General features: G+C 45.7%; 2 protein-coding genes and 1 long non-coding RNA gene across 3 annotated transcripts; 2 read left to right on the top strand and 1 right to left on the bottom strand.

Annotated features, from left to right (window-relative positions):
• Positions 1-7,947: 7,947 nt before the first annotated feature.
• On the top strand, positions 7,948-9,669 carry plpp6 (phospholipid phosphatase 6). Its single transcript, XM_039735269.1, has 2 exons — positions 7,948-8,478; positions 8,561-9,669. Exons 1-2 carry the CDS (start codon positions 8,037-8,039, stop codon positions 8,917-8,919), a joined length of 801 nt encoding a protein of 266 aa, XP_039591203.1. The 5' UTR covers positions 7,948-8,036; the 3' UTR covers positions 8,920-9,669.
• A 12,780-nt stretch (positions 9,670-22,449) lies between these two features.
• LOC120515028 (flavin-containing monooxygenase 5-like) lies at positions 22,450-38,843 on the top strand. The gene is made up of 9 exons (XM_039735717.1): positions 22,450-22,536; positions 35,930-36,092; positions 36,168-36,356; positions 36,443-36,608; positions 36,680-36,822; positions 37,153-37,352; positions 37,439-37,794; positions 37,907-37,979; positions 38,081-38,843. The coding sequence occupies exons 2-9, from the start codon at positions 35,961-35,963 to the stop codon at positions 38,478-38,480; spliced, it is 1,659 nt and encodes a 552-aa protein (XP_039591651.1). The 5' UTR covers positions 22,450-22,536; positions 35,930-35,960; the 3' UTR covers positions 38,481-38,843.
• A 7,978-nt stretch (positions 38,844-46,821) lies between these two features.
• On the bottom strand, positions 46,822-49,167 carry LOC120514979. Its single transcript, XR_005630561.1, has 2 exons — positions 49,009-49,167; positions 46,822-47,430 (listed from the first exon to the last, which is right to left on the bottom strand). It is a non-coding gene; the product is annotated as an uncharacterized LOC120514979 (long non-coding RNA).
• Between the last annotated feature and the right edge of the window lie 17,263 nt (positions 49,168-66,430).

Raw genomic sequence — 66,430 nt, 5'->3', positions numbered from 1 at the left:
TTCCGTATTTGCTCATGCCGAGGTATCATTGGGATTTAAGTAACATGTAATTAATGATATTGAAAATGAAATATTATCTAGTAACACGATTCAATAAAACCCTCACATAAAGTAAATCTGGTGTCTTGCAGTTCAAGCGTTCACAAGAGTTCAAGTTCTTTTTTTTTTAATATCTTTGTTCGACTGTTCAGTTCACTCCGTTTGAACCTCAGCCCTTTGATCCCAAATCAGCATTTCAGCAGGACTGTCCCTTATGTACTCTCTTATTTCTGTCACCTCATGATGGCTGCTGCCCATTTGAACTGCTCTTCTTTAAAACATTTGATCCTAATAGTTTTCACTTCAGTTATTTTAGAAGAGCTGTGTGAATAATTCATAACGGCACACCAGTAAAACATCTTCAGGGTTCTAAAATATCTGTAATGGTGTGCTGTGGTCTCATGTGGGAAGCCAAAGTCACTCCCTTCATAAATGACTTGTTCATTTAAAAGATGATATGATCTGATGTTCTCTATTCCTCTACCTGTTCTATTATTAATATTTCTACTCCTGTAATCTGAAATGAATATCATTGTCATAAAAAGTGATGAAAGGCTCCAGCTACATTTTGGTTACGTCATTCTCTCTTCTGTGTGATAAAAGTATTAATTGGCACATTTTCAGAATTCAATATTATTAATCCAGTTCTACAATGATATTCCATCTGCAAAGCTCATATCAACTGTGTTTTTAATAAACATTAATAAAATATAAATCAAGTTTGACAAAACACATTTTATCTGTAGGAAAACTGCCTGTAAAATAATGGCAGGTAGCTGGAAGGAACCACAGAAGAAGGGAATGTGAATATAAATGTGTGTTGCTAGTATAAGACAGAAAACACGCACACAGATATCTGCTGTACTAACAAATCAGCTCTTAAATTAGCAGAATGTACCGACTCAGACTGGCAGCCGTGCCACTGCTCGTGGTAAGCTGAGGACACTCTGCCAGTAGTAAGATGTGAATGTTGATTTCAAATCAGAACGTACTTCTTTATTTAGTAAACTCTCTACATCGCCACTGCAAGAGCATTTGATTTCAGTCAGGTCAGTGGTTCAAGTGGAAGATTTCTTTGAATATTGTGATATTTTTTATTCATAGAATTTATTGTAATTTCCCAATTTACATGTTTTAGGAAGACATGCCACAAATTAGAAGATGGTGGTGTCATCTCTTACTTCACAAAGCCAGCATTAAAGGTGTGTAACTTTTCAAGCTTTTTTTAAGGGAAGATCAGTTATAAGAATTTTCAAGCCACAAACTATTACTGGCACCCAGCTGCCTTCTGTCCAGGATATCTAGAAGACAATCTGCTAAGATTATCACACACTCGGCCATCCTGCACACGTGTTTGTCTTCATCCTCCCTTCTGGAAAATAGTAAAGAATCAATGGCGCCAAGTATGGCTTCAAAGGAAGAGTTTAGTTAAAAAGAGTTACTGGACAGCCAATCATAATAAGAAACATTGTAAGAAAAAGAGTAGGTAGAAATATCTGAAATATACCTGAATATGTAGCTCTACTGTAAATTGTATTCTATATCTTTGTTGAGTTTTATTATATTATTACTGTTCTGGAGAGGCATGTACAGGAAATAACAATATCATTGCACTGTATGCACAAGACAATAAATACTAAATGTTTAATGAGGAGATCACCTCGGGATAAGTCCCTGCTGAACGCACACTGTAACTGATCCACTATTTATTAATATTAGTAGTAGTTGTAACAGATTTGGATATTTATCAAATTTTACAAAGCCAGTTTGAGTCTATGTTGGTATAAGTTGGGTCTTTGCAATCAACTTAAATGTTACACGAAAAAGGTTCAAGAACAATCACGATTGTCTCAAACTGAAAAGTTGTTAAAAAATGTAAAATTATATAAAATCTACTGGCCTTCACATGCCTTTCAATTGATATGGACGTGACATCCAGTATTTGACACATGCAGCTTTTAGTAATGAAAACGTTGATGGATCAAATCAATAAATAAATGACTGTTTCCTAAAATGTTTCCTTGTCAGTTTTAAAACTAATTTTATATGTAGCGCTGTTTTTGAAAACCTTCTAAAAATAATGAAGCTTATTATTGTTTCACAGGTGTATAATTTGCTAGTGGGAATATAAAATACATTTATAGATTGAAAATCTCTAGGTATGAGTTTCATGAGGCACATTCCGTTTGAAACACTGGATAGTAATAAGATTTGTTACTTTTACTATAATGTAACACTTCAGGGGAAAACGTAATGAACAACCATTTAAAATAGTAAAAAAAAAAAAAACAAACAACTGTACTTTATATCGGCGAAGTGTTAGAATCGTGAAGGAGCTTAGAATGATTTGATAGCATAAGTATGAGACTGGAAGTCATTTATGTTTGACCAGACAGAAAACTGCTGTAATTTGTACAACTACACCATCTACAGCGTACTGTGCAGCGAGCGCGTCAACACTGTCTCGCAGGGGGCGTGACACGAGTGACGCTAGGAAAGGGCGGTATGATAAATTGCGTCATTAAATGGGTGTGTACTAATGTTGTGCTCTGAAGGGCGTTCCGTGATATGGAGGGCATTGTGTGAGGTATTGCAGTCTGTAGCGTGACTCTGTTGGGCTAATGAAAGCCTAACATGCCGTAAAGTGTTCGCGCATGCGTTAAACAGATTGGGCAGCACCGTAAAGTGTGTGATGACGTAGCCTTTCAATACGCACGCGCACGCAGATTGGGCCGGCAACGGGAACCAGGTAATGACACACCGCATGCGCTTAATGAAACAAACATTAAAAACAAAAAAATCCACTTTACGGCACGGCCCGATCAGAACTGTGCATGCAGTACAACTTGACATTACGGTATATTCATTTTAGTTCCACATTAGTTGACCATAATAAAAATATTCATCCTGCAAAATAAACGAAGCAGCCTTTGAGGCGTAACGTTGATGTCCAATGTTCGATCGCCGTAAGGGGAAGCTTAGGTGTGCACACCTGATGAGTCCCAATTAGGGCGAAACACATGCTGTGTACTCTTTGTATTATTTAGCAGGTACTATATATATATATATATATATATATATATATATATATATATATATATAAAGTATGTAGTGTTTTTATTTTCCCACTCACGTAATAAATCATATAAAGTTTCTTTTCCGTTTTGATCTATTGTTGCCATTTCCCTCTTATGAGCAAATTGTGTTTGTTTAAAGATATCTTTAGACGTCAATTATTATTAATAAAATTGCCATTTGTCTTAAGGCATCAGGTTTACAAAACCTAATATATTTCTATAAAGCTGGTTGGATACTTGATCCTTTTTAAAAAAAAAGAAAAGAATTCACACTGTGTTGCATGGCATTGTGCCGACTGTCCCTGTCCTTAGTGTTAACTGTGACTGTCAACTGTTAAAATTCTTTAATTCGTTCTCAGTTGTGCAGTCAGGTCAGATGCTGAAGAAATGAAGAGCAGAAAGCCACCCACCGGTTCAAATCCTCATTTATTCCAATGGCTACTAATCTTACAGAGAAGTTTAACTTTATATCCACAGACTTACATTATGTGAGTGCTCCGTTATCACTTGAATCAATCTTTTTGATCTTTTATTTTTTACAGTAAGTGCTTGTTGCTGTAGTTCATATTTGTAATTCATTTGTTCTTAGTGATGTTTTTAATGTTATTTCAAGGCGTCTCTGTAAAACCCACTGAGAAACCAACTTACCTATTAATATAATAAAACTGAAGTGAATTTAACAGCTGTCCAATAAAATATTCTCCACTAACAGCAGAATTTAAACAGCATGACGTAGTTCAGTTTATGGTGATCAGCATGTGGACGGAGGGCAGTGATACTCATTCTTACAAGTTTAATTAACACAACGCAGCGCTGTTGGTGTGCAGACTCCTCGTCTCATGTCAGTCATTTTATTCACCCATATTGACAGAGAGAGCCAGTTCATTATTATAACTTTAAAAAAAGGAAATACAATACACTTATTGAACATTTTTATTCAAGGAATAAATGGTATGTTTAAAAATAAAAGTGAAAGATCTGTGAACAATGTTTCTCAAAAAAAAAAAAAAATATATACACCCCCATATTTATATGTATGTATATTATGAGTAGAAAATTCAGTAATGACAGAGATGTCTAAATGGGAAATGCATTTAACTAGAATACAACTACAATGAAAATGGCCAACAAGGAGAGGTGTTCAAAACTATTAGGGAAGGAGAACACAAATATATTTACAGATTTTTACCTTCATATTTAAATAAATGTTAGCCAAGGTTTAGAACACAATAAAAGTGAATCACTAAATTTGTCAAAAAAGGAAAAATGTTATTTTAGCTTTGTGAACAAGAAGCTACTCAGAGTCAGAGAGTTGTTATCCAGCAATATTCCATAAAAATGTGTTTGATTTAAACTGATATTTTTCCTGATCTGTCCTTTAACATTTGTTCACTAATAATATTTTTATATCACTTTTTCTTACAAGTGCAGCTCAAATTGCTCCACAAAAATATTCAGTTACAAAGAGAACTGAAGGCATCATAAAAGTAAATGAGAAGCAGACGGAGGGTCCTTGTCCTTTGTAATAAACACACTGCCTGGTCAAATGGCCGGGGACAAAGACAAACTGGCAGCCTTCAAGGATACTGGAGATAATAAACCTCTGGGGGTCCCAAGCCAAAGCCCACACAGACCCCTCTGCACATCCCAGCATACATGATTGTGGCGTCTCAGTCCAATCACAATTCCATTTCAGGACGACTTGTGAACTTTTCTTCTGTCACAGGCAGTTGGATGTGATGTAACAGACGGTGGAGACGCAGTGGGCACCATTGCAATACACTGGAAAAAAACAACAGAGAGAAACAGCGGAGGTTAGTGCCCAGTGCAGAGCTTATAAAGTGTACACAGCGCCATTTCTAATCTCTTACAACCAATGCAAGTCACTAAGAAAAAGTCAAATTAGAAAAGTGGGCTTGTTGAAGTTTTTTGAAATGCTTGACATTTGTAGCCTGGCACTTCTCTATTGGCAAAGCACTCCAGAGTACAGAAAGCTGCCAGTTTTTATGGTTGATCTTAGAATGAAAAGCAAAGCAACGTTTGAGAAAAGAGATGTTGGGAGCAGACACTCCAAAATAAAGGCAGAGTGTAAAATACTCAAAGCCTTCTAATTATTTAATAGAACCTTGACATCAATTCTATGTGAGGCAGACAGCCAGTGTGATGAGACGGAGACAAAAAGGCCAATACCTCGCGATCACTTGGCGAAGGCACAGCACATCAGAGCAGAGATTGAGATGGAGGATTCTAGAAGTGTCAGGAGGGCCAGCCGCTACTTCAACATGGCACACATCTCTCCGTCCTTCTTCTTTAACTGCTGCCCCATAACACGACGAGACTCTTCTACTTCACTGTAACTGTTAAACACATCAACACAGTAGATATTCACTCACAGAGTTCAAACATTAATAAAGTGTACTCTCACTTCTTGTTCTGCCTCCTTTCTTGGTTCACCAGTAGATCAATTATTACCAAAGTAAACCATCACAATAGATGAAGGTCTGCTTAGAGTCAAGTCTGACTAATAATATTATTCTTAATTGTGTTTTTTTTGTTGGATTTTGAAAGAACCCCAACTTAACTGTCATTGTATGTAACATCATTTGTTTCCTTTTACATTACGCATACAGTAGACATTGTGTTACAATCTCTGTAGATCTGAACTTCTAATCTGATGTGCTCAGGTGTTCATTACTTACATGAAGACATCTTTGTTTTGCACTCCTGCCTTAGTTTTGTATTAATTTAAAATTAAGTCTCAGTTCTTTCAAAATCCAACAACAAAGCACAGCAACTTAAGACAATAAATGTTATTTTACAAAACAGAACAACATCCCTGTGTAGTGACTGCTGGGACTGATGAGCCTCAGTCTCTGTGTTTGTGAGGATTCACACTCTGAGGCTTTCTGTCTAAAGTTAAAAAGCCGTGTTAGTCACTGGACAGAGTGAGCAGACATACAGTACAGTATTCAAGGCAGCAAAATATTACCAACCAAACAATAAATACGGGGAGGCTTTGCAGGAATTGTGCACAAGTTACCTTTGAAACAAAGCCTCAGTAGTCTTACCTCTAGAAATAGCAAATCATCTCAAATTGGGAATCTTAAAGCAGAAGAAAAGGACATCCAGTTGTGTCTCAGAATGCGGGTACACTGGCATCTGTTCAGCCACTTGGAAGGCTGGTTACCACCGGGCATCCTGTAGAGTCAATAAAAAAATACAATAAAGGGGCATTGTACTTCAAACTGCAGCAATAAGAAAGACGTTATTTCTAAGGAGCAAACCTCCTCCATTATACTCAGTAAAATGTGTTTGTACTCCTCCTAAACCAACAGCTTAAGTGATAAGCCAATGACAAGTGACAACAGCAGGTGACCAGCCTGTCACTGTGCCACATCAGACGCACACCACACTTCTCTGATGGCTTTGGATATAAATTTCAAAATTGCCTGTTTTCTGCCATAAAGTTTTTCTACCAAACAGGGTTAAAGAAATCCATTTCAAAATTATGCATAAATAGTACCAACTAACAAATTAATTCACAAGTATGACATTAATATATCGCCAAAATGTAGTTTATGTACAAATGAAAAAAAAATCCCCTCAGATTTCTTTTATTTCTACTCCTATTCCAAAATGTTTTAGAAAGATTTACTTCTGTTACTGTCTTGAATGACAAACCAACATCTCACTGTTTAATTCTTGTTCTTCTTCTGTATACAATTTTGAAGACTAAATGTTAGAAAATGGAGTAACTGTGGTTTCCTTGCTTCATAAATTTCATGTTCATAAGTGTAAAGTACTGAACGTTAGACCCTCTGTTACATCTTTCTGTGTGGACATTAATATGCTAGAAATAACTTTTAAAAACAGAAAACCCACTAAAATAATTAAAACGTGTAAGACTCCGATCTGCTTCATTAACAATTTATAACGCTATTATCCGCATCTCTTTTTTCTTGTAATAACATGGCTGTTGCTACTCTTGTATGTAATTTAGCCTTCATTATTATATATTTGTTAACTTTATTATGGAAACACTATTGTAACGATGTAATCTGAATCAACATAATAAAAAATCCCGATGGCTTTGGAGGGCACACTTTACACCGGTCGAGTGTCAGACGTGCTCTACTAATTCTCGATTACATCGTTTTGCTCAATTATTAGCATGCCGTTCACTCTTTAATATGAAAAATGCGAACAAATGTTAAAAGAAACACACCACCAAATGAAATGCATCCATTAACCCAAATACGGAAAATGCTGCGACTTTCACATTTAAACCACGAGATTATTAATGTCGTATAGCAACTAAAAAGGAAAATCCTTACGGCCTTTTTTATCAATACGATGTACTTACAAAAAGCTATACGTATCCATTATAAAGTTTGCAGATATACGTCGCATTTCATTTCGCTCCCTCTTCATTCGAATTGAGTTAAATTTTTCAGGCGACAAATATTCTTCCAAAACGTTATAAAATTCAAAAGTTGTCATCTTTTCCAGTAAGAAGTCCACTTACAGACGGAGATAAACGACAACACAAAAATGACTCGCAAGTACAACTTAAACCTGACGAGTGACGTATGTCGTAAAACACTAGACATGCGCAGAACAAATCGGGCAGCGTCGTGAAATGAATTTTAATTAAGCAGAGAGCGCGTGCGCAAGACAAATCGGATGGGGACTCGTGTCGCGAAGTAGAAAAACGGAGATCAGACAGGGTCGTAATAGTAAAGCTCGCGCGCGCGCAAATCGGGTAGGCACTGCAGATCGGGTGCGCGCTGCCCTCATTGAAAATGGCCGAGGAAGGCGGGCTCTTTCTAGGCTCCGCCCGCACGTCACACTGTGAAGATGGCTGTCAGGTTGTAGCCGCTCAGCGGTTGTCGTCTCCGCGACTCGACTCTCAGCGGCAGGATGCCGTCCCCTAAAGCGCGAGGTAATGGCAGCCGCCACGAGTTCATGTCTCTCAGCAGGACCAATTCGCCGCAGCAGCTCCAGCGACAAGGTTCAGACCCGACCTCTGCCCGCATGCGAGCCTCTGAAAGCCCGACTCGGCAGCGAGGCTCCGGCTCCGGCTCCTTGACTTCCGGGCAGGCGCTGCCCGAGGAGGACTGCATTCGCCTGAACCCGTCGTTCGTGGGGATCGCCCTGAGCTCCCTCCTAGCCGTCGACCTGTGGCTGTCCAAGCGGCTCGGCGTGTGCGCTTGGGAGGACTCGTCGTGGGGCAGCATTCGGCCGCTCATGAAGCTGATCGAGGTGTCCGGTCACGGCATCCCGTGGATCGCGGGCACGGTGTACTGCCTGTGGAAGAGTGACAGCGCGGCGGCGCAGGAGGTGCTGCTCAACCTGCTGCTGGGTGAGTGTGAGGCGCGCGCTGGGCCGGCCGAGGTGGCTTTACAAGTTCGGCGCACTGATGGCCTTCTGTTCTTCTTTGGCAGCCCTGCTCCTTGACATCCTCCTGGTTGGCATCGTGAAGGCCCTGGTCCGACGGCGCCGGCCAGCCCACAATCGGATGGACATGTTCGCCACCTTCTCCGTGGACCGCTATTCCTTTCCCTCTGGACATGCCACACGGGCTGCCATGGGGGCCCGATTTCTGTTGACACATTTGGTGTTGGCAGCACCGGTGCGAGTGCTGATCCTCCTGTGGGCAGCGATGGTCGGGCTCTCGCGGGTCATGCTGGGACGGCATAATGTCACCGATGTGGCCTTTGGTTTTTTAATGGGGTACATGCAGTATGGTTTGGTTGAAGCTTTGTGGGTGTCACCTGCCAGTCTGCGGGGCATCCTGGGCTGATGGGATAACAAACTGTTGTGGAAGGACATTGGTGAGTTGGGGTGGGGGGTGGGGGTTGATGTCACATTGGGGGGAGCTCAGGACCAGCCCACCTGGATCTGACAAGGTGACTGCAAAAGAGAAACAAACACCTTTGGAGTGACCTCTGATATCCTGGGGCATACTGGGCAGAGTGTGCCAGGGGAAGCTCCTGTCACTTGAGCCTCTCTTGTGGCTTTGTCGCTTTGATTGGGGTTATTGCTTCCTGCAGGATAGGAGGATATTAAAAAAAAAAATCAAAAAACAAAGCAAATTTCATAGCTGAACAATTTGGTGACCGTGATGAGCCTGGGCACTGTGGCCAATCTAGGAAATTCTAACTAACGGACTCTGAACTGGACTGCAGCTAAATGGCGAGACACATTCCAGTAGTGAAGGGTGCCACGTGTTAACATGTCTGTCTGTCTGTCTGTCTGACCATTAGAGCTTTTTGTCGCAGTTTGTATTACTGACCAGAAAGGTCTGTAGCCTGCCTTACTTGTGTCCACCTGCCTGACCAGTGGGTCAGGATGGGGGGGCCTTGTGTACGTCATACTGAGCGCTGCTATGTCCTGCCACCATCTCCATTTGTGACGTGGGGCCAAATTGTCTGCATGCTAAGTGTGTCCAGCTGTTTTTAGTGGTGTCCTGTTTTTCCATGACATTCATTGTTTAAGGGGACTTGTGGGGACCTGTGGTGTCTTATTTAATAAAATCTCATGTCCACTCTTCCCTCTTGCTCCAGTTAGTCTTGCCCTTTGCCTTTTCTTTTTCAGATGATGGCCAACAGCCTTTACCTCCATAACTTCAGCTTCTGAGGCCAGTCCAGTTGTTGCATGACATGAACGACATGCAGAAGTTGCCCCCCTGGATCTTTTGACATCAAAGGGATCGGTTCCATTTAAAATGCAGCCGTGAGTGGCGAGCAGGTCACCAGCCTTCACGGAGTCACAATGCCAGGTTTCAGTTGATATCAGCAAAGCGTTTCTTCATTCGGAGATTTTGGTGGACATGTGGCACGATGCTTGGACCACAACAGTTGGTAGTTCATCTTGTGTTTCATTCTGTGCTGCAACCTCCTTCTGCGCTTCATCTGTGCCGTGTTGTGCATTTCAGAGTGTTTAGAATAAGCCGCTGTGGAGGAGGGCACTTTAGTTGGCACGTAATGCAAGGTGGCAGAAGAATTTGAATAACTATCATTCTTGGAAGATTGGCTGCCACCTTTACCCAGAGCCACTTGCAAGGCGTGAATTCAGTTTGGCTGTGTCCGTACGCCATCGGCACTTACTCAGAATGGCACAGTGGGCTAAAGGCAGGCACTGGACTGGCAAGCAGCTGATTTAAAGTGCCACTGCTGACTGCGCCTGCACAGACTCCTCTTCTTGTCTTTATGGGGAGTGACTAAAAGTTTAAGGGCTGGAAGCCATAAGCTGATGGAAGGAGAAACGGAGGGCAGGAGAGTCCGGCCTGTGCTGCTTAGCTGACCGGCTGAACCTTCTAACAAAGTCGTGTCTCAAATTCTGGTCGGGTTGGCGTCCCCATTAGAAGTGTCAGGTAAGTTGGCAGGGCACACATTTGAACTTTTTATGGTGCCATTGATGGTGAGTGCGTTACAAACAACCGACGCAAACAGGACTTGGCTGGCATGACTGTCCAGTGTTCTGCCGCCATTTATTAAATGCCACTGTCCTCTGCAATGGCATCTTTAACATGCTGGCCTGTTTCTGATTGGCACCATTTACAGCGTGGAGACAGAGGTGCTCAGCAGAGCAGGTGGGCGTTGGGCACATACATGGATGTCAGGGTAGGTGGCATGTTGGTGCAGTCTGCCTCACCTCCTCAAGACCCTGTTCTTAGAGATGCCACTCTTGAAGGGCGCTATGCAGACTAAACAGCAATTCATCCTTCATAGTGACTGACGCCTTCCTTTGTGAATTTGGGTCCTGCATGTTAATTGTATTTTTTTTTTCCTGAACTTGACTGTAAACTCTTTGTTACCTTCTTGATTTGAACTTCATACATACAGTGCCATGAAAAAAGGAGTGGTGCCATCCTAATATCCTTTGTGGGCCACCGGGGTGCGTTCAGCTGCCCTAACCCGACACACGGGCAGAGACGCGACTTCCAGCGCACTTTATTTCAGTGGTGCAGCACTTGGTCTTTGCTCCCACAGCACAGAACAGCAATGCGCAGCACAGTCCGTCAGTCCTTTCTTCTTCTTCTTCCTTCCTTCTTTCTTTCTTTCTTTCTTTCTTTCTTTCTTTCTTTCTTTCTTTCTTTCTTTCTCTGTCTCCTCCACCTCTCGACTCTGGCTCCTTGAATGGAGTGAGATGGCCCTTTTATTCAGTTCATGGGGGTGCCTCATTAGTATTACCTGGCATCACCAACAGGACTGTACCAGACTCCAAGTCCCAGCATGCCCTGTGAGAATCCGTGGTGCCAGAGCCGCCCAGCAGGGCTGCCCTCTAGTGTCCCAGGGGAGGAAGGTAGTGCCTCAGAGATCCTGCTGGCATCCCAAGCCGGGTATGGCCGATGCCGCCTGTCACGCCTTCATTATTTTAAGATTTTTAATGCTGAATTTTCAGGTCTTCAACCAAAATGTAACGCTGGGGCAGGAGGCAACCAAGTGAACAAACGACACATGGGATATATATATATATATATATATATATATATTTGTTTTTGTTAGTTGTGTGTGTTTTTATTTATTTATTTATTTATTTTACATTTAAAAACAAGACATTTGACAAAGGAGAGGAGACCGTCCAGTCTAACAAGCCCATTTGTGTAGCTAATAGCTCAGCCGCCCCAGCATCTCCTCCAGATTCTTCTTGAAGGTTGTTGAGGTCTCGGCTTCAACTCCATGTCTCTTCAGTTTGTCTCACAGCTCTTGGCGTAAAGAAGTGCCGCCTGACTTCAGTCCTACATGTACCCCCATTTAATTTCCAGAGTCCCTCATTCACCCACATCACTGCCTTTGAGGACTTTCAAGAACGGGATGAGGTCCTCCTGTCGTCTCCTGTGCCCGAGAGTCACCAGGCGTAGTTCTTGGAGTCTGTCACCACAGGACGTGTCCTTAACTCCTGGGACGCACTTGGCTGCTCTCCTCAGCATTTAATGAATGAACTTTATTATCCAACACAATCTGCAACTGTGTGAAAAAGTCATTGCCCCTCTATGTACATCAATAGAGGAGGGTTAACTAACTTGGGGGGCTCCTTGGCCGAGGCCCCCCTCTCTGCACGTTACCCTCCAGCAGTGCCCCCAACCACCCACTAAATGCAGATCACTGTGTGCTTTGGGGTGGCATCATAAATAGCCCTGCACCCTTCATGCCATGCGCACGTCTCCCTTCCTGTGGGTTTATTATTGAAGAAGTCGAGTGCGCCAGTGCTCGGCCTCAGCCTGCCAGCCTGTTGTTTCCACTCCTTTCACAGTCAGTGAGTCGTTTTTGTGTCCCTAAGATGTCCTTCTGCACCCTTTGTCTCACTTGACGTCTTTTTGTCCTGCACCTTCTGGCCCACCGGTACGAGGAAGCCCCCAAATATGATACACCGTTTGATGCCTGCTTATGCCAGATGTCAAGCTTTTTAAGGTTGCCCCCATTTCTGACCTGAGTAAGTGGCACTTTTAGGACATTTTTGGATGGTATTTTGTGCAGGGCATCATACCCTTGTGATAAAGAGTAAAGCAACAACAGGGGTCTTCAGCCAAAATCGGCACAAAGGCTTAGAAGATGTGCATCAACCAACTCTAGGGGTCCACCCCCCAAAATGGGATACGCAGTAAAGTGACTCCTTCCCTGAAAGCTTTCTGGATGTGTCTTCGGCGTTGCCTTCTGCGTTGTCTTCGGCGTTGTCTTCGGCGTTTTCTTCTGCGGCTGCTGATTACAAACACAATCGCACTTTGATATTTGAGCCCCTCTAAGTTTCAAGCACAAGCATGTGAGGTGACGTTTGAGTATTTTAACGCTGGCGACTGTGCACTTGATGACCCGGCTCCATACGGACCTTATCGCAGGCTGAAAGTGACTTATTTAAGTTGAAGCCCACGTTTGAATATTACGAATAAAGGACGCGGCTGTCCCTGTTTAGCGTGTGCCTCTGCGTCATGAAGTCAATTTGGGACTCGGGCGTCTTCTGCTAAATCAGCCTTTGTATTAATCTCGTCGTTTCGTGCAGATGTTTCTTAATTGCCGTCTCTTTAAGTGTTGAGCTGCTTTAACTTTGTGGGTTTGCTCTCTTAATTGTATCCAAACCCTGAGAATGGACGACGAGCACAGCAGACCCTGGGGACGCAACGCTGAATGGCAAAGGACGTTTCTGTGTCCCCTGCCTGTGCCCCGATGTTCAGTGTAAAGCTAAACTTGAATTTGTGTCCCACTAACGCACACACCCAACCTTCATTCTGTAAGAACGGAGCGTAAGCAGCCTGTACTGTCCGGACTGAAACATAAAAAGACAGAAACCTGGAGTTGGCATCAAACCAAAAAGCTGCTGTGGAGGAAATGCCAAGGAGGAAGACCAGGACTGAACTTGGGAGCCACTGCTATGGAGTGCCCGCTGCTGTGATGCCTCCCTGTCCTCTTCAACGCGGACACAAGGAGTTCTTAGGTCTTTTTTAATGAAACGTGTTTGCGGCTTGCCAGCTAATGTCGTCTTATTAACAGCGGACGGCCCGAGTCTTTCGGTTTCCCCTTCACCAGAGCAGTCGCTGATCATTCAATGAACTTTGAAACTGCGTTTCTGTCAGGTGTTCAGCGGAGGTGTGCAGGTACGCATGTGATGGCACTGATCTTGTGAAGGCTGTCCCTGCTGCGGTGCCTTGTTTGTTTCATTCATCGCCTCTCGTCTCGTCTCCTGTCTGCGATCACATGATGCTCGGGGGCCGAGAGGAGGCCCAATCACATCACGTCTCTCTCGGCACACAGAAGGCGCGGTGGCACCGGGGGTCCAGCTGTCCATCCCTGCAGGTAACGAACGTCAGGCACTTGTGTAAACTGCCGATAGTGTCACTGGATTCATGGGGTCCTACATTTGGTCAGAGACCCCAGGCTGTAGCCTAAATTCACCTTTTCATTATTCGAGCCCTGCACATCCACCCAGTTAAAGGTACTGCTGCCCACCAGCCTCATGGCGCCCGCCACAAGCAAATGAAGTTCTTCAAGACCAAAGTAGGGTCAGCCATTCACTCTGGAAAGGCCTGCCTAACAACATCATCACCATTTATTTGTGCCGCACATTTTCATACAAGTGATGAACTCAAAGTGCTTTACATGATGAAGAAAAGAGAAATAAAAGACAAAGTAAGAATTCAAATTAGGGAACACTGATTAACATAGAATAAGAGTAAGGTGGTCCGATGGTCAGGGAGGACATAAAAAACAGAGAAAAAATAAAATCTGCAGGGGGTCTGAGGCCATGAGACCACCCAGCCAGCCCCCTCTAGGCATTGTACCCAACATCAATGACCTCAGTCAGTCCTCAGGGTATCCAGGGTCCTCATGGAAGAACTTGATGATGAAGGTCATGTGGATTTCTGGCCTTTAATCCATCAATGGAGGGACATCACGGTGCTTTGATCAGGTGGTGGTGGCGCAGATCAACAGCACAGAAAACCGGAAAAAGAACAGAAGAGAAAGTAGGGGTGAGTAGGGAGTGTGGAGCCACCAGGAATAGTAAAGATAATTAACTGAATATACAGAGCATCAGGATTAAACTAAGATGAAGACCATTGAGCTCTCAGCCGTGTTTCAAAGTGCTCTGCTGTATTATCCATCCATTTCCCAACCCACTATATCCTAACTACAGGGTCATGGGGGTCTGCTGGAGCCAATCCCAGCCAACACAGGGTGCAAGGCAGGAAACAAACCCCGGGCAGGGCGCCAGCCCACCACAGTCTGCTGTATCAGCCTGGTGAATTCCTGTTCCAGATGTGAGGTGCCTAACAGCAGAAGGCCGTCCGCCCGCCTCACCACTTCCTTTAAGTTTCGCTCTCGGAATTCTAAGGAGACCCTCATTTGAAGATCTAAGGTTACGATTTGGAGTGTAAGGTGTCAGACATTCAGAGATATAAGATGGAGCAGATTATTGAAGGCTTTGTAAGCCATCAGCAGGATTTTAAAGTCAATCCTTAATGACACCGGTGACCAGTGCAGTGACGCTCAGACTGGGGTGATGTGCTCAGATTTTCTTTTCATATTCAAATTCTAGCAGCTCCATTCTGCACTCGTTGTCACTGATTGATGTCTTTTTTGGGTGGTCCTGAGAGGAGTGCGTTACAGTAATCTAGTCGACTGAAAACAAACGCGTGAACTAATTTCTCAGCATCTTTCAGTGATATAAGAGGTCTAACTTTAACTGTGTTTCTTAAGTGAAAAAATGCTGTCCTAGTGATCTGATTAATATGCGATTTAAAATTCAAATTACAGTCAACAATCACCCCTAAGCTGTTTACCTCCGTCTTGACTTTTAATCCTAATGTATCCAGTTTATTTCTAATAGCCTCATTGTATCCATTATTGCTGATCACTAAGATTTCAGTTTTCTCTTTATTTAACTTGAGAAAGTTACTATTCATCCATTCTGAGATACAAGTCAGACATTGGGGGTCAGTGAATGAAGAGAGTCGGGGTCATCAGGTGCTACTGATAAGTACAGCTGTGTGTCATCAGCATAGCTGTGGTAGCTCACGTTGTGCCCTGAGATAATCTGACCTAACGGAAGCACGTAGATTGAGAAGAGCAGCAGACCCAGGATAGAGCCTTGTGGAACACCATATTGGACATCATGTGTCTTTGAGATGTGATTACCACAACTCACAAAGAATTTTCTCCCTGTCAGGTAGGATTCAAACCAATTTAAGACCCTGCCAGAGAGGCCCACCCATTGACTAAGGAGATTTCTAAGAATATTGTGGTCAATGGTGTCAAATGCAGCACTCAGATGTAAGGCTTAGGGGCTCCACCAGACCTCACAGAAGACCATCATCTCCGAATGGAAAACACTTGGAAAAGCATGGAGTGGCCGACCTTCCCAGGTGAACCCAACAGTGGGGTGTGAAGTCGTCACGAAAGTCACAAAGCATCCTTAGAACATCCAAAGTGCTGCAGGCTTGAAGGCCACATGAGATGTGTGTGTCTCTGACTTCACAATGACAAAGACAGAAATTGCCTCCTCTGGGGAGGATGAAAGCAGAAACCATTGCAAAGCATGAAGAAGGGAAGTGCCAGGAAACACAAATTTATAGGGGGCAAATACTATTTCACACAAGGGCGAGTGACTCCTTGTATCTGAGGAGCCTTCAGAGTCCAAAGTCCCTTATCAATAAAAACTCGTGGCACACAAGAAAGAGAGTGGCCATAAAAGGGGCGAAGTCCACCGTCCTCCATCTGCTGCCCGCCTCTCTGTTGGCGCCCCTCACACCTGCCAGACCAGTGCTAAACCTCCTCAGGTGTGCCCGTTGTTAGGGTTATTACTGACATGTGGTTCTGAAAAGTCAACTGAGATCAAATGGACGCCGGGCCTGTGAATGTTTGACGTAGTCGGATTATAAACTTCGACCTCGGCAGGCACTTTAATTACTATTTATATTCAGGTGATGGCGTTTATCAAGTCAGCCTACAACACAAGGGTCTCATTCAGGGGCACACAGCGAGGCACGGGTGGGAATTGAACTGGCAGTCTTGAGGTTTGGGGTCCACTACACCACAAGGCCCATAATGAGGGCGAGACAACAGGAGACACCGAAATTAAAAAGACGCGGGCTCAACCACATGCTGGCTCAGAGACCCCAGTTCAAGGCCCCCTCTGTCCCCAGGGCCGAGCAGAGCTTCCTGAGGCAGTGGGCTAAGGTGGGCCACCAATTCATTTTCTTAAGGTCCTGGAACTTGTCCTGTTGGGACATCCATGTTCTTAGTCACCGTGGGGCACAAGTCACACCGCAGCTGTCTGTGAAGTGCCAGCTCTGAGAGGGTGAGACACGCTGGGCCCAGTTACATGGCTTAGTCCACCTGACCTGCATGTCCATTGAAAGAAATGGAGTAGCTGGAGAAACCAGCATGGGTAGGTGAAGAACATGGAGACCCCACAGGCAGTGGGCACAACACTGTGATTCAGCCATACTAGCTCACCAGGACAACTAGGCGTCACTTAACTGAATAAACTCGAGTGGCCCACCTGATTACCAACAATACAACAGCAGTACTGCAGTGGGCTGGCACCCTGCCCGGGGTTTGTTCCTGCCTTGTGCCCTGTGATGGCTGGGATTGGCTCCAGCAGACCACCGTGACCTTATGGTGGGTTGGAGGATGGACGGATGGACAACAGCAGGAATAGCAATACAAGTTATTGATAGAGCGCCTTTCTGATGCCCTTCAATTGAGGAGGGGATTGATAGGCTGAGAACAATCCGTGAAGTCCACTGCGATTGGGAGATGGGCTGCCCATGACTGGCACGATTCTTGGGATTTTCCAATTTCTGCTACTTTTCTGGTCCGGGTAACGGGGGCAGCTGTCTAAGTGATGATGCCCAGGCATCCCTTTTCCTTACCACCTCCTCCAAGTCCTCCGGTGGGGTGCCAAGGCATTCCCTGGCTCTTCAGTGTGCCTCAAAGCCTTCTCTGCAGAGAGGTGCCCTAATCAGATGCCCAAACCGCCTCGAGTGGCAGCGGCTCCACTTTGAGTTCCCCATTTTATCTCTGAGGCTGAGCCGAGACGTCCTGTGCAGGAAGGTCATTTCCGCCGCTTGTATCCATGGACTTGTTCTTTCAGTCGCTACCCACATCTCATGACCATAGCTGAGGGGAGGAATGTAGATTGACTGGTAAATCGAGACCTCCGCTCCCACTTCACCACTTCTGACCAGTATAACAGCTGAGAATTATGACCTCGGACTTGGAGGTGCCAATCCCCATCCCAGCCGCATGCCACTCAACTGCCAGTCCGAGGTCACAGCCTGATGAAGCCAACAGAACCTCATCATCCCCAAAATGCCACCAGACTGGACCCCCTCCACTCCTTGGCTGTGCCTACAAATTCTGATCGAGGGTAGTTCTGCTGGTCATGTGAACCAAGCTGTTATACAGGAGCTGAACAGCCCAGCCCAGCCTTCTGAAGCCCCCCACAGGACCTCCAAGAGATGCAGTGGTATGCCTTTTCGATGTACGCTGCTAGAGTATAGAGAACTCTCACGAGCAGCGTAAAAAGCTGGTCCAGCGTTCCACACCTGGTTGAATTACGCGTTGTTCCTCCTGAATCCAAGGTTCAACCAAGAGCTGGAGTCTTCTTTCCAGAACGCTGGCATAGGCCTTCCCGGGGATTCCCCTAAAGCTGGAGCACACTCTCTGGTCCCCTTTCTTCAAGTGGGGACCACCACCCTAGTTTGCAGTCCAGAGGCATTGTCCCCGACCTCCACAGATCCAGAGCCTTCAAGAACTATGGGCATCCACGCCGAGAGTCCTGTCACCGATGAAGGTTTTAACTGCCTCAGCGATCGGTCTGCCAAGACACCTGCCTGCCACAATGCACCGGACCCTTCTGGCTGACCCTGCAGGTGGTGGGCCCATTGGAGGATTCAGCACCTTTGGGCTGCGCCCGAATGAGTTCCATGGGTTTACGCCGGACCACCAGGACTCCCTCTTCATCATTCCTTACTTGTGCAAAACGCCAACTCGATGCTAGGCTTGTGACGTCAGTGGCCCGCTCATTTCTGGTGGCTTATCTTTTCATCGCTTCACGCCACAATTTCTCAAAGCGCACTTGGGGCCGTTAAAGGACAGAAAGCGTGTGGTATGACTGGCAGGCAGTGATAGTGAGTTAGATGTTTATTATTATTATTATTATTATTATTATGTACTTATGAATGAATTGTTTTATGCGTCTGTCCAAGGCGACTTACAAAGCAAGTCACAATACATACAGGAATGTCAGAGCAAAGCGAGCACAAAGGAGGAGAACTCCATCCTAATTCTACGCTCATCAGCGTCCCAAACTCCGTCGGCCCAACAGCAGAAGTGAAGCCAAGCAGATGTTTAGAGACGAGGAGACGCGGCACCGCTTGATTAGCCAATCAAGATCATCCCACACTTTTAGCGCAGGAACGGAGAAACTCTGACCAGTCCTGGCACGTCTGGCCAGCTGACAGGCACAGGAAGAACGGAGAGACCAAGGGTTGGAGAAGCTGAGGAGCAGAGCCGTTCAGAGAGCTGTAGGTCAAGACGAGATGTTTGAAATGGACCTTTGTCGCAACAGCTGGCACTCAGCGGAGGAGCAGAAGTGCAGCCAGCAATGGAGAGGTGAGGGTGAGGGTGAGGGTCACTCAGTTACTCGGTCAAGCAGCAGCGTTCTGGAGGAGCTCGAGAGGGAAGTTTCATCAGAAGAGAGTCCAGCCGAGAGAGAACTGGTGCTTACACAAGGACTTGTGTGTCATAATTAGCGAGGAAAGGAAGAAATGACAGGATCAGGTGGTTGAAGAAGTGTGTCTGATGAATGAGGAGTCACAGCGAGATTCTTGAACGCGACTGATGGTGAAAGGGCGACATCTTCAAGGCCAGCGCTTATTGACAAATCTGAGGAAGGAGAATCAAAGGTCAGGTGCTAGATATGTGACTTTGAAAGGATACCTTTAAGGTGATGATCATGCGTCCATGATGAGATGGCAAGGAGACAGCTGGAGATCTGGGCTGAAGCCTGAGAAGATCTGTGCACCATCAGCACCGAGGTGGAGAAGAAACGACTCTGTCTTAAGAGCGAATGTGGAGAGCAATGAGAAGAGGAGCCAGCCAGCCAGCCAGCCAGCACTGATCCTTGAGGCACACCAGTGGAGAAGACGAGAAGCTCAAGCAGCAGGCAGGACAGGCAGGACAGGCAGGACAGGCAGGACTTGAAGCAGAGCAGAGCAGGACTGCTGATTCTGAGCTCCTCACAGGAACAGATAAGCAGGGAGTGGTGAAAGGTCCAGGAGAGAGAAGGAGCTCCAGTGACCCAAGGACCCTATGGACTCCAGACTGAAGTGAGCCTAGAAGGCTGTCACCCGAGGGACGTGAAGACGGTGCTCCTTCCAGAACATTCCCAGTGACAGATGCATACTGTAAGTGCATAGCCCCAGTATGGACCCCCAGGGTACTCGGGGATCAGCTTATGCCATCCAGAGCTTAGCTGGTTGACAGTCAGGTCCACCCCTTTAGTGACCTCTAGGGGGCAGCAGTAGCAGCTCGGGTTTATTACAGTGCTGTCCTTCAAAGCTAGTGTCCTTGGACTGAGGACTGGCCACGGGTTCAACTTGCTTTAATGAGCTGCAGTCCCCGTCACATGCACCGTCTAGGAGCGTATCTTGGATTATGTTTTCTATCCATGCATTTATTGCTGAACCGGGGGTCTCGGGCAGACGTCTATCCTGACAGCAGGGGGCACAAAGTACAAACCAACAATAATCACATAAACGATGTCAGCCAGTGTAAAAATGACAATCAATAAAAACACAAAATCAACGCCTTGGCTACCAGATGAAGCCCGAGTGACAGCCTGTGTCTGATGTTTGGTGGGGTGAGGGTCTTTTAATTTCATCTTCTCCTTCATCACCATCATCATCATTGCTATGTTAGTGCCATGTTGAGAGGGGACCCCACATTGCCCTTCCATGGGCCAGCTTTCAGCTTTGCGATGCTCAATGCCCTTTCCTGCTCAGACATTCTCAGGGCCGCTTACCTGGTCCAGGACTGAGGGTGGTGAGGCCTAGCGGGCACAAGGCAGGAAACACGCCAAGTGGGACGCCAGCTCGTGTCAGACCAGGAGAACGTGCAAAGCCCACACAGGCCGGCCGGGTGAGGCTACCTGCTTGTCTGGGCTCATTGAGAGAAGAGGAGGAGGAGGAGGAGGAGGAGGTGAGAAAGGTGGGCTTATAGTTCAGTTCACCCATCCATTACACAACCCCCTATATCCTAACCGCAGGGTCACGGGGGTCTGCTAGAGCCAATCCCAGCCAGCACAGGGCGCAAGGCAACAACGACAACAACGACAACATTTACTTCTAGAGCACATTTTCATACAAACAGAAGCTCAAAGTGCTTTACATAATAAAGAACAGAAAAATAAAAGACACAATAAGAAAATAAAATAAGTCAACATTAATTAACATAGAATGAGAGTGAGGTGGTCCAATGGCCAGGGGGGACAGAAAAAACAAAAAAAAACTCCAGGCAGGAAACAAACCCCAGGCAGGGCACCAGCCCACCGCAGGGCACACACACACACACATGCCAAGCACACACTAGGGACAAGTTAGGATCGCCAATAGTTCAGTTCAGGTCCGTCTCATTTGGCGCAGCACACGTCAGAGTCCCAGAGTGCTGTGACAATGTGACACGTGAGATGGAAGGAGGATTTGACAAACGACTAAACGCAGAACGAGCACAGCTAAGGACACAAATCTGTTTAAAAGGACAAGGAAGTAAAGCAGAAAGCATAAAAGAAGCCGACAATATCTGTCTGTCAACTCATTCATTCGTATTTTAGCTTTATTAATTGGTGCCAGCGTGCAGGTGCCCTCCTTAAACCATCACCTCACGCCTCTTCTGTCTTCTGGCCATGCAGTTCACCCTGCCAGCCATTCAGGTGGACAAGAAAAGTCAAAGTGCTTACAGGTGAGCCTCCTGAGGTGGGGTCATCATTTGGGGAGGTCGCCAGCATAACCAGCGCTCAAAGTCCTGCCATCCTCCTTGTGTCAAGCAATAAGTGAAGACACCTCCATAGTTACAAGGAGACAACAGAAGCCGATGCAGGGACCTGAGCTCCACAACCTGCTCACATAAAGTGATGGAGACCATGCAGTCCACAAAATAGAAGACCCCAAGTTGCTCCTCCATGGATTATCAGACGGGCCTCACTCAGTCCTGAGAGCCAACAGATCTGAGCGTGGAGGGCAAACACGGGTAGGTACAGCACCTGGACGGAGGACATACACGCACACACGCAGGGTACAAACAGTACAGAGCCAAATCGAGCAAGGAGCGGGCGCGGGATTTACTGGGAGACAGCGTGAGCAGCCCCTTTAAGCTGACGTGTGGACCTGCGGCGCCGTACCCCCTTAAATGGAACTGCCTCTTTCATGACCCTTTACTGGTTTGTGTGGTTTTCATTCTGAGTGGGTTCTTTGTGCTTTGACAGTAATAAGTGGACAAAACAGAAATCTTTAATGCCTGGTGGGCCACCTAACAGGATGGAAATGATCAAGAAAACCTGAACTGGGCCTTCGTGACCAAGTCCCGTTAAAATCGCGAATCCATTGGTGGTGTAGCCTACAAATCAGTCTGTTTGTGGAGCCCTCACAGAGCTAAAGGACCCCGATACGAGGAAGCGCCCTGATGCCCTCATTTCTAACGAGTGGATGAAGGTCGCTTGGGCGCCACGCGATCCTCAAGGAGCGCCATGTGAACTGAAGGCCTGACTGGCGTGGAGCCCCGCCCACCGTGGCGCAATGACGCGCGCTGAGAGGCTGAACTTTGCTGAAGTTCGCGCAGCTCGGCGTCGCACGTGAGGTGAGGTGACCTGCAGTCTGTCGCCAGGCGCCGTCCAGCTCTGGTTAAACGTTTCACGGAGAAAGGCGAGTAAACAGCGTCAGGCGGTGGGATGGATTGTTGGGAGAGGGGAGTCGGGGGTGTCACAGCGGAGCTCCACTTTCAGGGCTTTCCGTTCAAATATGGGCACATTCTCACCGGCAACACTGCGAGAGCCTGCATGCCTAGTGAAGTGACTTGTCATTTTTAGGGGGCTTCTTACACGGCTTTTACAGTGCCGTTTGACTCTGCTAGAAGACCACTGTAAATCATTTGTTGTGGGATAAACGCGCCCGTTATTGGACTCAACTCCCATTCAGCCTTTCCATCTGGGTGCGCGTTACAATATTCTCGATCGATCGTCACAGAACTGTCATTTGTCACCCCTGATGGAGGTCTATTAAGGGCTAGTAAAGTATCGAAAATAATCTCATATTCGTAACCAGTGACCCCGAAATGGTCGAAAACGACAGCCCACATCTAATATTTGAAATGCATCGTGGGAGTGTCACTTAGAGGGCCAGGACCACCGGGAAAGAATCAAGTATCCAAAATATGACCATATTCATAGTCGGCAGCGACAACATAGCAGACAACGACATCCCAGAGACCCGTTTTTTCGAAGCTTTTTGAAAAGGAAACTCGTTGACTCCTCGTGTCCCATAGCAGTGAACCCCCCGAGGGTCCGTGCTGGGTTACTTTTTATTACATGCGCGTGATTTGCTGTACAAAATATGATTAAAGGTGTTCCAAAATGAAGGATTTTTAGGGGTGGAAGGGGTCGTTCAGCGGGGCATCAGCAGAGGGCGCCGGACTTAAAAACTGAAGTGACTTCAAAGCGAATGAATTCTTATAAGAACACAAAAAATCAATTCCGGTCTCCCTGAATCATAAAAACCGAGCGGGCGTTGGCAGGGGCGTAGCCGGGTGTTGTGCAAGGGGGCACATCTGCGCCAAATTGATGTTACGAAATTTTAGAATGAAATGTTTTCCAATCTTAAATGCACTAAAAAGTAAATAAAAAACATTCGCACACTCAGTCCGTCACTTTTCCTGCTTTTTGTCTCTTTCTGATTTCGAAGCACGTATTAGTTCTTTATACCTAACAGACAATAATCGATCCCCTCCACTACTCTGACATGCTTGACTCCCACCCAGAAACATTTCTGACGTCATTAAACAGGTGGCGCGACTGACGTGAGGCATTAGGGTATCCTTGTCTGTCTAAGTTGGTACAAACGCCATTTCTGTGTGCCAAGTGATTTGTGTTGATGTGTTTGACAGAAAATCGATTGGCTGTCGTGAAGTATTCTAGGAGATGGCCTCAAAAGTCTAGACGTAATGCAGTTTTTATAAATATAGAACTATTTTGCTTTATAATTTGATATATACTTTCTTTACAATCATTTTTAAATGCGGAAAAGGAATTTTTTTCTTACAAAAACTAATGACGGATTTAGATTTTAAAGAACACGAGGCGGCGTTATCATTTTCGCAGACGTTTATGACATTTTTTTTTTTCTTAAAATACTATTATTTTAAATACATTTTTAAAATTTTCTTTCTCTTCCTCGTTGCATTTTGTCAAAGAGGAGGGGCGCGAAATCTTCAGTTGTCCCCGGGCGCTGAAAACCCTAACGACGCCTCTGGGCGGTGGGCGAAATGAGTGCACGGGGACAGAGTGCGCGCGGGTGGGCTTTGACGGACAAAGAAGCTGCGGAAGCACTTTTGGGTCAGAATCGACCCCTTCGGCTGCGACGGACAGTTTGCGGAGCTCACGCGTCGCTGCGCTCGCTTAACGTTCGGGTAGAATTTTTGGGAGAAGCTCCGGGTCACTGCTCATGTCCATTTCGGTCCTCAAGAAAAGCAATTCAAGATAAGCTCGCGCGTTTCATTGGCAGAGGGTCGCGTCGCTCCAAACGCAAAGTATCCACTGAAATGCCAGCTCTGGATGGGCAGGTTGTGTGGTCTTCTCACTGAGAACTGAGCGCCGGCTCATTCGGGGAGTCTTCTTCTCTCCTTATTGTGCCACCGGGCGCTCCCACAGGTGCGGTGAGGGCGGGCGGGAGGTGTGTGACGTCACGCGAAGAGGCCCCGCCCGGCGCGCGCACGTCGAGCCCGCGGAAGGGGAGCCTCCTGGGGATTCGAGTTTGTAGAAGTCGTCGGCCACCGTGGGCTTCACTGTCGCTGTGTTGTTGTGTTAATGTGAGGGCACAGCAGGCGCGCAGCGTGTCTTTCAATAGGGCAGTCAGACGTTAACAAAAGGAAGAACAATGTGCGTGCGAGAGAGAGGGCTTACCTTACAGACTTTGAGAACCTTCCTCGTTTTTAATGCTTTTGTGTTTTCTTTCTATTGTCTCTATCATTTTAATTTTTATTTATAAAGCCACAATCGAAATTCGGACATTCTAAAAGTATGTGACTGATGTATGTGATTTTTGCCAAGCAAGGAAAGCTTATCGACTGCGTTTGCAGTCACTTTATCATCTGTTTAGTTTGTGTTTGTCATTCTAGAAAGAAATAAAAATGAATATTTTAGAATATGTGCAGAATCACACTTTGAACAGAATGTCCATTCATCGATTATCCAACCCGCTATATCCTAAATACAGGGTCACGGGGGTCTGCTGGAGCCAAACCAGCCAACACAGGATGCAAGGCAGGAAACAAACCCCGGGCAGGGCGCCAGCCCACCACAGGGCACACACACACACTAGGGACACACTAGGGACACTTTAGGGACCTAACCTGCAGGTCTGTGGACTGTGGGAGGAAACACGGGGAGGACATGCAAACTCCACGCAGGGCGGACGGGGAAGCGAACCCAGACGGGTCTCCTAACTGTGAGGCAGCAGCGCTACCCACTGCGCCACCATGCTGCCCCACATATTAATGTTCTACTTAAATGAATCGATCAGTCGCTTAACATTCATTCATCATTTAGTGGGTGACGACTTTAAACTCATTTAGTACAAAAACAACTCGGAGCGGGCCGCATTGCAATTGACAGAACTGCAGCTAACGGGGCACCGGAGGTGACGTCACCCGACAGAAGAATGGCATTCCTGATGTGGAACTTGTTACGTCTGCCGTTTTAAACTGAAACAACATTTTTTTGAAAGAGTTGGAAGCTTTGAGTCAACCTGTGAATAGCAGCAATGCTTGGGATTTTATAAGTCATGCAAAACTACTGGGAACTGCGTCAAGAACTGTCAGGAAATGTTGAAGCTTAACTCCCGTGTAATGCTTGTCTTTAAATGCATCAGTTGGAGTTAAAAAGCAGGTCAGGTGCCCAGCAAAGCCCTTTATGTCGCTGCCAGCCGTGCTGCTCGTCTAAGGTAGGCTGAAATCTGAGTAATCGACGTCGACCTCAGCATTAAGGTAACGTATAGAGCACCTGTTATATGCCATTTAGAATGGGATTCAAAAAGCAGTGTTAATAGTTGTAAGCTCCACTTTGATCGTATCCTTTTGTTGCCTCCTCATAGAATTCCAGCCTGTTAGTCAAACACGACCTCCCTCTTCTGACCCCACGCTGACTGTCCTGTCCTTGCCAGGTGTTGCTCCATCTTCTCCTTAATAATTCCTTCCATTAATTTTCCTGTGATGCTTCATGTTAAGCTTACTGGCCTTTAGTTGCTCTGATCTGCCCTGTCACCCTTTTTATATAATGGGATGATATTTGTCATTTTCCAGTCCTTCAGAATCTCTCCAGTGCTCAGTGACTTCCTAAAAATACATGTCAAGGGTTTATATCTGTACTCACTAGCCTCCTTAAGAACACGAGGATAAATATTATCTGGGCCTGGTGATTTGTTTGATTTCATCTTATTTAATCTGAGCAGCACTTCTCCCTCTACAATTTCCAAATCCCTCAGTACCTCCTTAGTAGTCCCTGTTACTGCTCTGAGGTTATCCACTCGCTCACTTGTGAACACCTCAGAAAAATGTAAGTTTAGGGCATCTGCTATTTCATTGTCTGTATCTTTTAATTCTCTTTACTATTCCTGATGCACTTGACCTCCTCCTTAACTGTTCTTTTACTACTAAAATACTGAAAGAATCTCTTATGGTTGTCTTTCTCCTTATCTGCTATTCCTCTCCAACTGTCTTTTAGCCTCTCTGATATCCTTTTATACCTTTACGTGTTTGTTTAGAATTTACATTTCTATTCATTTGTATTTCTACACCACTGTTTGTTCCTCCATGTTCAGATCTAACCCTCGCCTGTCCTAAACTCCCTGCCGCCCCATTCCCTAGTTTAAACAATTCTCGACTGGCCCACAGACGTGGCAGACATACCTGAAAGTCCCACCACTCGTCCAAGGCAGAACCAGAAGAATTCGTAGCGACAGAATGAAAAATAGAAAGAAAAGCAAGAAAGAGAGGGACGTGTGTGTAATTCTGCTAGAAGGCATCTGACAAACATCTTCTGTTGTCTCTCATGTGACTTGTGACCGCAGTAAGACATTAAGATTTGCTGGTCACATTTTCACGGACGACTGCACACGGAGGGCCACCTCAGATAAGTGACGCTGCCATTAAAATGCATGACACTCAAGTGAGCCGCCGTTTAAAGTTGTGATAACGCGAATGGCAGCCGTCCTGATGGCCGAGAGGCAAACGGGGCTGAAATGACAAACTACAGGCCTTTCAAGTCACAAGCCGGAAATCGCGTTAATCCCATTATTACGTCTGACGGTGCAATCAACTCGAGAAACTGAGGAGCTCGGAGAAAAGGAAACGGCAGTCGGCGAGACGAGGAAGCGCTGCAAATGGACTTTGGCTAATCTTATTTCCGATGCATCAGCAGTCTTAATGGCGGTGACAGCAAACACGAACATGTTGGAGATCCTGGAGCAGAACTCGAGGACATCTTTGGCTCAGTTTGTCCCAGAAGCCCATCAGGCATCAAGAAGTTAAAAGTTCAGAATAAATGGAGAAGCTGCATGAACCCCTCAAACTCCACTATCAGGAAATGCTGGCAGAATCAAAAAGAAAAGGCAAATGAAGTGAAAAAAAAGAGAGATGTGCATCATCAGGGGGTCCCTGCCAGTCACAAAATGGGGGAAACGGCAGTGCAGGGTCATTTGATGGGTAGGACATCAGCAAAGTCTTCAGGCCGAGACTGAGGGGCTCCTCTTAGAGTAGCAGGAGGTCACTCCACAGCTTTGGGGTCCCGTAACTAAGAGCTTGACCCCCCCACTTTGGACCACCATCTTGAGATCTTCGTGTCCGCTCAGATAAGTAAGCAGGGCCTTTGAGGCTTTGAAAGTTAAAAGATTACAACATGGCAGCTTTGAGGGCGACTCAGGGCCCTTAAATCATTATTTTACCTGACGAAGGGGTCCGAGCCGCCCGGCATGTCGTAATCTGTCTAGTTAGCCAATCAAAGGGGTCCTTTAGCTTGACTTCTCACTACATTCATAATGGCTGACACGGTGCGACTTCCCAGTACAGTACTGAGGAGGATTTGGAAATCTGAGCTAAACTGAACTGGGCGCCAGTGCAGCGATGCCAGGACTGGGGTTATGGGTTTGCATAAAGAACGGCTTGAGCAGCCTGTGAGTAGATAGATAGATAGATGGATAGATAGAGTGAAAGGCACTATATAAAAGATAGATAGATAGATAGATAGATAGATAGATAGATAGATAGATAGATAGATAGATAGATAGATAGATAGATAGATAGATAGATAGATAGATAGATAGATAGATACTTTATAAATTCACACACTCCAGCAGCAGCATACTGATAAAGAACAATATTAAATTAAAGAGTGATAACAATGACGGTATAACAGACAATAACTTTGAATAATGTTAACGTTTACCCCCCCAGTCACATAGTGTGGGGTCTCCTCAGTCTGTCAGTGGAGCAGGACGGTGACAGCAGTCTGTCTGTCTCTGAAGCTGCTCCTCTGTCTGGAGATGATCCTGTTCAGTGGATTCTCCATGATTGACAGCAGCCTGCTCAGCGCCCGTCGCTCTGCCATGGATTTCAAACTGTCCAGCTCCGTGCCTACAATAGAGCCTGCCATCCTCACCAGTTTGTCCAGGCATGAGGCGTCCTCCTTCTTTATGTACCACTGTGCACTGGTCAGATTGACTGGTTTTTTCATGGCATAACGAATCCCAGCAGAGCAGACGGTCCTGGCCGATTTCACAGCTCGCATACATAAAGACGTACGGCATGAGAGCGGCGGGCTGCACATGTGGGTGACGCGGGCCAGGGGTGTCTCTTTTTTTGCACACCAATTTCTTTCTTTTTCTGTTTTCATAGAAAGGTTCATGCTGATTGTAGGAGTACAGCCAGCCTGGTCACACTGAGGGTGGTAGGGACCATGGGGGTGTGGCAGCTGCCAATCTGTGCCACCCTGTGGGTCCTCCTTGCTGGTGGTTTTATTGCCCCGAGTGAAGCCTCGTGATCACAGCATGCGCCGTTTATCTTGCATGAACATTTTTTCTTCGGTGTCTTTGACTCCTTCAAGTGTCTGCTGAAGCAGAGGTCTGGATGAGCTTTAAGAAGGACGTGGAGGAGAAGTGACAAGTGGCCTGAATGCTCTCCTCTCCTCTCGTTTCTCACATTTCTGATGTTCTCATGTACGATGGGCACATGTTGTGGGAAGTCAAAGCTACAAGCCGATGCTTTTTTGAGTTTATCACAGAATATCAGTACATTAAATACATTTCAAAATGGCTCCACAATGCTCTGTTTCAGCAGTGCCTCTTCCTCCTCGTGACTCCCCTCTTCACTTGCTCAGCCACACTTCTGCACTGGCTCAGCAGCCCCCAAATTAATTCAAATATATAAATAAATATTTGTTGTTTGTTGTTCAGAGAAGCATTCCTGCTGCTAGGCTGACCAATCGAGTCCTCTTTAGCCAGAAATGCCCACTAGAGGGGGAATTCCCATCCAAAACCCCAGCTAGATACTTAAAGGGCCACATAGAATCTTTGTGAAAGTAAAGATTTCTTATCGTAAAAATGCTCCACAAGTACACAAAGCAAGAAGACGTTGCCAGCAAAGGCAATCAAAAGTGAATAAAACCCAAAACACAATCCGAAGGCAAAGACAGCAACATGGAGAACAAATCCAAAGAAGCAAAACGGCAATAGCGCAGCAATCAGCACGTGTGACAACAGGAGTGCCAAACTGGACGCTGGGCATCAAGACAAAGGTGACGTCGCCATATTAGACCAGATACAGATACACATGCATAGGGCAGAGAATACCGCCAATCGATCAATCGATCGTAAATAAATAAATGTGCATTGCTCAGACATTTCAAAATAAACTTAACAAGTTCCTTAGGAGGAAGCGTTGAATTGCCTGATAGCAGCGGGCAGAAAAGACCCCCAGAGGCTGGAATGAAGAGCTCCATGAGAGCGTCTCCTGGAGGGGATGGGGGGGGAGGATTTTTCAGGATGGCATCCAATTTTGCCACTATTCTCTTTTCTGCCACCCCTTCCATTGTGCCCAGGGTCCACCTGGTGATGGCACAGAGTTTCCTGATTGGTTTGTTCAGCCGTTGTGCTTCTTTTCAGCTCAGGTTGCTTCCCCAGGAGACCTCCGTGCAGAGCACCAGACGGGCGACTATGGACTGGTGGGCAGCTTGAGTCTCCTTAGCCTGGCGTAGACGATATAAACTTATTTAAATATATTCTGCAGATTGTCATCAGACCTGTGCATGTGATACTCTGATCTGCAGCCTGTCAAGTGAGCGTGCCAGCCGCCGTGGTGCCCGTCTCAGGTTCGTTAGTGTGAAACACGTGTCGTGTACTCTTTGTAGTACTTGACTGGTATCGTGTGTAGAATAGTGACAGCCACCTCGAGTGACGGTGCAGCACACGGAGGGGATGATTTTCTTCATGCTGTAAACTCTCATGGCGTACTGACTGAAAGTGGGCAGGTGAAGAGACACCAGCAGGGTGAACTTCATATCAGCACAACTCCAGGGAATCAGGAGAATCAGCATGGAAATGAAGGATGCAAAAACCAAAGTACAGCGGTGCCCACTGGCAAAACTAAAGGGCATCGGGAAAGATGGCTCAAATGAAGTGAATTCCGTCTGCAGAGTTGGATTCCTTGCGTGTTAAAATCTCCAAAACGTCACAAAGATGATTTTTAGAGTTTTGCGGAAACTCCGATGCCAGCAGAGGGCGCTGTGAACGTGCCTGGTGTGGCAGGAGTGCTGGGCGACAATCAAAGCCGCCATCCACAGTCCTGCAGCCCTCACAGCAGGCTGGCGCCCCCCTGTGGCTGCAGCTCAGCCGAGTTTTGACTCCTTTTACTTCACAGCTTCTCTGTCTTGGTGTCGATGCTGAAATTACAAAGCTGAGTTTTCTACATTTTAATTGGAACACAGCGGGCATTTCTGCATGTCACATGGAGGTCATTTTAAAACATTTCTGTATAGCTCAAAATCACACAGGGAGTGGCGCAATGGGCTTTAACAGGCCCTCCCTCTTGACGGCCCCCCAGCCTCGACTCTCTAAGAAGACAAGAAAAACTCCCAAAAAAAAAACCTTGTAGGGAAAAAATGGAAGAAACCTCCGGAAAGGCAGTTCAGAGAGAGACCCCCTTACCAGATAGGCTGGGTATGCAGTGGGTGTCAAACAAAGGGGGTCAATACAATACAATACAATACAATACAATACACAGAACAGAACAAATCCTCCTTTAATATACAGTATAAAAATACAAAGAATTACGAGTACGGAGCAGGAGATGACATCCCATAATAGGATTTGGATTTGTTCAGAGTCCTGGAGACCTCGGCCATCAAGCTGCCTTTCCCATTTGGCCAGCGCTGGGCCAGCCAATCCGATGACAGGACCCCTGTGCTTTAGGCAGGCAGGTGGGCCGTGGCACCGAGTGGCACATTTGGGTAGCGAGAAGAGCAACAGAGAAGGTGAGGGTGAGTAACAAATTATAATGATCAGATTCCTGATGTTCCAGTGCCAATGACTGACAACAGAGATGGAGTCTGCACAGCTAATCAGCAGCTCTGATTTCTGAAGGCTTCATCTCTGTCTTCATTTTTGGGATTTTTCTTTCATTTCAGCCTCAACAAGGTGGTCTGTCACGTGGTGGGTGCGTCAATGCGCTGTATCAGCGTGTGCGCCTAACCTCCTCCTCCTCCTCAATAGGTGCCTGATCTGATGCTGAAGTAGCACTGACTCCCCTGCATTGCTTGCCCGGGGGTCTCCTCTCCTCATTTTTAACTGAGATTAAAGGAGGCTTAAGCACTATGGCAGAAATACAAATATTTCCAAATCTGTGACAAATGACAATGGAATACTGGTTTGAACCAGTAGGGGGCGCCAGTCCTGAGCATTGCATCCTCGGCCTTTCAGCATTTCAGTCTGCTCATCAGTGACTGAGCCTGGCAACTGACCAGCAGGACACAATCAAACCAAATTCGAGGGGCACAGCGGGTCAGCGGTGCATCGTGACCACCCGCGGCTTTCGTTGCACTTCTTGACATGAAGTCTCCATAATGTCACCATAAACGTTTATTTCAAGTGCCTGACGGGCCCCCAAAATGTCACCACAGGTAGAAATGCCTGTCGCCACGTGACATTTTATATCTCTGTTCATAATGACACCCCTTGTACAGTGTAACCTGTGACAGGTGAGGTGGCCAGTGCTGGCTACATGGTGGTCTTTCACTTTGCTCTGATCGGCCCCCAGCCTGCAGCTCGGACCCCCGCACTGACCTTCAGTGAACGCCCAGTCCAGTCCCAGTTGGGAGGATCAAATTATAAATCACATCCACAGTGAAGATGATGGCATAAAAACGTCCTCACAGCAGCAGGACATCGTCTTCATCGTTCAGCTGTTGCAGGATTTTCACCTGAAATGTCATCTCCAGCCTGCCAGGTGCTAACGTCAGGCATCCTCAGGAGTTCACTCATCCACCTTTATGTGCCCCCCAAGAGGCTGGTGGGGCAGGTGCCAGTCTGCCATGGGGCACCCCTCTATGTTGTGATCTAAGATTCCTTTTCTGAAGTTCATGTGTCCATAAGTCCATAGAATGCTGCTGTAAGACATTATACTTGATGCCATTGTTGCTCGTTTCTGACGGTGCGGCCCGTGACGTCACCCCAGTGAAGGTGGGCACACTCAGCCCTTCAGTTTCCAAGACGGGGGGTCAGAGCAGTTGGTATCGTGACCACCCTGCTTTTGCTACTCAGACCTTTGATTTCTGAATTTGGCGTCAGATTTTGGTGACGGCCCGAGCTCGACATTTTCTCTCATTTGCGGTTGGCACACTTTGGGCTGAGGGAGGAGAGCAAGAGTGGCTGGGATTTGAACCCGAGTCCCTGGAGCCATGAGGCAGCATGCCAAATGTCTGATCAGAGACAGGGTCACCAGGCCCAGATAATATTCATCCTCGTGTTCTTAAGAAGGAGGCTGAGTTCAGATATAAACCATTGACACGTATTTTTAGGAAGTCACCGAGCACTGGAGAGATTCCGAAGGACTGGAAAATGGCAAATAACATCCCATAATATAAAAAGGGTGACAGGGCAGATCAGAGCAACTACAGGCCAGTAAGGTAAACGGGCATCACAGGAAAATTAATGGAAAGAATTATTAAGGAAAAGATTAAGCAACACATGGCAAGGACAGGACAGTCAGCGTGGGGTCAGAAGAGGGAGGCCGTGTTTTACTAACAGGCTGGAATTCTATGAGGAGGAACACAAGGAGACGAGGAGAGAGGAGGAGATGAGATTAGTGATGTGGACTTTCAGAAAGCATTTGATGAGGTGCCACATGAGAGGTGGGCATCAAATTAAAAGAAGTGGGAGTTCAGGGTGATGTTTTAGATGGGCACAGAATTGGCTCAGACACAAGAAGCAGAGGGTGATGGTGTGAGGAACCTCATCAGAACTGGCCGATGTTCAGAGTGGTGACCAGCAGGGGGCAGTGAGGGGGCCACTGCTATTTTTAATATCTATAAATGACTTAGATTGGAATATAAGGAACAAGCTGGTGAAGTTCACAGATGATACCAAGATAGGTGGATTAGCAGATAATTTGGAATCCGTTATATCATCACAGAATGACTTGGACAGCAGACAGGCTTGGGCAGATTGGTGGACGATGAAATTTAATGTCAGTAAATGTGAAGAATTACACATAGGAAGTAAAAATATTAGGTTTGAATACAGAATGGAGGTCTGAACATCGAGAGTCCACCTTATGAGAAGGATTTAGGAGTCATAGTGGACTCAACTGCCAGGCAGTGTTCAGAAGCCATGAAGAAGGCTAACAGACTGTCATGTTATATAGCGCCTTGATGCGTGGAGTTCAAGTCACAGGAGGTGACGCTCAGGCTTTATAACACACTGGTGAGGTCACATCTGGAGTGTGGGGGGCAGTTGGGGTCTCCATAAAGACAGAGCAGCACAAGAAAAGGTCCAGAGAAGAGCGACTAGGCTGATTCAGGGCTACAGAGGATGAGTGATGAAGATTAAAAGAGCTGAGCCTTTACAGTTTAAAGAAAAGAAGATTAAGAGGTGACATGATTGAAGTGTTTAAAATTATGAAGTGAATTAGTCCAGTGGATCGAGACTTGTATTTTAAAATGAGCTCATCAAGAACACGGGGACACAGCTGGAAACTTGTGAAGGGGAAATTTCACACAAACATTAGGAATTTTTCTTTACACAAAGAACGATAGACACTTGGAATAAGCGACCAAGTAGTGTGGTGGACAGTAAGACGTTAGGGACTTTCAAAACTCGACTTGATGTTGTCTTGGAGGAAATAAGTGGAGAGGACTGGCGAGCTTGTTGGGCTGAATGGCCTGTTCCAGAGTGTTTGAATGTTCTAATGTTCAGAGGACACTTCACACATATTCATATTTCCCACACCTTAATTAATTACATTTCAGTTGAAGGAAGGTGACTTGCTGCAGCTATGACCAGCTTTGGGGGGTCAAACCACACCAGGGACCCCAAGGAACTCACAAGTGATTTTAGAGAGATATCTGCTGCATAAATAAAATGACAGTAAAGCCGCACGGGAGCAGAACAAAGTGGGCGGGGCCCTGTTTAAGGGGGTGGGGCTGGTCGAGTCTGTGCCACCCTCGACTGTCAGATGAAGGCGGGCCCTCCCAGCCCCTCATATAAGGTGACCACATGCTCAGGCTGTCCGACCACAAGTGCCAGGCAGGCAGACGTTTTTATGCTCTGTTGGGATGTGAGATTTTACATATAACTTGATAAATGTTTTGTATGTCTTTATTTGTAATTTAGTGTTACTGTGGTGAGAGGCATTCGTGTTTGCCCAACCTTTTCTTTGTAATTTTACGACAGGATTTGAGAGATTGATGAGTATTTCTCTGCTAAAGTCTTTGAACCCCCTGCAAGGAAGCCAGGATGTTTGACGTATGGTTTTGGGGCAGGAGATAAGCTGTGCTATGTACTCTACCGTTAAAGTGCACAACATTAATAATCTAATAACAAATCGTAATGCACGTGAAAAATCTCGGCAGTGCAGCATAAACACCAATAATTGAATTGCAATTACTACTTTAGACCAACAATGCATTAAAACTATAAAACCATACTGTAGATTACATAAAAAATACGCACAGAGCGACATTAACAACAATAACTTAGTTTTCATTCTGAATACCAATAACGCACATAAAATTCAGCTCTGCACCTCCGAAACATTAAATACGGCACTACTAAATGTTAGAGCTTTAACTAACAAGACATTTGTTATAAACGATCTTATTAGTGATAGAAACATTGATTTTCTTGCACTAAGTGAAGCGTGGCTTAGCTCAGACGGCGCGGCTGTTTTAATCGAATCTGCGCCTCCGGATTACAGTTTTACTCGTGCAGACCGCCAGGGACAGAAAACTTATAAGTCTGTTTGCTCGACCACATTCTCTCTCTTGCTAACCTGTGATGATGAAGAAGCATCTCTCTTGCTAACAACTGAAGAAGACCATCACACCATGAACTGAAGACAACACAATGAAGAGCACAGCACAGCTCAGCAGCCATTTTGAACAGACATGTGGCTGAAAGCTGAGCACCAACGATTCTTTAACTAGAGACATTTGAAGTAACTACAAGTCTGTGTGCCACCTGAGTTACACGTCACCATTTTATCAGGTTATATTTGTTGCCAATATTCAAATGTACTTTGCATTGTGTTATTATTTATGAATATTACCGATAATACATTATTGTATGTGTAACTTAACTCCTGCTTGTCTCTAATTGCCTGAGGTTATAGATATAGAAGGGACGGTGGCGATCAGTTATATAAAATAATACGTTATAAACAGCGGTAAGTCTGTGAGATTAGGCATTCGAAGGCTGCATATTAATAATACAATAGGGGATAGTAGAGCAATACATATATTACTCTGCCAAGATAAAACATGCTCCTCTTTCCCACTTGCAGGGTTTTCCGAGCAGCTGTGTGCCCAGCCCTGATGAAGCGGCGCGTGGCGGTGATCGGCGCAGGGGTGGCAGGCCTGACCGCCATTAAGTGCTGCCTGGAGGAGGGACTGCAGCCGGTGTGCTTCGAGCAGAACGATGAGATCGGTGGTCTCTGGAGGTTCAAGGTGAGTGCGGGCCGCTGGCCGGAGGGGGCCTGGTGCCCGAGCTGCCGGACCATTAACTCTTGAATTTTACTCCAGGAGGAGCCTCAGGATGGCCAGGCCAGCATCTACCATTCGCTGACCACCAACACATCCAAGGAGATGATGTGCTACAGCGACTTCCCCTTCCCGGCACACGTTCCCAACTACCTGCACCACTCCAAGGTCCTCGAGTATTTGCACTCGTATGCCCGCCACTTTGACCTGCTCCGCCACATTTGCTTCAAGGTCAGACGTCAAGCCCCCTTTTACTGCCCCCCGTGCCCCCATGTCTTTAGTGCCTTACTGAGCCCCCGCTGACTGCCTCTCCTCAGACTTTGGTGCGCAGCGTGAAGAAGCGCCCTGACTTTGCCCGCTCTGGCCAGTGGGAGGTGGTGACGGTCAACAGTGAGGGACTGGAGGAGTCTGCCATTTTTGATGGGGTGCTGGTTTGCACTGGGCATCACACGTACCCTCACCTGCCACTGCAGGACTTCCCAGGTGAGTAAGGGAGTCCTGTTGTCAGCTGCTGCCACCTAGTGGTGAGCATTAACACTGAGATTGTCTTTCAGGAATCGAGACCTTCGAGGGGCAGCACCTCCACAGCCGAAATTACAAACGTCCAGAGAGGTTTCAGGGCAAGAGAGTCGTGGTGATTGGCATGAGGAACTCTGCAGGGGACATCGCAGTGGAGCTGAGCCGAGTCACAGAGCAGGTGTGGACATTGGGTCACACTGAGCCACTAAAGTAGGGTGACAACATGCTGGGGTCCAGCCTGAAAGAGCAGTTGTGGGTGGGGTCAATAAGCCAGGGCTGAGATGAGAGGCGGGGTCAGTGAGAAGGCAGGTGTAATCGTGAGTCACTGAGTGCTTGTGGGGAGGGGCGGAGTCAAAAAGGAAGAAAGTGTGGGGGGTGTGGTCAATGTGGAAGTCATGGAGTCGCTGAAAGAGTGGGGGCGGGGTCAATGAGTAGGAGGTGGGAGAGGTCACAGACTAAGCAGGGGCGGGGCCTAACCCTGGACTCCTCCCTCCCTCCCTCCCTCTAGGTCTTCTTGAGCACACGTGGCGGCTGTTGGCTCATTTCCCGGATCGCCAGCAGTGGCTTCCCGACAGACGTCTCCTATAACACGCGCCTCGTGAATCTGCTCCTGACGTTGCTGCCCTTCACGTTGGTGAATTGGCTGGTTGAGCGGCAGCTCCAGCAGCGTGTCCAGCATCACCTCTACAGCATCCAGCCTCGGCACAGGTACCCCCGGCAGGTCTCTGGCCTCACCTGGCCACGCTCTGGTCACTCATGTCCACCTGACTCCTAACTTTCCTCCTATTTGCCAGGGTGCTCAGCAGAATTCCCACACTGAACGATGAGCTGCCAAGCCGCATCATTTGCGGGGCGGTGGTGGTCAAGCCCAATGTAAAGGAGCTGCGGGGCTCCAGCGTGGTCTTCGAGGACGGCACAGTGGAGGACAGAATTGATGTGGTCATCTTTGCCACCGGCTACCAAGTGTCCTTCCCCTTCCTTGATCCCTCTCTTCTCCCTGTGTCCAAGATCCGGGAGTGTCTGTACAAACATGTCTTCCCTGCGGCTCTGAAGCGCCCCACGCTGACCTTCATTGGACTTGTTGGCACACGTGGTTCCCTCCTGCCCGTCTGTGAGCTGCAGTCTCGCTGGTCAGCGCGGGTCATTGCAGGTGAGAGCGCTGAAGTGGCACCTCCATGAGTCGGTAGTGGGAGGGGCCAGTGGAGTGGGTGTGGTGATGGGGCGGGTCTTGGAGGTGTGGCTGACTGCTGCTCTCTTTTCAGGGTCACAGACGCTTCCTCCTGCAAAGGTGCTGAATGAGGACATTGAGAAGAAGTCCAAAGTGTCCAAACTGAGGTGTGTAGCTGCCGACCGGTGGCCTCTGACCAGCTGTGCCCAGTGACACTCCATATTTGACCCTCTCTCCCTATTGACTCTGACCTTTGACCTCCCTGCAGGTTGGCGGCCTCACAGTGGGAAACCCCCGAGGAGGACTTCATCTCCTACATGGATGAGCTGGCAGTGCAGATTGGCGTGCGGCCCAGTGTGCCTTGGCTGTTTCTTCGGGACCCGAGGCTGGCAAAGGCTGTACTGCTGGGTCCCTGCACGCCGTACCAATACCGGCTGAGTGGGCCAGGGAAGTGGGCAGGGGCACGAGGTGCCATCCTGTCACAGTGGGCACGGGTCATGGAGCCGCTGAGGACGCGCAGGTGTTGTGATGACCCTCACTCCTCTGGTTTGCTCTTTGGGTTGACCGCTGCCACCGTCCTTTGTGTCACGGTCACCTGCTATGTCCAGTGGCAGCATCCGGCACTGCTGCCAAGGCTGCTGAAGATGGCTGGCCCTTTGGCATTGTGACCTTTGCCCTCCAGTCCCGCCACAAGATTTGATCCTGCAGGGTGTTTGGTGTCTGCGGCTGTTTTAACTTGCTGCTGATTGAATAAGAAACTGGCATTTGGCAGACTGGCTGCTGCTCTGTGCCATGTTTCACATTGTGACAACTGGCTGATCCTCTCTGATGCCACAGCTTGAGGCACTTTTTCTCTTGGTGGTCTCAGTGCTCTCCACTTTATGCCACAGTTGCCTGGTGCCCCTGAGGTATGACTTGGGTTGCTTTGCTTTGCCATATTGGACATGGCTTGAGTGCCCCACACCTGGAGTCTCTTGGCTGGTGCCATTTCCATTTCTGGCAGGCCAGCTGCTGCATTGACTGGCATTAGCTTGTGGTGGGGGTGCTCATCTTGGGTGTGCTTGACTGGCAGCAGTGAGGGGGGCGGAGGTGTGGGGTGCAGAAAGGGGCAACTGGCATGTATGAAAGCAACTTGGGTGTCAGTCGTTAAGTTTTATAGTGACTTATGTGATGTGCCAATCAAGGTCATCATCTGAATGTTCACGTGGCTCTGCAGAGTACAATAGAGTGAACTTGGGGGCGCTGGACCTCAGAGACTGGGCGGTGAGCTCTCACCCTGCTGTGCTGGTTTGGTCAATGCAGACACGAAGCTGGCAGGGCATACAAGCCATCTGACACCTCTGGTCACCTTTGGAGAGCTGTGCCAGCTGGGTCACTAGGGCACCATGCGAATGGAGCTGAGCTGTTCTGCCTATGACATGGGCAGTTTGGGGTGGGCCACATGAGGGCACAGGATTAGCACAGGATGGCACATTCCCATTCCAACTTGGAGCTCAACTGCGCCACCTTCAGGGTACGTAGACATTGGGACCATACCAGGTGTATTTGTGTGCAGCCCGGAGCCACAAAGTCCAGTGTTGAGTGAAGCCCCACGGAGCTGATTTCAGCACTTCTTCTGGGTTTACATCCAAGTAGCTCCACACTCTCGGGAGTGTTCAATATTTAACAGAAGTGAGTTGAGGTGAGTTGAACAACATGACGTGATTAGACAAACAGCGCTGCTCAGAGTTCATTTCTTTTACTAATTGAATTGTTAGTTTCACTCCCTAAAGTGTCAGCTTACAGTATCTGGACTGAAACAAATGTTATAATAAGAACTGATGTCAACAAAACAAACATTTATCTTTGCCTTTTTATACTTTTCATACAATTTGATTAAAACCTTGTAAATGAAGGTACAATGTGCAGTCTTTCATCTGGAACATTGTATGAACTTTGAATATTAAATGGTTTCTGAATTCTAAGCTCAGACATTTTTGTTAGACAGAATTCCTCACTTCGTAATACTAGGAATGCATGATGACGATCATCAAACTTCTCTGTGCATAGCTTGTTTGTGGAGAAGACAAGGTGATCAACCAGAAGTATTTCACGTATTTGAGAAAACACTGGGATGCCTTCCTCAATTGCACAGCAAACAACAAGTCCAGGTTTATATTCTAGACCATCGACTTTAACCCAACTCATTGACAAGATCAGCTCAAGCATTTCATTGTTGACCACATTCTCATCTTCAGGTTAAATTGGCCAACACTCCTTTTGTTTGAGGTTGAAGCTTTCCCAGCGATAGGCAATGGCCATCTGATGCTTTTTAGCCAGTAATTTGGTGATGTTTTTGAAATAATCTTTAAACACCTTGTGTTTGGCTTCAGACCACATGTATGATAAGGGGCCGATCCTCCTTCTAGAAGATGGGTAGTGGATCATAAAGTGATGCTTGGGCAATAGGCTTCTATGTGGATACAAGTGCTGAAATAGCTTCTGGTGGTCAACCATTAAATGCTTTACATATATCGGCATACCCAGAGTGAGAGAACTACTGTATGTTCGATATTTGAAGTAACAACGGCAACAAATTCCACTTTTGGTTCCCTGCATTAATGATGTCACCAAACAATCAACAGTGGGATGTGTTTCACAAGACACAATGTCTGAGCAGAATTCAAAGCAATGCCGATGCCAGCAGACTCCAACATTATCTTTGTGGGGCGTTTCTTTTGTTCTAAAAATCCATAATCGTAACAATAAATTCTGGACAACAAGTCCTGTTCTGAAATGAAGTGTTCTTCTGTAAGATGTGCAAAAAGCAATTTGATTTCATACTGGGCCACACCTGCTAGGAGATCATGCATTATATCAAATGACTAGTTGTTACAAACATGGAAATAATTCAGTGAATTAAGGACTGCATTTTATTTTCAAACCATATCGCGACACCAATTGTGGGTTTTCATATAGAGCAAGAGTTCCCAAAGTGGTCGATATCGACCCCCTGGGGTCAATTTCAACTTTCTAGGGGTCGATAGTTTCCATAAAAAGATTTGGGGGTCAACGACAGCAAAAAAAGACCCCCTTACTACTGCTATTTGTTTGTTACTTCAAACTATCTTTGATTCCAATAGGTACCTAATTAAGAAGTAAAATAATTCAAAAAAACACTTTTTGGATCAAAACACATTACATACCAAACTTGTGAAACCCTTAAAAGAGTCACACGTAAGAATGCATGAAAATACACGGAGCACAAACATGTCTGTGCATCGTCTTGTCGAACGTATCAAAGCAAGTGCGGACATGAAAAACCGCTGCATGTCCGAGACGACGGATATTCGATATTAGCAGAATCTATCAGTCGTGTACGGTCATGCTTTTATTAAACACTAGAAATTGGTTCGTCTGATGTGATTTGAACGTTGAATATAATTATTTATTGAGGAGCAGTACTACGAAAAAGAAAACCAGAGGACACAGTTTAGTTATTCGAGTTTGAACAAAAATCTTCTGTTTCACGTAAGTACGTACTTAATTGCTTTTGTTTTTTTAATCATAGGGGCTGTCGAAATTGTTTGTTAATAAAAGTTTTTATTTCTTCAGACAATAATACGACTGAACCAAAAAGAAATGCAGACAGTACAGCTTGGACTATTTGTACTTATTTGGAATTTACATATTTATTTCATAAATGTCAAAAATGTAAACAAACTCTGCTGGTATTTTTTTGCTTTAATTTCCGTTTCGATATTAAATGTTGCACAAGATGATGCCATATTCCATATTCCATAGTCTTTTTCAATCATGAATTCCAAGTTTGAGATCTAGTGAAATATTTAATATCAAGTGCAGTACAAATGTATTAATCTGAGTGAGTGAAGTGAATGACTAGGACGTCAGGGTCCTCAATCCTGGAGGGCCGCAGTGGCTGCAGGTTTTTGCTCCGACCCAGTTGCTTAATAAAAAGCACTTCTTGCTAAAGTAACACTTGTGCTTCACTGTAGTGATTTTGAGCCCTTGTTGCTTCATTTTGTCTTAAACGGCTATTTGAATTGCTCCTTATTATCAATAACATGCCAATGACAAGAGAGAGCAGTATTTCACCATTTAGCTTCTTTACATTTACACCCGTGTGTATTGATCTGCACTATTGGGTTTAATGAAATACTTGGAAGAAAAATGAAGAGAAAAAAAGTGAAGGACTGAGAATTACTCGTCCATTTTAGCCTTCAAATCATTTGCATGATAGAAAGGGAAAGAAAATCTCGGATATGAGAACGAGCTGACATCGCAGAATTCATTTAACTTCATCGCTTGTTAGTGTTTTATTGGCAAGAATTGCTTTCTAATTAAGCAACCAGGTCAGAACAAAAACCTGCAGCCACTGCAGCCCTCCAGGACTGGGATTGAGGACCCCTGGACTAGGGGGTCGATGGTTTTAAAAGGTTTTGGTAAAGGGGTCTGCGGCCGAAAAAAGTTTGGGAACTCTTGATGCAGAGACTTGCAATGCATTTCAAATCTGTCTTTTCCACGAAGGACCACCTTAGGATCATCCTCAGCGCATACCGTTAGAGAATCATTCTTTTCAATCAAACAAAGGCTACTGAATGACTCATTAAAACCAAGAATTGTGGGCATTGCTAGATTCTCTCCAGTGATCGGTGAGATTGGACCCCATATCTGCTCATCACAAAAGGGAAGGCTCAGCCGTTGGTTTTCCAGTATTTTCAAATCATTTCTAAATGGTTCCAGTGTCACATGAAAACCATACGTGTGCAAATCTTGTGCATCAAAACCGAATTCAATTTTGGGGGCAAGTTTCTTCAAACAAAATAAAGACAACCAATTCTACGAATGCCACGTTTGGAGCCCAGGGGACTGGCAGTTTCAAAGTCGTCACAGTAGACGTGAACTTGTAAGGCATTTCTTTTGTGCCAAACAAAGGATGGGATTTAAAATGATTGGAAGTGTCGGGCTCTGCTTTACACACTTCTGTTAGGAAAGCACAAATGTCTGCATTTCTGCACATGAGCTTCAATGTTTCTAAAACTGGCATTTATGTAAAAGTCTCATTTACTGGTACTTGATCATAAGTACCAGGTTTCTGATTTCGCCCGTTGTCATATCTGACTCCCAATGCTCGACAACTCCCCATTTTAGGCTGAAGTATTTATTTCGTTTCCATTCAGTATTAAGATTTTTAAAAGATTCATTAATCTCAGATATGTTGGAGTCATTATTAGGTACAGCAGAAATAGCGGTGGGCTGTGCTTGTGAGCGGACCTCACGTGTTAGTTCCTCCAAATCTCCTACGACTGAGGACACCAAACTGCCCAGTAATTTGGCCACAATGGATGCACACGTCTTTGGTTGGATCTTTAAGTCCTGCATCATTGTTCTCAGAAGAAAGACTAGAAAAGTCCAATTGATTTTGGGGACCAAATCCATCTTCAAAGCATGTGCCTGAGATAAAGATGCAATTGTCTCACTATAGGAACACAGTCTGAGCAACTTGCTGAACATTGATTGCTATGGACACTATCAAGGTGCAAAGGTTAGGAACTGACGCCTACACCCTGGCTGAGCACAAAACAATTTGAACTTTGCTCCAGGATAGTGACCATGTGTAACTCTTCAATGTGAAGTCACCTGCTGACTGCTGGGATACACTTTGTGGCACATGAAACAGGTCAGCATCATCTGAGCCTCTTCCTCACAGAGTGAAAACTCGACCGGCTGGTGAAGCAGTCTGCCTCTCGATTCTCTAACTCTGGGTGACTCCTTCATCTTCCCCACATCAATGTCATATACTGTTGTCTGCAGGAATGTATAAAAAATCACTAATGCAGCATCAGAAGACAAATGAAGCACAAAATGTGCTTAGAAAAGGTCATCAAATGCCCCAAGGGAGCGGTTTGCCTGGCATGGGACGAGGTGCTTATCCATGGAGATGCAGAATGTTGCTCTTCTGACGCCCAACAGCGAGGAGGTATGGCTGCCGACCGTGCTGGCTGCGGACATGCTCCTCCAAACTGCAGCATGAGACAAGGAAACAGAACATTAGACAAGAATAATCTGCAGCCATGGACGAAACTCTATTGAAAGTCGCCATTCAAACTCTTCACTGGCCAGATGGGCGTTCATATGAAGGCGATTTCATTCCCTTTTCAATACTCATCTATACACGTGGCTTAGGAGTTGGAGCGGGCAATTAACCAAAAGACCACCCAAAGTGATCTGCTATCCCTAACGGACGTAATTGCGCTCAAGTCAGTGGATTTGGTTAACGCATTTGACGAGTGCTCATCACAGCTCCCTGCTCTCGAGTCCACGTTCAGCGAGAATACTGTTCTATGTGTTCATATGCTGTATGTGATAATTATATAACTGAAGAAATGAACAATTTCTAGAAGTCAGAACTCCTCACATAAGTTGTCTGTAAAAAGCCAGTTGAAGGCACTTCAGTTGTGTCCACTTCCACATCCACACGTGCTCATGATCAGCACAATTCCACGGCAGCCTCCTTTGGGCAGCTCTGATAAAGATGGCTGCTTTTCACTCACCCCAGGCTCATGAGCACACTTGTCGGCACACTTCAAATAAAACAAGATAAGACGCTATATGAGCCCAATTCCAAGCTGTTTTGGTAAGCATGGAGACTCCCAATGGGGTTCCTTTGCAAGTGAAACGTGGAGTTCTTGACACGTGGAGTTCTTGACATGTGGAGTTCTTGACACGAGGAGTTCTTGACATGTGGAGTTCTTGACACGAGGAGTTCTTGACATGTGGAGTTCTTGACACGAGGAGTTCTTGACACGAGGAGTTCTTGACACGTGTATTAATCGCCACCAAGGTGAAGCTGTCAAATGATCACAAAGTGTTCCCGAGCATACAGCTCAGCCCTGCTTAGAAAGTAGTGACATGACAAATTCTTACAATCCCACAACATCATTTACCGTAGGAAAGACTACAAGCCTCTCAACCGCATCACATGCACGGATTTTAGGAGCCTCTGGTCCTCCGGGACGTGGTGGAAGGAGATGTATCAGCAACAACAGGGAGGCCATTTCTTGGTCATAAGCCGAGTACAAAGATTCAGAAAAATGAAATAAAAACCTCAAATTAAAGTTGAACGAACAAGGAGACAACATGACATTTTGAAACAGCAGTGTTCACATTTATCCAAAATAACAGATCAACTGTCAGAGATGCACTGAATAAACCAATCTTGTAAAAAAAGAATATCATAGACGCTGTTGCTTGCTAATTTGAATCACTTAGTAATAAAAACAGAAAATTCTTCAAAACAAATACAAGTCACTTGTTGCCTCATCGAGATCACTTGATGGGAGACTTTCTGCTGAGTGCATCAAGCGGCGCGACTCTGGTGTTGAAGTGAGCCTCTCGGTGAGCCTCTTTTATGACATTCAGCCTAGAGGACGTGCCATCGTCGAATAGGAGAGTGAACCCTCGACCCGCCTTTAAGAAACAAGACATTGAACTAGGACTGCAAGAAATACTTTCAAATGTCCAGCCCTTCTAAACAGTGGATTACAATTTACCAGTCCTTTTGGCAAAGTGGAGAGGATATCAACACTTCTGCCAGGGTCATTAACAAGAGTCTGACGGTGCTGGAAGGTCTCTCTCATCTTCTGAAAAATCAGCGAATTGTCTGTGGTATGGTCGAGCAACGACACGGCCTCTTTGCCAGCATCCCCATCAAGCTGCCTTTCAACAGAAACCATCCTTTGGAAATTTGGGCCTCCGAGAGAAAAGTCTGTAAAGCTTTTTGTTGGGAGTGCCGATTCTCTGCAGATCTTTCTTTGGATTGTCTTCAGACGCCAAGAAATGTAACCCGTGCTACTTGCAGCATCATAGAAGTGTTCCTGAAACCCTAACCCTGAAAATGAATTACATTGTCAAACTTGGCTCATAAATAATCTCAGAAAATTTAAACGTGAATGCCATGCACACAGCTTTGCTGTCAAGTATGACATGAAAATATCATGCAATTATTATTGTTATGGGCGGCACGGTGGCGCAGTGGGTAGCGCTGCTGCCTCGTAGTTAGGAGACCCTTAAGGGTTCGCTTGCCGGGTCCTCCCTGCGTGGAGTTTGCTTGTTCTCCCCGTGTCTGCCTGGGTTTCCTCCCACCATCCAAAGACATGCCAGTCACGTGGACTGGCGAATCTAAATTGGCCCTGGTGTGTGCTTGGTGTGTTTGTGTGTGTCCTGCGCTGGGACGGCACCCTGCCCGGGATTGGTTCCTGCCTTGTGCCCTGTGCTGGCTGGGATTGGCTCCAGCAGACCCCCGTGACTCTGCGTTAGGATATAGCGGGTTGGAAAATGGCTGACTTAACTGCTATTATTAAAATACTAGACATTAAGCCCGTTACAATAACGGGCGCTAGAACAGTAGTGCATAAACATTAGTAGGAACAGTCGATATTAAATGGCAAGGGATCTTGTATGTGCTGTAATATGCGTCACTGGATTGTGTGCCTTTCATTTTCTCTCTCAGTAATACTGCTTTGTATTTCCATGAAATGCCTGTAATTTTGTCTGACAGTAATACTGCGGAACCTCGGCTCACCGTTCCAGACCGTATGAACTGTATGTAAATATATATTTTTTTAAGTTTTTAAGCACAGATATAGTTAATTATACCATAGAAAGCACAGCGTAATAGTAAACTAAATGTAAAAACATTGACTAACACTAAGAAAACCTTAAACAACTGAGAAAACTAACACTGCAAGAATCTGCGCTATAGCCTCGCTAAAAACTCTTTTCGCCTGTGTGTGTGACGTGCGCGCGCCTGTGTGTGTGTGTGTGTGTGTGACGTACGCGCGCCTGTGTGTGTGTGTGTGTGACGTACGCGCGCCTGTGTGTGTGTGTGACGTGCGCGCGCCTGTGTGTGTGTCTGTCTGTCTCTCTCTGCACAGGAAGAGACTGAACACGTGCTGTGTGGCCCCGCGCATGCGCACTTCACCAGAAAACACACAAGACACCTGGATGCACACAAGGGTTTTATTAAAGAGGATGATGATGATGATGATTATTACACAGCCTCTCTTGGTATATGGATCCTTGAGGGAAGGGCAGGGTCACTATCCCAAGAGCATACTCTTCTCAGATTGCTTTAGTAGGATGGAGCCTGAGAGAAGATTATTAAATTAATAATCGAAATCTGTGCAGTGGACATGCAGCTATTCAGCACAAATAAGAAGAATATAAAAACACAGCCATATTTATCAATCATGTGAGTCACCAGTATGTTAATCATTTGTCTTCTTGTGCTATCTGTTAGGTTTCTGATGTTTGCTACTCCTGTAGTACTTTTTCACCACCAGACTTGGCTCTTAGCACATCTTCTATCAACCAATAAAAAGAAAAGCATGAGAATGCAAACCATGGCGATACACAGCTTTACTAGAGGCCGAGTGAGGAACGTGTTAAGAATCTCCAGAGAAATCAAGCTGTGTTAAAACCTGTGCAGAAGACAATGCACCATCCTGAATTCTCGTCTCTTGCTAGGGACCTCATCTTCTATTACAGTTGGTGCATTTGAGTTTCAGCCTGAATCGGACATCTCAGAAACAGAAGACAAGGAACATGTAGAGAAGTCTAAAGGAATAGAATAGGAAAGTAAAGGAATATTCTGTAGGGCGTCAAGTGCTTCAATATTCTGTACCTGACTTTACGTCTTACCATCATCACAGAAAACTGGCACCGCCACATTGGCTTTTGTGAATTTGCTTTTGAGGTCAGCGCTGGGTTTTTTTTTTTTGCCTCACAACCGATGCCTGTCACGTTAAAAATGCCCATCGGCCGCTGTCTAATCATTACGTTCCTAGGCTGGGGATCGATGCCTTTTACATGCATTGATATTCAGAACATTTTCCTAATGGCTATCTATATATCGACATTTTTCCGATAGAAATAAATAGGCTAAAATAAATACTCAAACTCCTAATTATTCAAGTTACAAAGGTTTATCTGTATTCGTCGCCATTGAAGGAAGTCCCACTAGATGAAGCCGGACTGTGAATGTGCAGTTTTCATTTTCAATTTATGTCGCCCCCTGGTCTCCAAAAGCTGTTATTACAGACGACATTAAACAGAAGGCTAACTGAAAGTGTCGATATTAATCATCTCATTTAAAATGTACTATATTGATGTTTCAAATATATTAACTTCCTGATCAATCAATATTTTAATATTTTAATATTTTATTGTAAGTAGCTGATAAATGGCTTTTTAGTCGACTTTTGATGTATATTTTACTCCTGAGGCAGAACTTAAAATGTTCAGCAATTTACACCCATTTAATAATAGTTTGCTAAAGGAATGTAAAGAAATCAGAGTCTACAAGGTGCATTCAGAATGATTTGTTTTTTTAAAATGGATGCATTTATAAACCATTTTTCTAAGCAACGTATAATTTTATCTTTTTCATGGAACTACAGAAAGTCAGACTGCCTTTCATCCTCATCCATCTTCACATACTTCTGGTGTTGGTTATGAACTAACGTGTTTGTACTGAAACGTAAAATGATTGACAAAGTGAATTATCATTTCAAGATAAAACTGTGAAGAATAATAAGAATAAGAATAATAAAGTGAAGTCCAGTCCACGTGGCACATGAGGCTCTTAAAACGACGTTTTTCTTCGTGCCTTTTCAAAAAGGTTCGTGTCCACACGACGTTTTAAGAAACACCGTCCACAAGGAAACGTACAAACACCGGACATTCGGACTAAACAGAAATAAAACCTAAACAGCAATCGTTATAAAACCGAAGGAAAAATCACTGAAACAGACAAAGGCAGAATGTGAAACGAACTGCAATGACGGGAAGTGCCCGAGCTGCCAAAAATCATCCGATTACTGCTTCTCCGAGATGTTTAAGCCAATTTTACTGTCTGTCTCTTCAGCAGCGAAATGTCCTTTTTTCGCCGAAGTCGCATGGATTGTGTGCAGAAAGAATGCAGCCAAGAAGTAATTATTTGAAATGATTTATTTTCATCAGTCTATGGATAAATGCAATCAAACGGCGACGACAGAGTTGTGTTTTCAAAAGTCTCCACTCTGGAAGCCACTTACAAAACGCCGTTGTCATGTGGACTCGAGGCCAAACCGCGACAACACTTGGGATGTGAGTTTACTGCATGAATTAGGGTGACGTTGACTTGACTGCACTCACCGTGTAGAACTGCTTGAGAGGAGGACGACGACGCCGCCAACTTGTGTCCTTCGTCTCCAACCGAAGTGAAATGCGTGGGTGGAGCTTAATTATGGACTAACACTGACGTCATCAACTCTGTTCAATAACTCCGCCTCTGAACACCATTTATATCGGAATGTGTTACAATTACACTTTGGGAGTGAAAATCAACTCGGAAATATTTAACCCTGAAATTGAAACTCTGCAGTCTTTGCTGTGGCACCCTGGAGCTCCCAGTAGGTGCAGTGGACCCCAATGAGCACCAACAGGGTGTCAGCTGTAGACCCCCAGAGCTCTGCTCTTTCACATGATGGTTAGGATTAGGGGTGTGAAAGGGTCATCTGGCTCAAATAATGCCAAGTACTGTCGGGTAAGTTAGTGCCACCTACTTGGAGCTCCAGGGTGGAGGCTCCAGGCTGCCCATAAGTACACCCGGCCCAACCGAATGATAAATGAAGTCAGCCTGACGGGTTTGGGTGTGAATTCGGAGATCTGAGTGGTGGGCTTGTGCTGCGTTGTTGGGGTGCTCCCTGCATGAGAAAGGCGCTATATACGATAAGAGCCGACACAACCAAGTGCGATGTCCGTTTAGACTTGAGATTTCTGAGAAGACTAACAGTTAGATTTTCAAACAATCAGCTCAGTCCTGAAATGAACCAATAAAAAGATGATAACAATTGACTGGAAAATCACAAAAACCAGCAGGTGGGGCGGACAGGAAAGGCCCTGCATGTTCAGCAGGTAGCGAGATGAAATGGTGGATTACCGAGTATTTTTACATTATGAGTAAGACCCTCACAAAGGGAAAAATCATCTCATCTTGCAGAGAGGACGAGCAGCATTGTTCAGAAAGGCCGCCAGTTTGGTCTTCATGGCCTCCTCCACTACAACCTCCGGCAGGCCCAGAAGGCGTCCCATGACAAGCAAAAGGAGAATTCACTCTCAAGTGATTTCCATGGACTTATTCTTATCATTTCAGGGCTTCAAAGTGCGAATGAAATGTCAACCTAACGCTGCCTTCTTAATCCACTTGTGGATTTGGTGGGCTTCTCTGGAAGTGATGTGGCCCACCCAGCAGACCACACTGGCTGTCACAGCCACCTCAGTCCCCTTTGCTCTGCCCCTTCTTCTCCCTTTGCTCTGTGTTACTGGACCAAGCCGGCCTGTCACTGATGTGGACCCCCAAGTACTTGAAGCAGCCCACCACCTCCACATCCACTCAACAGTGACCTGAAAACATCAAAAAGAGAAATGGCGACCAAAAAGGGTGAAAGTGAAAAACAGAAAAATCTGAATGGTAAACCAGCCCTGCCATTAAAAACAGCCTTCGGAGAAGCGGAAAGCCCAGTGAACGGGCCTGACACTCCGCTCACGCCCACCGACATCCACGGGCAAGGGGGGTGAGGCGTCGCCCCCTCGACTGGACTGTCAGGTTTAAACGAAGAGTTTGAGGACAACTGCGCTCTGTCGCCGGTCCCTAAGCACGCGCACCCCAAGCCGCTAATTCACACCGAGCGCGACACGCCCCTGCGGCGTCGCTCACCCCCAGTTGGCCGCACCCCCAACCCCGACACCATATTTAAACGGCAGCCTTCGCTGCCTCCGCGGCGACTCCTCACCATCCGCTCCTCAGGTAAAGCGCACTGCGGCTCTTCAATTTCCTGCGTGTGGCGCGTGCGGGTTTTGCATTTGCACGAGTGGGGTTATTGGAATAGCCGGCAGAAGTTACACGTTTGAAGGGTCCGTATTGTCACCTGCACGGGGTCCGAGGAAAAGTTTACTTGCGTATGCAAATCAACACGAACCGCGTAGAGAACGAATGCAGAATTCCGCTTTGTTTGAGCAGAGTAACCGAACATTCAATCGGCTCAATAAAAAGTCCTTCACGCGCGGCTTGTTGTACAGTCGAGTCTCCCCGTTACCCGAAAGGCTCCAAAACCCGAACCGCCACCTCTGTTCAGGTTCACCGGACACTACAAAGCTACGGCTCACGATTGACAGCTGAGGGTGTGAACACCGGACTCCACGACGCACCATCACTCGACCGACTCGGCCCACGGCAAGCCGGCCACCTATAGCGACTTAAGCGCCTGCCTCAGGTAAGTCAAGGGGCGCGCACTCCAGACATTCACGGGGGGCTACGCATGGGCTTCCACCGCCCCCGAGCACCTCGGCTTCAGCATGTCGTGCATGGCGGGAAGCAGGGGGCCAAAATAGCGACATCACCTGTGGGGCGCAGCCTGGGCTCAGATGTCTAAGCCTGAACGTTTCGCTGACAGTCGCGTTCGCACGTCTCGGTTCTTCACCACAAATGCGTGACTACGGAACTAAGCTTTGAGTCCGTGCATCTCATTCGTCACTTGTGAGGTTTATTTCGGTGATATGCATTATTTATAAGCGTCTTCTCGATTAAGTGTCCCCAGGATATCTCATTATGGCTTTGCAAATATTCCAAAATCCTAAAAGACCCGAAATCCTGCATGCTGGCCCCGCGCATTTCGGATTAGCGCTCCTCAACCGGTGCCCTGCAGCTGGAGTGAATGTTTATTGAGAGAAGAAGTGAAGGCAGACTTGAACTTGAGCATTTGTGACGACTCTGCTTGTGCTACTGCATCGCCCACCCTCTGAATTCTTGAAGCCCCCCGAAGGACTCCTCCCTGCCGTCAGCTCTGATCAAGAAAAACTTTGGGACCCGGAGTCGAAAAGTGAAACGCAAGGAAACAAATGTCCCTGCAGCACGCTGTATATTGAAAGAAATGTGACGATTCACACTTCATATTTTCAATCTGAACCAATATCATTCTTTTTAGCTTATTGATCCCACAATTTTTAAGTTGAGGCAAATCATTTCGAGTGATTGGCTGCAATTCACTTGTTTTTTTTTTTTACTGAAGTAAATCTATTTTTTAAGTTGTTCTTCTTTTTTGACAGTTGGAAAGTTCGACCGAAAGAATATACAACCGGCCCCTCAAACAGAGCACACGAACAACCTAAAATATTAGGTTCACTGAAGTTGGATTTTTACGTTTATTTCCTCCACCATAACTTACTTTGGTACAAACACATTTTTTACTTTGATTGAGATCTGAAACCAAACATTTCAAGCTGTAACACTAAATGACTATTCTTAAGTTGCTTGAAAGAGAACATTTACGTTTATGGACAACATCAATGTTATTTATACTTTTTTCAGTGATACCCCTGACCGTCAGGACCCCGTAAAGGCAGTGTAATGGGTGGTCCGGTGTTCTGTTTGAAGTTCACGCCGTTGATTTTCTGTTGCGGGAGTGACGCTTTGATGATAACGACTTGTTTTTCTCGGTGAGTTATATTTGGGCTTTTCACTTCGTAAAGAACGATTTTCATCTTGGGGGGCTGTCTGTGTGAGGCGCCCCTGCAGTTCTTATGAATATTAAGACTCTATTGAAGGGCTTATTGTATTCGGGTTTTAAAGTGATTGATCTCTCCGACTCAAACTGGACCCAACCGGTAATAACTAAAGGCAGTGGCAGCGGTGAATGTCGCCTCCTGTCGGGCGATCGCAGTCAGACTCCCCACGCTGCCTTACTGACACCCAAGTCCTCACATTTCCACACACAGACAGACACACGGCCGCGCGCCACAAAACGTCAAACCTTCCCCATTAACGGACTGCTTGATGGCGTGCGTACGCCACAACCGTGCGGCTGTTCTTCGAACGCCCCTTATAGTCGCCATTTTACGAGCGTCCGCCCCTCTGTGTTAACGAGACTGGGACGATATGGTGGAGGGAAGGAGCCCACGGGGACCACCCACTTTACGGTCACCTCGTGGGGCGCCCCAATGGTCTTAACCGTGTCCTCTTTAAATATGGGGGGGGCACTGACGTTTCACCTACCAGTCCACCACACAAATTAGAGATCGTTATCTGCTGTCATGAAGGTCAGGAGCTAAAGCCCTGGAAGCCCCCCTATGACACCCACCTGGGCAGCCTGGTGACACTTTAGAAACAGTTTCCTGAATGCTTCATTAGATAAAATCACGTTTATTATATTTGATATTTTCATTCATCGATTTCATTGCTGTCCCCAAATGAAGTAAATAAATTGCATTGTGTTTGCAGCCTCGTCTCCTTTGGAAGTTCTGCTGTTCCTCCAGCTTTTGTGCCTTCTGTGAATTTCACAAGTTTGCTGACTGCAGTCAATCAACAATCAACATTTATTTACAGTATATAGCACATATTCATACAAAAAAAATGTAGCTCAAAGTGCTTTACAAAATGAATAGAGAAACAGAAGACACAATAAAAGATAAACATAAGTCAACATTAATTAACACAGAATAAGAGTAAGGTCCGATGGCCAGGGTGGACAGAAAAAACAAAAAAAACTCCAAAGGCTGGAGAAAAAAATAAAATCTGTAGGGGTTCCAGACCAAGAGACCGCCCAGTCCCCTCTGGGCAGTGGGCTTGGTGGCTTTAAAGTAAATCAGAAGAAGAAACAGAGGGTAACCCCGCCACAGGGGGCGCACTAGCCAGTGTGATTCTTCATGGTGGTCCAGTAAATGGGGAGGGCATCTGGTGTCAAATTGTACTAAATTAATATGCGGACAACAATACAGACTTCCATATCGGATCAGTCGAGGCCCGGGTTAACAACGACCGCCAACAGGGTGCTGGCAGAAATTGGGCTACTGTTGGCCGAAGAAGAAGAGGGAGAAGAAGAGGGGTGAGACGTGTCCGGAGGCAGGAGGAGAGGAGGAAGGTAAAGAGAGTGGAACTGAGGGTAGGAGCTGTGAATGTTGGCAGTAGGACTGGTAAGGGGAGAGAGTCAGCAGATATGATGGAGAGAAGGAAGGTTGATATATTGAGAGACTAAATGGAAGGGGAGGAAGGCCAGGCGGATCGGCGGTGGATTCAAATTGTTCTGTCATGGTGTGGATGGGAGGAGAAAAGAGTGTCAGGCAGAGTGAGGGTGATGAAGGTGGACATTGGAGGTGTGATGATGAATGTTGTTAGTGCATATGCAGCGCAAGTTGGGTGTGCGATGGGTGAGAAGGAAGATCTCTGGAGTGAGTTGGATGAAGTGATGAACAGAAAGTGGTGATTGGAGCGGATTTCAATGGACATGTTGGTGAAGGGAACAGAGGAGATGAGGAGACACTTAAATATTACAAAATAAATAAATAAATATTGCAAAATATTACCAATCAAGTAATAAATATGGGCAGGCTTTGCAGGAATTGTGCACACATTACTTTTGAAACTGGAAGCCTCAGTAGTCTTACCTGTAGAAATAGCAAATCTAACATGAACTGCACATCATCTTGAACTGGAAATCTTAAAAACAGAACAAAAGAACATCTAGTTGTGTCTCAGAATGCGGGTACACTGGCATCTGTTCAGCCACATGGAAGGCTGGTTACCACCGGGCATCCTGTAGGATCAAGAGATAAAAATACAATAAAGTGGCATTGTGTTTCTAACTGCAGCAATAAGAAGTAAGTTCTCTCTAAGGAGCGAGGCTCCTCCATTATATTCAGTTAAATGTTTGTATGTGAACTTCTATAAGCTTACAACACGTGACAACAGCAGGTGCCCAGCCTGTCACTGTGCCACATCAGACACACACCACACTTCTCTGATGGCTTTGGATATAAATTTTAAAATTGCCTGTTTTCAATCATGGAATTTTTTTCTACTAAATAAGGTTAAAGAAATCCATTAACAATTTGTAATGCTATTATCTGCATCCTGCTTTCTTGTAATAACTTAGTTGTTGCTACTCTTGTATGTAATTTAGCCTTCATCGTTATAATTTGTTAACGTTATTATGGAAAAACGATTGCATTGATGTAATCTGATATCAACATAATAAAAAATACCGATGGCTTTGGAGGGCACATTTACACCGGTCGAGTGTCAGTCCTGCACTCCTAATTCTATTCCTACTTCGACACCTCGATTACATTGGTTTTTTTTTTATTATTAACACGCCGTTCGCTCTTTAATATAAAAAATGTGGACAAATGTTAAAAGAAACACATCACCAAATGCTAATAGTGTGTTACGAAATAAATGACATACATCTATTAATCCATTAACCCAAACACGGGAAATGCTGTGATTTTTACGATTAAACCACGAGATTACGAAGTGGTTTAACTAAAAGTGATGTTCTTACAAAAAGCTGTACATATCCATTATAAAGTTCACAGACACACGTCGCATTTCATTTCGCTCCCTCTTCATTCGACTGGAGTTCAATTTTTCAGGCGACACATCTTCCAAGACGTTATAAAATTAAAAAGTTGCCATCTTTTCCAGTAACAAGTCCACTTACAGACGGAGTTCAACGACAACACAAAAATGACTCGCAAGTACAAATCAGACGTGACGAGTGACGTGTGTCGTAAAACATTCGACATGCGCAGAACAAATCGGGCAGCGTCGTGAAATGAATTTTAATTAAGCAGAGAGCGCGTGCACGAGACAAATCGGATGGGGAGTCATGTCGCAAAGTAGAAAAACGCAGATCGGACAGGGTGGGAATAGTAAAGCTCTGCGCATGCGCGCGCAAATCAGGTAGGCACCACAGATCGGGTAGCGACAGTGACAGCAAGAAGGGTGCTTGGTGTGACATCTCAACAGAGGAAAGAAGAAAAGGAAACCTGGTGGTGAAATGAGGATCTACAGGAGAGTATACAGAGGAAGAGGATGGCAAAGAAGAAGTGGGACAGTCAGGGAGATGCAGAAAGTAGACAAGAGAACGAGGAGATAAGGCACAAGGTGAAGAGAGAGGTGGCAAAGGCTAAAGAAAAGGCATATGATGAGTTGTATGAGAGGTTGGACACTAAGGAGGGAGAAAAGGACCAGTGGGCTACAGAGAGGGGCCGAGCTGGGAAAGATGAGCAGCAGGTTAGGGTGATAAAGGATAAAGATAGAAACGTACTCACAAGTGAGGAGAGTGTGTGGAGCAGATGGACAGAGGACTTTGCGAGGCTGATGAATGAAGAGAACAAGAGAGAGAAGAGAAGGTTGGATAATGTGGAGATAGTGAATCAGGAAGTGCAACGCATTAGCAAGGAGGAAGTAAGGACAGCGATGAAGAGGATAAAGAATGGAAAGCCGTTGGTCCAGATGACATACCTGTGGGAGCATGGAGGTGTTTAGGAGAGATGGCAGTAGAGTTTTTAACCAGATTGTTTAACGGAATCTTGGAAAGTGAGAGAATGCCTGAGGAGTGGAGGAGAAGTGTACTGGTGGGCCGATATTTAAGAATAAAGGAGATGTGCAGGACTGTAATAAGTACAGGGGGATACATTGATGAGCCACAGCATGAAGTTATGGGAAAGAGTGGTGGAAGCTCAGTTAAGAAGTGAGGTGATGATTAGCGAGCAGCAGGATGATTTCATGCCAAGAAAGAGGACCACAGATGAGATGTTTGCTCTGAGGATGTTGATGGAGACGTTTAGAGAAGGCCAGAAGGAGTTGCATTGCGTCTTTGTGGACCTGAAGAAAGCAAATAACAGGGTGACTGAGAGGATCTGTGGTATTGGATGAGGAAGTCGGGAGTGGCAGAGAAGTACATAAGAGTTGTACAGGATATGAACGAGGGAAGTGTGACAGTGGTGAGGTCTACAGTAGGAGTGACAGAGGTGGGATTACATCAGGGATCGGCTCTGAACCCCTTTCTTACCTCCAATGGTGATGGACAGGCTGACAGACGAGATTAGACAGGAGACCCCGTGGACTGTGATGTTTGCTGATGACATTGTGATCTGTAGTGATAGTAGGGAGCAGGTTCAGGAGACCCTGGAGAGGTGGAGCTATGAGAGGAGAGGAATGAAGGTCAGTAGGACCACCAAAACAGAATACATGTGTGTGAGGAATAGTGAGGATGAGGGGAGTAGAGTTGGTAAAGGCGGAGGAGTTAAAATACTTGGGATCAACAGTACATAGTAATGGGAAGTGTTGAAGAGAGGTGAAGAAGAGAGTGCACGCAGGGTGGAGAAGAGTGTCAGGAGTGATTTGTGACAGACGGGTATCAGCAAGAGTGAAAGGGAAGGTCTACAGGATGGTAGTGAGACCAGCTATGTTATATGGGTTGGAGACGGTGGCACAGGAGACAGAGCTGGAGGTGGCAGAGTTAAGCATGTTAAGATTTGCATTGGGGGTCACGAGGATGGGCAGGATTAGAAATGAGGACATTAGAGGGCTAGCTCAGGTGGAACAGTGGGGAGACAAAGTCAGAGAGGCGAGATTGGTTGGTTTGGACCTGTGCAGAGGAGAGATGAGGGGTATACTGAGTGAAGGGTGCTAAGGATAGAGCTGCCAGGTAAGGGGAGAAGAGGAAGGCCGAAGAGGAGGTTTATGGATGAGGTGAGAGGGGACAGGCAGGTGACTGGTGTGACAGAACAAGATGACGAGGACAGGAAGAGATGGAAGAAGATGATCCGCTGTGGCGACCCTTAACGGGAGCAGCCGAAAGAAGAGGTGGGGGTTCACTGCAGATTAAATGCTTGCAGGTCACAGCAGACCATAATAAGCTTAAAGCAGCACATCTGAGATATTTGAAGTGACAGGCAAATAACAAACTATGGCACCGTCACACAAAACAGCAGTGAGCCACCAGTTTCTACGTGACGACACACACAACACGTCGAGCTCTTCTCTTAGTGGCCGAGGAAACGTCACCCTCTGCGGTGACTGCTGAGCCTGCAATTCCAAGAACAACTTCATGGGGTAACTTGGGTTTTGTCAGACGTCGTCACACATGCAGCCCACGTAGTGCCGGGAGTCCCAGAGCCACCGCTCATACCTGCCACTGTGGTCACATTGCCTTTGTTTGTTACTTTTACAGACTTGTCACTTGTCACTTGCTTGCTTCACCTTCAAGGATCAGCAGCATCAGGTCAGCAGACATCACTTGGAATTTTTTATTAGAGCATTAGAAGGATTTAGAAGAGATGAGGCCAACAAAGCTCGCCAGTCACTCCTGCAAAATTATATCAAGTCGCCCTTTGAGGGTCCCAAATATCCACCACACTACTTGGTCACTCATTCTATGTGTCTGTGCTTCTCTGCCTAATGTTTGTGTGACATTCACCTGTCACAAGTGTCCAGCTGTGTTCCCTGTGTCATCTTAAAGTCACCGTCTGATCCACTGGACTGACTCCTCTTCATCAATTCAAACCCTTCACTCAGGTCTCTTCTTCATCTCCTTAAGGCTCAGCTCTTTTAATCTTTCCTCATAACTCATCACCTGTAGCCCACCATAATCAGCCTAGTCGATCTTCTCTGGACCTTTTCTTGTGCTGCTGTGTCCTTTTTGTAGCCTGGAGACCCCAGATGCCCCCCGTACTCCAGATGAGGCCTCACCAGTGTGTTATAAAGCATGAGCAGATCCTTCTGGGACTCACACCCCACACGGCCTGAACTAGAAGTACATCTTAGCCTAATGGCCCAATGACCACTTGGAGTCGCGTCAGGCTGTGTGTGTCAATGCCACACATTCAATGCCAGGGTACCCTTCTGCAATTTGGGGGGAGACCTGTGTGCCACACTTGTACTCAGAGAGAGCTGACGGGAGGTCACAGTAAGTAAGAATCTCAGGGTGCTGTGCATATGCGACAGTAAAGAGTGATAAGCCTATGGAGTGAAGTCAAGTCACGTCACGTCATGTCATGTTGTCACATCACGTTGTCACATCATGTCACATCACGTCCTGCTTACTTTACTGCAGTTCCAAGTCTCATATGAAAGTCCGCGACTCATCACCACTTATGATGCACTAAACCTCTGCGTTATTTCCGGTACTTTAATAAGCTGGCATTTTCATTTTTCAAGTGAAGATGAAGATTTCTCAGTAATTTCTTGTTTTTTCTGTCCTTTTTCCCGGTTTCTTTCTGGATATCTTGGCAGGCTGGCAGGACCGCCATTGGCACCAACTCTTAAGTAAGTCTTTTTCCTTTTCTGCGCCGCTCTGTTTGATTATTTTAAAGATCTTTAATGTTCTTTCGCCTTTTCTTCTTCTTCTCGCTGACCTGCTGCGCCGTGTGTTCCTTTGAATTCCGTCGTATTCTTTGCTCCATTTGCCTCGTGACCCTGTGCTGCTCTTCTCCTCCTGTTGCTCTTTTTCTCGTTTATTTCTTATTATACTTTCCATCATTTTGGTGGACTCATTGGTTTGTAATGTCCAGGTCCATTTTGTCTCCATTCTTGTTACTCTAAAGGGGCCTCATGTATAAACGGTGCGTACACACAAAAATGTTACGTAAGAATGTTTCTACGCTCAAATCACGATGTATAAAACTTGCACTTGGCGTAAGTAACGCACATTACCATGGTAGTTCATACCCTGGCATACACAAGTTCTCCACTCGGTTTTACAGACTCAGCGTCAAAGCAGTGCTACTGTTCCTGTGTGGTTTATCTTTCTTTTTTAGATCCACATTCCTGATGTAGCTTTATAAATACACTGAAATTAACCTCAAATTGTTTATTAGTTTAGTACATCTGATTGTAATTAACCAGTAACAATACACTGGTCCACAGAATGGTCAAACTGTTCCAAATACCATAACTGCTTTAGCGTTGTTACTCTCACTGCACCACTCGGAGTATTTATATCACTGTATCTGAGTGGGAATCACAGCAGCAGCTGATCGGAAAGAGAATTATCAGGATACAACATCAAGCACACGCTGCCTCAGCCACACACACAGTCTACTTGAACTGCTCTCATACGACAAACACTTCAGAGCCTTTCCTGTACGGACCTCGCGGTTCACAAAGAGTTTCATCCCAAGAGCTCCAAACGCACTCAGTCAGCCATCAGGTGCTCCTCGTAGAACTTATTAGTCCAATCACCTCACTGGAAACTGGCGATGCAGTTATAATATCACACAGCCTGAGCCACTTTATAACGTGTGTCTTTACATATGATGAGGATTTTTAAGATGAAATGCAGCAAAATATGTTGATTACATTATAAAGATAAAATGTTAACATCATTTAAATAATCTAAACTGTTAGTAATTAAACATTTGAGGACACGGTGCCGCAGTGCTAGCGAGGAGCTGGCGCTCCATTCACGGATTGTTCCTGTCTTGCGCTGCATTCTTGCTGGTGATGGCGTGAAGGATTGATTAATTAAACACATACTGTGAAGATACTTTAATGTTCCTTAAAGGTTTTCAAGAATCAGCGTTCTCATCTTACAGATGGCTTAACGTCCATCACAGAGCTGATTGTGTGGCGATTGGGTATTTGGAGAAAGAAAAGTAAGGACAGGAATTGGAGGTCAGTACGTCTGAAAGAGACAGCACTGCTGCAGTAAAGTATTTCATCGAAGGTCACGCATGGCACAGCAAGCATCTTCTGTGAGACATGAACAGTCACTGCGCCATCGTGTTCCCATATTTAATACCGTGCTTTAACTCCTATCATCATGAAAATGACATCACGTATACATCTCAGTAATTTAATTATTCAGAGAGCTGTAATATCACGAATGTCATGGATTCTGTGTCCTGTCGGAGGAAGAGAAAGCCCAGACGCACGTAGTGATTCACACACAGAGAGCACAAAGAAGATCAAATACTAAACAAAACATTTAACGTGCTGCTTTTTAGTTATGATGGGATTTGAGAAACTAATAAATTAAATGATTTTAAGATGACGTTTATGATGTTCTACGTTAATGACAAAATAAACTACGTGATTAAAGTGGAAATCTCGAGATTAAAGTTGACATTTCGTGCTTTTTCCCAACTGTGTCCCTATTTTTTATCTTCTCTGTACCCTAATAAGCTGTCATGTGACACTCAGACGGTGGGCTATGACTCCCCTTTTCACGGCGACTTTGATATCTGACAACTTCTTTTTTATTTCGGGCACTGTGCGATTTTGTGAACGTGAACTTTCGATTTTCTCTGACACGCTATGTCACTCAATCAGCTTCCTTTAGTTGTTTATCTCTCTGTTTAATTCACGTTTTTCCTTTGCCTCCACTTGGTATTCGCTGAAATTCTTATATTGCCCCCCGTACTTTTGCTGTTGTCTTTTCACAGAATGCTGAGATTAAGGTCAATTTATGTTGATTTGCATATTCAAAGAAGTGTAATTCTGGGAGGAGTTGGGGCGGGGCAGCAGGCGCATGCGTTACTTTTCACGCTGAGCAGGATTATGGAGCGGAAGAACATGGAAGTTTGCATACGGACAGGTTTGTGCACCTGGATTTTTTTGTGCATACGCCATGTTTTAGTGTGAATTCTATGCATGGCGTTATGCGGGAGGCCCCAGGTGTCTCTCCTTTCTCAGGTGGCACCACCATCTTTTTCATGTGCATCAGTAGACCCCGTCAGCTCCTCGTGTTTCGCTCGTCTTCAGCGTATCGATGGCTTTAAACACACCTAACGTCTGCAGGACCTTCGCTGCTCTCCTGCTTTACTCTTTCAGTTTGTTTCTGGTTTCCTTCTCGTTTTTTGATGATTTTTCCTTTGGTGCCCCTGACGTTTCTTAACTTACCTTTTCTCGTCTTTCTGCTGGATTTGGACTCGGGGGGGCTCCCTGCTCGTTCTTTGGGGTTTATTAGTTTTTCTTGCTTTGTTTTTGTTTCTCTTTTGAACTTTCTAATTTTCATTCTAATCTCCCACCATCATGTTGCATTTTCCTCCAAGTCAGAATTATTTGGCAGTTTTTTAACGTTCTTCTCTGGTTATCTTTTCAGTTTGACTTTCTGTATATTGGCCTTGTTTATCCCATTTGCCCCATCAGTTGTTAAGTCTTTTGTTTTATTAATTTTTAGAATAAATGGACTTTGAGCCTGGGTCAGCCCTCAGATATGCTGCTGAGTTGCCTTCGTGGGTCCTCCTCGGGCTCTTTGCCACTTTCTCCACTTATGAGACCCCCGAGGCTGCTGTGGCTTCTCCCTTCCTTTTAAACTTTACTTTGTGTTCAGTGTACTGAGCATCGAGAACTTTCTACCCTGAAGCCCAAGTAATTGCGACCACTAGGGGGCATTGCAGTGCTCCAACCCCCAGACACAGCTGGATTGACACAAGCACCAGTTTAAATACCAGCTTTATTTGCACCAGTACCCTCCAAACAGGCTCCCAGAGTGGCATAAACACAAATATTCGTTTCTCTTTCTTCTCCTCCACACCTCCCAGGTGATCTTTGTCCATCCTCCAGTCCAACTCCAACTCTTTCTAGTGTTACAATGCAGCCGTTCAAACGGAAGCCTCATAAAGTAGGGATCATTGATCCCTGCAGCGCCTCCTGGCAGCACCCATGGAACCCAGCAAGATGGCCCCATAGGACTACAGTTCCCAGCATGCCTTGCAGGTGTTTTGTAAAACAACAACAACAACAACAACAACATTTATTTCTATAGCACATTTTCATACAAACAGTAGCTCAAAGTGCTTTACATATTAAAGAATAGAAAAATAAAAGACACAATAAGAAAACAAAATAAATCAACATTAATTAACATAGAATAAGAGTAAGGTCCAATGGCCAGGGGACTTGACTTGTTTGTATGGAATGTTATTTAATTTTAATAAAATCAATAAAATGCAACGGTACTCAAAATGTGTTTATCAGTATGTACAGTTTGAGTGCTTAAAGACATCAAATCAAACCAAATCTATCAAACGTGCAGAAAGTCACCGGAACCTTCCGCGCAGAGGACCCTCACAGCATGCAGGGGACATGATGGGCGTCACTTACAGCCTAAATGGTGCGGGGACGCCAACACCAAGTCAATGGATGTTCCTCTCAGCAAGTGTTCTTTATTGAGGCCCCCCACCCCTCGAATGTTCTGCCCCTCCCTCTTCTCTCCATAAAGCAGTAAAGCCTGCACAAGAGCAGAACACGTGACCGGCGTGTGCACAAGCGCTCCATCAAATAGTCTCGCGTTGCTAACAGGTGCGCGTGCACGACAAGACCCGAAACCGACGCCTTCAGATGAATTAAAGGGGCGCGGACAGCGCTGTGGGCAAAGCTGATTAGTGCGCCAACCGCGAATGTCTTATAATGGCGGCGCCGGCCCTGCTAGGAGGGCAGTGCCCACATACCAGCTTACCATACATTATTGTTTGGTGAGCCCCCACGAGCAATGCAGATAAGCAGACATCGCCCTCGAGGTGTTTGTGCGGCGCCAGTCCGCTGTTTCATGTTGAGGTTCTTCCCCAAACAGCCTCCTCGTCTTGGTGCCCCAGGGAACTTGTCCGATTGCCCACATCGATAATCCGTCACTGGTATGTATGCCTTACATATACGCAGAAGTGCGAAAACTTTCTTGTGTCACGTCTGTCACATTTATTAGCGCATGCCCAGCTCTGTTTAAGGTTAAGTCTGTGGCTTCATGACGAACCTTCAGCTGGACATGGTCCCTTGAGTGAGAACTTCTGTACCTCCATTACAGTAAGATACCCACTGAGAATAACCAGAAACAAGGGGCTGGAATGATCGTGAATACGGAAAGAATAAACGTGAAGAGAATGAATGACGAAGACTCGGCGCTGCTGCAAAATTCATCAAATTAACGACGGCGCTTCGTCTTTACGGGACGTGTAGCCTGCTGGCCATGGGAGCAGAAGTGAGCTCGGGGTGCCATGAGAGACGGAGCGGCAGGTGTGACCGACGACTATGCAATGCCAACGCCAGGGGGGCAAACCGAGTAAAAGGCACTATATAGGGGGATAGACAGATATGTGAAAGGCGCTATATAAGAGATAGCAGAATACCCGCGCTTCGCAGCGGAGAAGTAGTGTGTTAAAGAAGGTATGAAAAAGAAAAGGAAAAATTTTAAAAATAACGTAACATGATTGTTAATGTAATTGTTTTGTCATTGATATGAGTGTTGTTGTCATATCTATCTATATATCTATCTATATACATATATATACTAGCAAAATACCCGCGCTTCGCAGGGGCGTAGTACTGCATTAAAAGTTTTATTAAGAAGAAATTTAAATCTTTTTAAACTGAGTGTAAATCTCCCAATAATTATTTGTTAAAGATCTCTTTGTATACCACGTTGTGCGTTTGGCCCTCCGGTTGTAATCTGATCAAGCTGTGCGCTGATCTGACTCTTGAGCGTGTAACGTACAGTCGGCCATGTGAACAGTAATCTTGTCTCAGATCTCACAGCTTGGATTGCTGCTGTCGTAATCGGTTTGAGTTTCATGGTTTGTTTCAATGACGACAGTATTTGTAGGACTTGTTGTGTTGAAGTGACATTCGGCATCTGTCAAGCGTTGTAAGCACACAACCAGTTTCATCGATAAAATCACATCCAGCTTTTGAGAGTTTAAACATTCATAAACATCAAAGTGTCCACTACTCAAATCGTCACCTGTCAGTCTAAGATGTTTAAGAGGCATTGGCGGTTGTCTAAAGGTGTAAAATATTTAGCTATTTTGGTACACTTGAAAGTGACAACCGAACAATTCAGTGGCAGCCATCAACTCCCATGCAGAACCATAGGTGAAGGGCTTAAGCATTTCACTCTTCAAGTGCTCCTGTGTAGTCTAATTATCTCCTGTACGTCATCAGTCCACACCTTGAACCTGTCCAGTCATTCAATACATAAGACACAATGGATATCAAGAGTGAGCCTGATATGGCCGTGCAATATGTAACACAGAGAATGGAAAAGGCAGGCGCCATCTCCGGGCATGGAAACCACTCGGTAAGTGACAGTTCTTTGATCGATGGTGATCACCTCAATAGACATGTTAATGGGGGTACAGTTGGAATGATAAAAGAAATAATGTAAAGTAAGTCTAAAATACCTACACAATAACTATAATCGTAATAAATGAACAATTAAACAGCGGAGAAGTCGTGGATTAAACAAAAAGGCTGCAGTTATCAGTAGGGAGACGTGAATCCCGTGGCGAAGCAATGAAGGGAATGTAGAGACCGGAGCGACGGACGGCCTTATATAGGCAGGCAGCCAACAACGTGGGACCCAACGCCGCCTCACACGGTGACCGAGCTGCAGGCTGTGGACGTATATATTTGTACGTAAGTAGGATTCAGTTAGCGTTGGGAACCCGCGTAGCAAATTTCTTGAAGATGGGCCCATAAGTAACAAAGACTGTTGAAAAGTTCAATATGGCGGCCGACAGTGGCATCATACCACCGAAGTAAGTAAGTACATTGGTTTCGGTTAGCACAGGGAAGCCGCCTACCAAATTTCGTGAAGATGGGGCCATAAATAAGAAAGTTCAATATGGTGGACGTTGTCGACCGTTATGACCGTTACGTGTAGAATTTCGAAATGAAACTTTTGTAAGTGAGCTGTAAGGAATACGCCTGCCAAATTTCAGCTTTCTACCTACACGGGAAGTTGAAGAATTAGTGATGAGTGAGTGAGTGAGGGCTTTGCCTTTTATTATTATAGATAAAATGGTGCTGTATTAACAGAGATAAGACACTGTCTAGAAGATAGAGGTACATGAAAGGCACTATATAATAGACATGAGAGACTGAAAGGTATTAAACGTATTTATATCATAGGTATGACAGATATGTATGAAAGGTGCTGTATTGTGATAAAAAGATAAGACACAATATAGTGGACAGATAAAAGGGCATGACACGCACGGGAGAATACTTGAATATTTATGAAAAGACACTCTGTGAAAGTTAGATTAGACTAGATTAGATTAGATGGTGTCGCAGATAACGTTCTTGTCCACCTCTTGAACCTTCAGGTACCACTCCAGACACCGCATAAAGTCCAAGACTTCTTTATTCATTAACAATAACTTGCACAAAGCACCCTCTACACTACTCATAAATTAAATCAACAACACTATTCTCTGTCCTCCTCGCCCAGACACTTCGCTCCTCTACCTCCCAGCTCAGCTCAGTGTCTGGACTGGCCCGTAGTCCTTTTATACTCCCTGACCCAGAGGTGTTCCTGCCCAACCAGTCCACAGTTCGTTATTCTTTCCGGGTCAGAGTAAACAGTCCTCTTCTTCAACCCGGGAGCACATCGTTCCTTCCTGTTACGTGACCGTGACGTACTCCCGGGTTATAGGGCACATAAGGGCACAAGCCCCCCTACAGCGACTCCCAGTGGCCCCCAAGGTATCCAGCAGGGTTGTGTATAAACACTACATAGTCCATGAGGCCCTGCTGGAACTCGGGGCACGATCCTGCTGTCGGGAGAGCTCCTCCTGGCGGCCTAGGAGAGATGGCCGGAGTAAGAAGCCGGCAATCCTCCACAACTCCCCCCCCTAACGACGACAACTGGGGCGGAGCGTCCAGCCCCGCAAGGGACGTCCTCCTCGAGGAGGACGCGTCAGTCAGACCTTGGCTGCGTTGTCTAGGCCCCCCAGTGAACCTTGGGGTAACGGTGTATCTTCTGTCCCCCCGCTCCCCTGTCCTCCGGGAACAATC

This window comes from Polypterus senegalus, chromosome 14 (assembly GCF_016835505.1).
Source record: "Polypterus senegalus isolate Bchr_013 chromosome 14, ASM1683550v1, whole genome shotgun sequence".
Classification (NCBI taxonomy): Eukaryota; Metazoa; Chordata; class Cladistia; order Polypteriformes; family Polypteridae; genus Polypterus; species Polypterus senegalus.
The sequence above is the reverse complement of the archived record's forward strand: the minus strand, read 5'-3'. Positions and strand labels throughout refer to the sequence as shown.

Coding starts and splice junctions, on each gene's coding strand:
- plpp6 (XM_039735269.1), top strand. CDS start 8,037: ATGCCGTCCCCTAAAGCGCGAGGTAATGGCAGCCGCCACGAGTTCATG. Junction 8,479..8,560: donor GCTGCTCAACCTGCTGCTGG/GTGAGTGTGAGG, acceptor CTTCTTTGGCAG/CCCTGCTCCTTGACATCCTC.
- LOC120515028 (XM_039735717.1), top strand. CDS start 35,961: ATGAAGCGGCGCGTGGCGGTGATCGGCGCAGGGGTGGCAGGCCTGACC. Junction 36,357..36,442: donor TCCGCCACATTTGCTTCAAG/GTCAGACGTCAA, acceptor GCCTCTCCTCAG/ACTTTGGTGCGCAGCGTGAA. Junction 37,795..37,906: donor GTCAGCGCGGGTCATTGCAG/GTGAGAGCGCTG, acceptor CTCTCTTTTCAG/GGTCACAGACGCTTCCTCCT.